The sequence below is a fragment of the Candoia aspera genome, chromosome 18 (genome assembly GCF_035149785.1).
Source record: "Candoia aspera isolate rCanAsp1 chromosome 18, rCanAsp1.hap2, whole genome shotgun sequence".
Classification (NCBI taxonomy): Eukaryota; Metazoa; Chordata; class Lepidosauria; order Squamata; family Boidae; genus Candoia; species Candoia aspera.
The window spans coordinates 8,610,454-8,681,215 of record NC_086170.1 but is presented as its reverse complement, the minus strand read 5'-3'; the positions used below and the strand labels follow the sequence as shown (position 1 = coordinate 8,681,215).

At 47.7% G+C, this 70,762-nt stretch overlaps 2 protein-coding genes across 2 annotated transcripts; both read left to right on the top strand.

Moving 5' to 3' along the window:
- The first annotated feature begins 19,059 nt into the window (after positions 1 to 19,059).
- On the top strand, positions 19,060 to 69,989 carry LOC134507201 (espin-like). Its single transcript, XM_063317697.1, has 15 exons — positions 19,060 to 19,374; positions 22,107 to 22,300; positions 32,313 to 32,499; positions 33,402 to 33,584; positions 34,326 to 34,457; positions 37,460 to 37,629; positions 38,598 to 38,907; positions 43,361 to 43,579; positions 47,838 to 47,981; positions 50,088 to 50,274; positions 54,277 to 54,422; positions 57,408 to 57,665; positions 67,303 to 67,382; positions 67,828 to 67,839; positions 69,508 to 69,989. The coding sequence occupies exons 1-15, from the start codon at positions 19,060 to 19,062 to the stop codon at positions 69,653 to 69,655; spliced, it is 2,685 nt and encodes an 894-aa protein (XP_063173767.1). The 3' UTR covers positions 69,656 to 69,989.
- Positions 60,739 to 62,991, top strand: LOC134507083 (espin-like protein). The gene has a single exon (XM_063317505.1). The coding sequence runs from the start codon at positions 60,930 to 60,932 to the stop codon at positions 62,631 to 62,633; it is 1,704 nt and encodes a 567-aa protein (XP_063173575.1). The 5' UTR covers positions 60,739 to 60,929; the 3' UTR covers positions 62,634 to 62,991.
- Positions 69,990 to 70,762: the final 773 nt, after the last annotated feature.

Here is a 70,762-nt window from a genome sequence, read left to right as displayed (position 1 = left end):
ATCCATCCATCCATCCATCCATTCTTCTTTTTCTCCCTGTCCGTCCGTCCTTCCTTCCTTCTCTCCATCTGTCCTTCTTTCCTTCCATTCTTTTATCCATCCATCTATCCATGCATCCACCCTTCTTTCCTTCCATCCATCCATCCATCCATCCATCCATCCATTCTTCTTTTTCTCCCTGTCCGTTTGTCCTTCCGTCCTTCCTTCCTTCCTTCTCTCCATCTGTCCTTCTTTCCTTCCATTCTTTTATCCATCCATCTATCCATGCATCCACCCTTCTTTCCTTCCATCCATCCATCCATCCATCCATCCATCCATTCTTCTTTTTCTCCCTGTCCGTCCGTCTTTCCTTCCTTCCTTCCTTCTTTCTCTCCATCTGTCCTTCTTTCCTTCCATTCTTTTATCCATCCATCTATCCATGCATCCACCCTTCATTCCTTCCTTCCTTCCTTCCATCCATCCATCCATCCATCCTTCTTTTTCTCCCTGTCCTTCCTTCCTTCCTTCCTTCCTTCCTTCCTTCCTTCCTTCCTTCCTTCCTTCCTTCCTTCTCTCCATCTGTCCTTCTTTCCTTCCATTCTTTTATCCATCCATCTATCCATGCATCCACCCTTCTTTCCTTCCATCCATCCGTCCGTCCATCCATCCATCCATCCATCCATCCATCCATCCATTCTTCTTTTTCTCCCTGTCCGTCCTTCCTTCCTTCCTTCTTTCCTTCCTTCCTTCCATCCTTCCATTTGAACTCTAGCCCTTGTAGGTTTTCATTCTACATTTGGGCTAACGCATGTGCAGATTTTTGTCTATTTCTTCCACACAGATGTTGGTTTGCAATGGGGCCAAATGTCCCCAACTCTCGTACATCTTTTTCCCTGATGCCAGCAGCCTTCTGTGGGTTTTTTTAACAAGCCCATTGCATGCTTGGTGCAGACCTTTCCCTCAAACGTTTTTTGAAAATGGGCCAAATGCCTCCCGGCAAGTGTGAAAAATTCCAGTTCCCGACTCACGAGCTGACTCAATTCCAAAGCAAACGAAACCAAGTTCTCCGCCGTTTCTAGTGGCATTTTTGCTAACTACCTCCCATTCCGATGGCTAAGCAGAAGACAAGTATGTGGGTTACCCAATCTAGGGACTTGCAAAAACAAGAAAGTGATAGAAACTGACAAGACCATTGAGTGGGGAGATTTGCCCATTTTGGCACCCCGCTCTGAGCTTTCGTGTGCCCGAGGACTTGGACCAGAGCCCCATTGCTTTGTACCAGAAACGCCAAGCACGCCGTTCGCCCGGGGCCACAAAAGCGAGGTCCCCACCCAGCCACATGGCCTGAAAAAGGGCCCGGCAGCGTGCTGCTTTCCCACGCTCCTCATCCAGAACTCAGCAGTTGGATACCGGTTTCCCCCGGGCGCTGCCAGGCATCGCCCAGTCTCTGGAAGCTCTAAGCGAAACTGCTTATTCACTTGCCACAAGCTGTGTGGGTGGCTGAGCATCTGTCTCCTTGGAACATGCCCGGGCGGCTGGCTTGCGTGCCGCACATCGCACATGTGACTCATTTCCACAAGGTCATCGCTTAGGAAAAAAAATAATTAAAGAGCCAGGAAGATGCCACCACTTTTGCCTGGTGGACACCACCCCGTCCTCTCCTTTCCAGCCCCTTCTAGAGGGATTGGGGTCTGCGTAGAAGGACCCCAATTCTCTTCTTGCCACTCAAACCAGACCCATGGGTCACCTCCTTAAGGGGAGGCGGTGGGTAACATCTGCAGCCTCGTGCTGCGGTGGTGGCTTAGCTGATTAAGGTGGACCGCAGGGTTTTTCAAACCTGGCCGCTTGAAGATGGGTGGACTTCTCTCTGTGTATAAAATTAAATGCAATTTTAATTTGTGAACAAGAGAAAAAAAAGAAGATGGGAGGACTTCGACTCCCAGAATGCCCTGCTGGCTTTTGAAAGTCCAGTCTCCTGAAGGTTCAGTCCCTCAGCCCTAACAGTGGTTGCTCATCAAGGCAAGGAAGGCTAAACTAGATCAAGAAACAGGCTGGTTCCACCCAAGGAAATTTCCGAGTTGGGGAAGGACTGCAGCTCAACCCGAGTCCCAAATTTGAAGCTGGAGGAACCAAGGCAGTATAAAGAAATTTACTCTGACTTCAACTTCAGCTTCAACTTAAAACTTCTTTAAAACTTTTTAAAACCTGAAAACCTGAAAACCTTTTAACTCTTTAAAACTCTAAAACACTTTAAAACTCTAAAACACTTTAAAACTACTTTAAAACTCCTTTAACACTCCTTTAACACTCCTTTAACACTCCTTTAACACTTTAGCAATTTTTTTTGAGAGGCCAGAGGAGATCTACCCACAGGCCTGTGAGTTAAAGACAGCAAGAACCGGAGTAGATTCCAGATCAAAAACCACCATTGTAGATTTTCCCATTTTGCCTGGTGGATACTGCCTGGGACTCTAACCCCAATCCAACAGGCCCTCCCCTTTAAATATTTGGGAGCATTATTCCATGGGGAGGTTCATGAATACGGCAGCCCTAAAATTCTCAAGGGATTTCTCTTCGCTGAAGGAGGAGGCTGGCTGCACCCTTAAAAAGGTTCAGGTTTTTCCTGGAACCCACTGAAGACAGAAGAAGGCATCAGCAAGAGGGCAGGCGAGGTTCTTGAGTCTTCTCTTCTCCCTACCCTAAAGGGGTATCTAAGGGACCTTCCCACTGCAGACTGGCAGGCCTCAACAGCTGGAGAGAGACTGCTATCATATTGTCAGCCCTGCAAGGTAGTCCAGCCAAGAAGCACACCCATAAGTACTAGCTCTACCTTTATTGAAAGGTTACATTAGCAGAATCTTGCAAGCCTGGAAGTACATTTTTCCCCTATCGCCTTTACAGCGCAAGAAACTAGGGAGGGTCCCTTCTGAGATGCTTCCCCCACCCCTTTTCCTTCTGTGGGCTCAGCTGCCTCTTATCTGACTGTTGCCTAGTCTGCAGCTCTGCCTCCTGTCTCCCAGGGTCGTTCCCACAGGCCATTCCACTTTGGGTGGAATTCCCAACTGGGCATCTGCAGACCAACAGGGTTTTCCGAAAAAGCTGAATGGTGGGCCGTGTCGGAATGAGAGCCATAGATTCTCAGCAGGAAGAGAGCAAGTTGCAAGATTTGTGGGAAAATCAGGAAATGTGTCACTTAGACCCGCCTTTGCCGATTACAGAGGTATTTTTTAGGACATAGAGTGTTCCCTTATGTACTTCTTCAAGGCTGACATTCTAAAATGCCCTTACTACCTGGGATCTGAACACATTATGTCTTTCATTGGCATTGTGATAATATTTCTATTTTGCCCCCGGTGAGCCAATAGCCTGGCAGACCAGATTAATTTTAGATCAAGCTGCTTCTTTCTGATATGAAATATCCTCTTTCCTGCCAAATTTTGCGTGGCTGCAATGAAAACAAAGCATCAGATTATGCAAACATTATTAAACTCATGTATATATTTGTGTGTGTGTGTGTGTGTGTGTGTGTGAGATTGCTGACCGTAAAAGTGACTTTGCCTGTATGGGTCACCTTGTGGTGACTCACTTAATGACTGCTGCAAAAAGGTTGTAAAATCGGGTCAGATTTGCTTAATGACCGCTCCACTTAGCGACCAAAATTCCAGGCCCAATTGTGGTCATTAAGCAAGGACTACCTGTACAGGCATATTATTTTCCAGCAGACTGAAAGAATGAACTGAGGATGATTTTTTTTTAAGCACCTTGATCAGCAAGACTGAAGTCTCAGCTACTTCTGGCTCAAGAGGGCTCTCTGAAAGTAGGCCCTAAGTTGGTCGTGAAAGGGTCCTGTGAGGACATCTAGCCCAACCCCCGATCGGTGCCTTGCTGCTCTTCCAATTCCTCTGAATCCTCATTCATGAGCATTTGGCAAATCCTCATTTGCCCTCTAAAACCAGCCGCGGCAAATTCCACAATTCAAGATTGCTTAAGCCAAAAGGGCTTTTCTCCAGTCTGCACCGGCGGTTAGCCTGGATCCTGGGGGTACGAGAGTGGATAGAAACCTTCCTTGTTAAGTTTTAATTTTCTAATCCTTTTCAGCAAGCTGGGTTCCCTCCCTGTTGCCTTTCTTGATTGGGAAATATTTTTGCGTCAGCCTGGGGTGGTGAGCCAGGAATGAAGCAATTGTGACCGTCTTCCTTGCTGCTGAGCCCAGGCACTTGACTCACAACAATTTGCATGAGAAAAGTCTGCAGGGCGTTTTAATCTTTCCTGTCACTTGGAGCATGTCCTTCGGCTGCAGTCATCTCTGGATCTCTCTGGCGTCCCAAAAGAGGAACTGGATTTGCAGCTCCTAATTTGACGTCTAGAACGTCCCGGGCTTTGGGTTCGCAATCAATGTGGTTTTCCGAGATGCGGTGAAGAGGCATTAAAATGGGCTTGGTCAGCCAAGACATCCATCCACAAAACTTCTTCAAGCCGAAGGCTGCCTCGGGCTTGGACAGGTGCATCACCGGGACGGTCAAAGTTTCCAAAAAGTAGATTTGGGCCCCAAATGCGAACTGGCCTTGAGTTAAAACTGAATTCCATCATTCAAATGCTTCCCCCAGTTGTATATGCATTTAATAACCGCCCCTCCTATCAAGTCTGCTTTATTCTGTCCTAATCAGACTTAATCAGAATGCTGTTCCCACTAATGAGGATTCAGAGAAATTGGAAGTGCAGCAAGGCACCGATCGGGGGTTGGGCTAGATGTCCTCGCAGGACCCTTCTAATGCTACAATTCTAAAATTAAATTGTGCAAGTTGGATGGACACTGAAACCAGCAGTTGAGACTTCCACATCCACCCCTCTATTAACGCCACAGGGGCTTTCTTTCAAGTCATACTATCTGCAAACCAGCTCAAAATTGAATTTTGCAGGCGCTTCGGCTTGCAAAACAGCGTCTCGGCTGCTTAGTGACAGCTGCATCAAGAATTGGGCAAATCTATAAAAAAAAACTGTTTTTTTTTCCCTCCTGGAAATTGCTTTGTGTTGGGAACTACAGTAGAAATTATTCCAAGATGCGTCACCAGTTCTTTTTCTTTAAAAATGCATCTGGCCAACCTGGTAGCTGGGAATAATAATAATAATAATAATAATAATAATAATAATAATAATAATAATATATTTTATTGTTAATAATAAAATGTTTAATACATTTAATAAATTAATAAATTAATATTGCACTGCAATAAATAATAATAAAATAATAATGAGAATAGTAATAACATTAATGCAACACATTTAATACATTAATAATGTATTAAATGCATATGTGAATTCCTGAATGGAAAAGCTTGTTGGAAAAAGTGCACACTTCCCTCCCCAAAGGTTGCAGACATATGTTTTTCCAGCCTGAAACTTGCCAGGGACTTTCTCCTTCAGGGAAACCTTCAAGAGGCACTAGCTGATCTCACTTGCCAAGTCCCGGTGTTGTGTTGTTGCTTTGCTGGAGGGCTTTTGTGTTGCACACAGGAAAACACACCTGCAACACCTTAGCCCAGGTTTGCTCCCACGCTTGACTTGAAAGCCACACTGAAGTTGGGACCCTCCCCAGAGAGATGATTGGAGCTGCACCAGCAGGGGAAGAATCGAATGTCCAAAACTCTGCTGAATGTTGGGGACGATGATGACAGTCCATTTTATGGCCTCCTGTCTTGCAAAAGAGACTCTGGGCCAAAGTTAAAACTCAACAACTCATAACATGACCGAAAAATATACCTGTCATGGCATATTCTCCACTTTGTTTTTTGAGCTCTGGATTTAAGGACCTGAGAAATTGGCACAAACTGGTTCTTGGAGGCAGGCGCTGGCTATCAGGTTAATGCATTTGCTTCCCTAAATATTTCAGTCATCCCTCCCTTCCTCCTTCTCCTCCATTCTCCCTCCTTTTCCTTCTCCTCCTTTTCCTTCCTTCTCCTTCCTTCTCCTTCTCCTTCCTCTTCTTCTTCTTCCTCTTCCCTTCCTCCTTTCCTCCTTCCTTCTCTTTCCTGCCCCTTCCCTTCCCTTCCCCTTCCTTCCTTTCTTTTTCTTCCTTCCCTCCCTCCTTCTCCTTCCTCTTCCTTTCCTCCTCCCTCCCACTCCTCCCTCCCACTCCTCCCTCCCTCCCTCTCCTCCCTCCCTTTCCTTCCTCCTTTCCTCCTTCCTTCTCCTTCCTTCCCCTTCCCTTCCCCTTCCTTTCTTTCTTTCTTTCTTCCTTCCCTCCCTCCCTCCTTCTCCTTCCTCTTCCTCTTCTTCTTCCCCTTCCTTTCCTCCTTCCTTCCTTCCCTCCTTCCTTCTCCTTCCTCTTCCTCTTCTTCTTCCCCTTCCTTTCCTCCTTCCTTCCTTCCCTCCCTTCCTCTCCTCCCTTCCCCTTCCCTTCCTCCTTCCCTCCCTCCCTCCTTCCCTCCTTCCTTCCCCTTCCCTTCCCCTTCCTTTTTTCCTTCCTTCCCTCCTTCCTTCTTCTTCTCTTAGCTTATTAGCTCAGCAACTCAGTCTATTCCTGCACACCTAGAAATCCACTGCTGATATTTCAAGTCCTCTCCCACCCATTTACTTTTGGCTGGTTGCCCTTTAAACAGTCCCACAGTGCAGGCACACCGCTCAAGCGTCTCAGAAATGAAGATCTCCTTGACTTAAACAGCCCTCAGGATCCCACGATTCGGTTCCAAGGGACAATTGCAAGCAGCTTTGCTTCAATGCTCCGGAGCTGACTTTCTGCAAACGTGGTAAGAATACCAGAATAACAGATGGGTAGCTTCCTGATGCCTGTGTGCAAACTTGTGTTAGTGACTGGAGGGAGGTGAGCCAGAGCAGTGACTCATGCAGGAGAGCAACAGGCCACCTCTCTCAAGGCATTTCAAATTCCACCACTCCGTCCCTGCAGGGCTGATTTCCAGTCCCCAATCACTTTCATTCCCCTTCTTTGAACCTGTCCCATATTCTTAAGAAGAATTTCCACTGCTGGAAGTGGGCCTGATCAAAGCAGAGGCTATATAGTCTGAAATTCCTGAGCAGACTTTGCCACATGCAGGGGTTGGGCTGGATGACCTCTAGATGTCCTTCCAACTCTGGGATTCTATGGAAAGAATCTATGAAAAGGAAACTGTAGTTTGACAGCAGAACTGATAAGTGAGAGAACAGTTAAAAGCAGAGGCAATCAGGAAGAATTTCATTCAGTTTCATATCCTGAGCAGCGGGTTAGTCTAGATGGCCTCTGGGGATCCTCTCCACTCTAGGATCCCACAGATCTATGGCTCCAATGGGTAGGAAAACAGAGCAGGTGAGAGATGGTGGGACATTGGGGAAGAAGCTAAAAAATATAAATAATTGTGAGAGTCATTGGGCAACCCTACAAAAAAATCCAGTCCGCCTGATTTTTTGAGTATGATGCGAAAAATCAGACTTTTTCCAGAAACATCTCCATTAACGTCTCCCATGCCGGAAAAGCAGCAGCCAAGGGATGCTATTCAACCGAAAGGGACACGCCCAAATACTAACCTGTCTGCGTTTGAAACTTTCCAAATGAGCCATCAAAAGGCAATTACAGAGCTAGAAAGAGGCATATGCAGAACAAGGGTGGTGCCTTAGTGCCTGTGGAACTGCCCGACACATGACTGATCTGGCCCAGATCTTGTCTTTTTCCTAGTCAATTCCATCTTTTGCTTGTTGCGGTCGACAGGAGAAAACCAGATTCTGGGCAGATGTTATCTATTGTAGATGTCTGGATTGCACATGGTAGTCCTCACTTAACAACCACAACTGGGATTGGAATTTGGGTTGCTAAGTGAAGTGGTCATTAAGAGAATCTGACCTGGTTTTATGACTGTTTTTGTGATGGCCGTTAAGCGAATCACCATGGTCCTTAAGTGGAGCATGTGGTCATTAAGTGAATTGCATGGTTCCCCATTGATTTTGCTTGCTGGAAGCTGGCTGGGAAGGTTGAGAATGGTGATCACGTGACCGCAGGACGCTGCAACTCTCGTAAATGCGCCCAAATTGTGATCGTGTGACCACAGGGATGCTGCAACAGGTGTAAGTGTGAGGACCAGTTGCCAGTCATTTTTTCCAGCAACGTCGTAAGTCTGAACCATCACCAAACAAATGGTCATTAAGTGAGGACTACTTGTAACTACTTGTCTTTAAAGAACGCAATGAAAAGTTTGAAAAAAAGAGATGCTTCTCCCTGTAGATTGAAAATCCATCCTTCCAAGCAAACAAAGGCACCGGAGCGTCATTTACATGGACCAACTGTTTGTGTGTCACTAAGTGGTGATGAATCCAAGTCTTGGTCAATTGGCCATTTCAAATCACCCGAGCTAAGCGGAGCCTCCCAGTTCAGGGGCAGTTTACCTGAATACCAATTCTTGCCATGCAAACTATTAAAAGGGGAGTTGCTTTCAAATCTTGCAGGGAATTCTCTTGGAGCAGGGAAGCAGGATATTAAAGCAGAGAGATTCCTTAACTTCTAATTTTCCTCTCTTCCTCAAATCGCTCCTTCAACCCACTAAAATGACATCATCCCACCTACAAAGAAAAATCTTCAGTTCAACTCCGATCAGCAGCTTAACAAAACCAAAAAGAGCCCCAGTTCCTTACGGCTTTACTTCCTCCCAAACGCTTCGAAAAATCTATTTAAAAATGAAATCTTGCTGAATTCCAGGTCGTTCCTCCTTTCCTCTCAAATTTTTAAGAGGGAGCCAGATATTTTAATTTTTTTTTGGCAGAATAATTCTGGGTTGATCATGAAACCTTGGACGCACTGGGAGTAAATCAAACGTGGCACGAGAAAGTGCAAAACCTGTCATTCCTGCCCCCGTTAAAACTCCTGTTTGGATGTCCAAACACTTCCGACGGGAACCAATATTTTCAAGCACTGTGTTATCAACCACACTTTCAGACAGGCTGAAGAATTGGTTTTAAAGCAGGGAGTAACGGAGACAGGTTTTAAAACCAGTTCAGACATTTTTATTGGGTATCAAACACAGGAATATATAAAGAATTAAAGTGCTGTTCAGTCTTTGGCACAAGCTGTGCCAATTTTATGCAAGTGACCCACAATAATGCAGCACCCACCCATGGAGTTTTACTGGCCTGTAGCCCGCTTGCTTTCTAACCACAAAGGGGTTTTCTTGGGGGGGGCGGGTGTGAAAGAGATTTCTGGCCCCAAAGCAGAGAAGGCAGAAAGTTCCTGCATGTAAAATTATTTCTCCCCCACATTTCCAATTTTTTTTAATCTGTTCAATCATGTCAGATTCTTGGAGATTGCCGGGCAAGTCCCTGCAGTTTTCTTGGCAAGGTTTTTCGGAAGTGGTTTGCCCTTGCCTCCTTCCTTGGGCTGAGAGGGAGTGACTGGCCCAAGGTCACCCAGCCGGCTTTGTGTGCAAGGCAGGACTAGAACTCATGGTCTCCCGGTTTCTAGCCTGGTGCCTGAACCTCAACTCCAAGCTGGCTCCCTTGATTTCCAAAAGCTGATTCTAAATCAGTGTTCCTCAACCTTAGCAACTTTAAGATGTCTGGACTTCAACTCCCAGAATTCCCCAGCCAGCTAAAGTTGCTAAGGTTGAGGAACGCTGTTGTAAATTAAACAAGACACCAAATTTCCATTCTGAAATGGAACTGAGAACTTACCCATATGCTTTTGCTTAAAAAAAAAAAGTGGAGTGCAATTGGTGCATCTCTGCATGATTGCTCATTCTGGCTTCCCATTCAGCATCAGTTCCTATATTCAGCCTCTGTTTTTGACTGTCAAGTTGAGTGCAATTAAAACAGTCAAAAATGCAGCCTGAATATAGGAATCGATGCTGAATGGGAAGCTGGAACAGGCAGTGAGACAAAGCTGGCACATTTGGGGGCAGAGGGAGTATAAACCAGTCCCAAGCTGGGCATTTCAGAGATTCTCTTCTTCTACCAGGGTCTCCACAGGGTCGGAGGTCGTGCGGCAGGGGAGCAAGGCCAAAAGTCTTCTTGGGCTCTTCTGCCTGGGCACAGGGGCATTCCTGCATGCGGTATTTGGCTCAAGTCTTTGGCAGAGTTCGTGCAGTCGCGATGCCAGAGGCACTCCTTGGAAGCCTGCTGGAGGTGGGCCAAGAGGTGGCCACAAGCATCGTGGCTCAAAAGGTGGTATTTTGGGAGAAGCGTCACAAGCTGTGAGAGACAAGCCTCGTAGCCTTCACAGTAGCCATCCGCAGAGCCTGCAGAAGGAAAAAATTGAGTCACTCACCAACTGCCAAATAATGATGGTGACAAAATGCAAGTTTGGGCTGAGTGGCCAAGCATAAAATCCCCTTTTGGACTCCTGTGCGGGAGAGGGAGAGATCACAGTCTGAAAAAGGCGGGTGCGACGTCACCATCAAAGTTTTGACATCGACGTTGTATCCTCCTCGCAGATTTTGATCCCCCATACCACCCTTCTCCATATGCCACTGCCTCTTTGTGGAGCAGGATGGAAAATACAACACCGTCGTCAATGATTCTAACATGATTGCTAATAGGCAGTGTAACAACTATGATTCCAATTATTAATTCACCCAACCACTTGGCGCTCCAAAACGTGCTTTGCCATGAAATACAAGGTCATCCTCACTTAATGATAGCAATAGGCACTGGAAAACCAGTTAAGTGGTTAAGCAAGTCACCATGTGACCGGACCCGATTTTACAACCATTTTTATGATGGTCATTAAGCAAATCCCGCTTCCCTAATGGATGTTTTTTGCTAGAAACCAGCAAAATAAGGTCACAAATCACAATCACATGACTGCAAGATGCTGCAACTGGTTGTAAATGCAAGCCAGCTGCCAAGTGCCCAAACTGCGATCAGTGACCACAAGGGTGGTGTGATGGTTTGCGACAGTCATAAGTGCGAGTACAGGTCATAAAGCACTTTTCCCGAGGCTGTCGTAACTTCGGAGCATTGTTAAATGGTTGTTAAGTGAGGACTACCTGTAAAAAGACATTTTAAGCATTATGGTGGCGCAAAATGATTTGCTTTATGAAATCTTAAAAGCCTCAAACCAGGGACCGGTAAGAAACTTTGATCAGGAAGGCAGGAAAAAGCCACGTAGACTGAATTATTGAAAAAGCCATAATGCAGGTGAATAACATCCAAACCTACTATTTTTTTCCTCTCCTGTTTCTATCAGAGTTCTTCCTTGCATTAAAAAATAATAATCTAATTCAGATGCACATCTTGCAGATTCCAAAATCTAGGAGTGCTTTAAACCTGTCGTACTTCTGCTGGTTAATTAGCACAAAAGCAGACGTGGGCTTGAGGTCAGCTTGAAAGACAGCCCCAGGTTTCTCTCAGGCTAGAAAGTTTTTAGATGGTGAATATTTTGCTTTTTAAGCAGAGGATGAAGATATAAACATGGACAGTGAGCTCTGAGAAACATTTGGGAAGGTAGATTCCAGCTTTCTCTATTGGCATACTTCTGACATGTTGCACTCAAACCGGCAGTCACCATGGCCACCAAGTGACAATAAGGTATTATGGGTTTAGTAGTCTGACCCAGCTTTCTTGCCCTGCATTTTTATTTTCTGGGACTTGGTTTAACCTCCCCAATAGCCATTAATCTGATTTGGGTTCAGAAGCCAAACAGATCTGGATTGTCCTTGGATGGGAGACCACCAGGAGATCCACTTTGGTGGGGTTGCCAAGAAAATTGCACAGATGTGTCCATGGCGAATAAAACATTGCTAATAAATGGTTCCTGGGATCCTTTAGTGGAAAGTCTAACATTTATATCACTTTGCTCCAAATGTTTACAATAAATCCATTTCACTAGGATGAAGATGGTGCAACACTGAATTGTCACGTTCAAAATCAAGTTTGAAGCATAGCTATTTTGTCCCATTGAAGATTTCTCTCTCTCCTTTCCTCCCTATCAATAGCCATCTTTTACTCCATCACTTGGAGGGTGCCAGCCTGGAGATTGTTTTCCACTATTTGGGAGTGTCTCTTCCAGATCCAAATTCCTTCCCATCCCCAATTGCAACATTCCTCTGCTTTGTTGGTTTTGCACAACACGCTTAACCCCAAACTCAGGTTAAAAGGAGACAGTAGCTGAGTTTGCATAATATGCCATGCTCAAATAAGTAAGCCACGTCACGGCTGAGGCTGCAGCGCATGCTTAACACAGTGGCTGGATTTCCTACATTATACTCCATCTGTTATGCCAACCCAACCACTGAGTTTTTAACTGGCATTCTCTGAGGGCAAAGCAGGTGCCACCAGCCTTGAGTATCTCCCTGAAAATCCCTTTTTGGGGGAAGATTTCCACTTCCTTGCTTTTTGCATCCACCTCAAGCAAGCCTTTCCAACAAGCTAGTTTTTTTGCCCACGACTTTAGCACATTCACAACATTACTCCAATGCAACAAGCTGGCGTTCGGCTTCAAAGCGGTGCCAAAGTGACCCAGTTGAAATCACACCGGGGCAGGGTTCTTCAAACGCCTCTCCTGCCCAGTCCCCTGCTGGGTCGAATTCTTCCATGCCAACCAAATACGAGGCCAGAGGCGCTCACATGTGCGACCCGTGTTTCCCTCACCTGGAAGCGTGCCACAAGGCACTGGCAATTCTTTGAGGAACTGGACGGTCATCTCCAAGATATCAGCCTTCTCCAGCTTTGAATAGCTGGAACTCTGGAAAAGAAGGGAGAACAAATTGTGTTGAGATGCAGAAAAGAACTAAAAATAAGTCGCAAAGTACCCCACGTGGCGTATGTAGCCTCTGGGGCCTCAAGAGCAGAGATGTGCATGTCCTCACACTGCATGGAATCCAAGGGAGGGCCACAGGGAGGGCCAAAGCAAATATGTAGAGCCTCCATGCTCAGAGGCACTGTACCTCCAAATTTGGAATTATTACTTGTAAGCATTACTGTCGTATTGTCATATTTTGAATATGCATGGGGAGGTGTGTCGGCACATGGGTGTGCAAACACTACCAAATTCTGGGATCAAGGATGATTTTTCCCCCTCCCTCCCTCCCTCCCTCCCTCCCAGTGTGGATCCCTAAATCCGAAAGGCAACAGCTGTAGAACCACATTTGCACCCAAGCATTCTGGATTCCTGGGCTGGGCAAGGGTTGATCTAGATGATCTCCCATGTCCACCTTCATACACATCAAGCTGATGGCTGAGCTCTTTCCCGCTAGTTTTGCATATTCAGTGAATCCAGCTACCAAGGGCTTTGGGATCTCTCTCTCATTTGGGGCCTTATATTCTTTATCCTTGGCTCCAGCCTCTGCCTTCCCCTGCTGCTAGAAACGCGAAGTCAGTGCCAGGGTAAGGAGGCTTTCAAGGGTTCTTTCCTCCCCGATCGCTGCGGGCCGGGAAGGGGCCGGCAATCCCGCGGGCCTCGTTTCCCGCTAGCAAGTGGGTGCTCGAAGGTCTGCAGCGGGGAGGGGGGGCGCTACTCACATCTTTGCCCACCAGGGGCAGGATGAGCGTTTTGAGCTGGCCGAGGCTGCAGTTGATGCGCGCCCGGCGGCGCTTCTCCATCAGCGGCTTGAGGCTCTGCAGGGAAGAGAGGAGAAGGGAGGTGGCGGTCAGTCCGACGGCCAGGCCGGGCAAGGGGGCAAGGCTCGGCCCTCGCCCGCTCGTACCTTCCGCAGCTCGGAGGCCTCGCCGCTTTTCCTGCCCGGACTCATCCCGGCCGATCCCCAACCCCGACGGCGCGGCGGCAGAAGCGACACCGCAACTGGCCTCGCCCGCCCGACGGCGGCCTTTTATACCCGCCCGGCCCCGCCCCCTTGGGGTGCACGTCCCGCCCAGCCCCTCCCCTCCCTCCAATCGGCGCCTTCCAAAGGCACTCCGGAGCCAGCGCGGCGTTGGCCTGCGGAACTCCCGGCCAGGACCGCCTTTCCCACAGGGGACTGGCTGGCGCTCGGTGGCCCCTGGTAGTGCTGGGTGAGGTTGGATGATGCCCAAACGGTGCCCATCGGGTCGTCCTCTTCCTTCAAGGCAGGCCGGAGTGAGGAACTGGGGGCGAGGGCTGCCGCTCTTTCTCAGAGGCTGCGTTTCACACGATTTGCGCACCTGGGGGAGTTTCCCGCTTGGTGAGTATGACCATACGAACCCAGTCATGGCCTGAATCAGCTTATCAGTCCCCATCTCCCGTCTAGTCTCCCGCGCTGGGATTTCCCAGTGGTCTTCCATCCCAGAACGCATCAAGGCCAGCTCTTCGGGACTTTCCCAGCTTGCTCCGTGGCAGCTGGGTTGGCAGTTGGGGCACCCACGACGCCTTCTCAACAACACGCACATCGTTGGCTTCCTTCCTTTTTTGTGGGGGGGGGGGGGAGGCGCGCTTGGGGCGCGGGGTCCGCCCAGCCGCGTGGCGCCTCTCCCGGTCGCTCTCCAGGGTGCTGAAGACGCGCGGGCCGGGACATCTGGCCGCCCGCCCTGAGCCGTTGGGATGAAGCCATGGGGGGGCGGGCGCGGGGGATGATATTAATGGCCTTGAGCTTCCGAGACCCATAGCAGCATCCCAAGCCAAGATGCTGAGGGGGGGGAGGCTTGGGATGCTGCTATGGATGCTGCTATTTAACTCCAACTCCTTGGTGCCATCCTTTGAGGGGTGCTGGGGGTGCGTTTGGGTCTTGACTTATCTATTTATGTTCAATATTTAATTTTTACTGAACTTTTTTCACAGAAATAAGAATAAGAGCAGAGCAAAGAAAAATGCAACTCGACCGATGTGCCTCCGTGCCATCCTCTGAGGGATGCTGGAGGGGGGGCGCGTTGGGGTCTTTACTTATTTATTATATAAAATATTTCATTTTTATCGAAAAATTTTCAGAGAAAGGAAAGATAAAACGTGAATAATCCAGAGTAAGAGCGAAGCGAAGGGGAAAAAAAGGAAAAAATCGAGTCAGCCCTTATTTATTTACTTACTTGAATGTTTGATTTTTCTTGGACATTTTTCACAGGGATAAAGGATGGACCTGAAATGATCCAGAGTAAGAGCAGAGAAAAGAGAAAAATGAAAAGTAAGAAAATAGAGTATAGAAAGAGATACAGATAGAAATAAAGATCTATAAAGAAGCGCGTTCCGATCTCCTTTACGGCAGTTACAGACAATCTTATCCTCATTCCTCCCTCATTAAAATTACATCCCAATTCTCTTCTTCTCATATTCAACCCTTTTCAATCAGCAAACCCATAAATCACCAGTTCATTTTTTCCCCCATTTTCAGCAAAAAGTCCATAAACGGTTTCCAAGTCTCTGATAAAAGTAGTTGTTTGTCTTATCTCTGATCAAACAGGTCAATTTTGCCATTTCTGTCAATTCCATAATCTCAGCAATCCACTCCTCCATTGTGAATGCATTTGGGGGTGTTTCTCAAACCTGGCAACTTTAAGACACGTGGACTTCAACTCCCAGAATTCCCCAGCCAGCATCATCTTTTCAGTCCTGGTGTCAGCAGAAAGTCCATAAAGGGTTGCCAGAAGTAGCAACGTAACTTGTTTTAACCTTGATCAAACAAACCAACTTTATATTGCTTCCTTTCACTTCTAACAGTCTTAATCTTTAGTTCATTCAAATATTGTCGTAGGATTTGATTTCTCTTCATTTCCTCTTTGTCCCATCGCACGGAGTTCTTCAAGGCTTTAACAAACCTCTTTTGTAAATCCAATAGGAAAAAAAATGTCCAGGTTCATTAATTTAATTGTAATGGGATGTATGTGGCAGTCCAATTAAATCTTAAGCATTTAGCATTGTCCCCCTTTGGGGGAAGCGTGTGGCCATTTGAACTCAGATATAATCATTACAGCTTAAACTCCTCTAGGTTAAATTGCCAACCAAGCAAGGGACAAATATATGGTTTTATTCCAATTATGCTCTTCAATCTGAGATGCCAAGAGGCTAGTCCTCTGGGTGCTAACACCACTGGCTCAGATGTCAGTTCACAGAAACGAAAGCCATTTAAGCAGTGAATTAAGTCTGAAGTGTGCATACAAATCCAGCTCTTTTTCTGGATCCTTATTCTCTTCTAAAATTAAGCCCAGCATTCGGGGTTCATTCGCCAGACTCAACCCTGCCAAAACGTTGGTGCGTTGTGCAAAAGCAGCTTTTGGACCTTAGTCTGCACCCTGGACCTCACTCATAGATGGTAGTTAGGTTGTTTTATAAATGTATTTTAACTTTGTCTTAAATTTTATTTCGTTTATTATCTATTAGAGATAGATAGATAGATAGATAGATAGATAGATAGATAGATAGATAGATAGATAGATAGATTCACTGAGCGCACTGCTTATACTGGCCTACAACCATAATAAATTGAATTGAAAATTGGGTCTTGGACAACTTGGTTAAGCCTGCCCCGTTGAGCCAGTCGGACCCTGATTGGCCGGGAGCATTTGGCATCCAGCATTTTGGAGCAGGCCTGACTGGCCTTGCTAATGAGAATCGGTTTCTGTCCCCTGGGGGGCCCATAACAGCTCCCCCATTTTTCCCCTGCTGGTGTTGCGGACCACGAAGCCACGCCAAGCTCAGGACCTTCGCTTCCCCCTCCCACAATTAAGCCATCAATGTCATACCGAGGCTGCTAATCTGCTCCCCTGGGGCCAGGAGTGTGTGTGTGGGGGCTTTTCTGCTGTTGGGGCCATTCGCTCCTCCCCGCCTTCCTGCCAGCCTCAAGGGTCCTCAGTGCATGAACTGCAGTCAGCCCTTCTGTTCCTCTAACGGCCTTTGACAAGGGACATGGATGCCAGTAGGGATGGGCAAGGCACAGTTGCCCTGATGGCTTAGGGACAATGCAGCAGTTGGCAACCGGGGTGGGGCACCATCTTGGCGCAGACAAATGGCAGCATCTAATCTGTTCCTCTTTAGAGGGTGTGCCTATGCTCAGCTGCTCCTTGGGGTTTTATTTTGCATGCCTGGCCCTGCCTGATTTCTGCATGCCCCCCTCATTTGACAGCCCCCCTACTTCTCAACGGCTCCCACCCACCCACTTTAGAAGGGTGACGTGTCTCTTGAAAGCCTGCAGAAGCTTGGAAAGAGACGGCGGCTGGACACGGCGTGATTGATGAGCCCAACGGCCAGGACTTTGAATATGTTCCAATGGATACCCGCCCTGTCCAGGTGCAGGATTCAAGAGCCAAGTTGCCAATCTCTGTGGATTTCTTCTCAAGGGTGTCTGCAGGGAGGGGTGTCAAAAAAGTCAAGATGGCAGCCATCTTGGCTTTTGGACTGTGGACACCTTGGCTTCTTCTGGACCCTGGTCGAAAAAGGGTAGTTAAGGAAGTTCAAGCTAAGATGGAACCATCATAGACTTTTGGGGAATCCAAGTTGGTTCCTTCATCAAATTTTTGGATAGGGGCCTTCTCTCCATCAGTGGTGAGGAAACCATCTCCAAGGGAATTTGCTGTGTCTTTGGGCTTTTAGTTGGACAATTCGGAGGGGGACGACAATTCTTGGAGTACAACCAAGCACAACTGCATTTTCCCCGGTCCTCAGGAAATGCAAAAAAGGCACATACTTTTTCTGGACTCCGAAAAATCTTTGAGGGTACGATAAAAAAACCTAGGCCAAACTAACTCACCAAATGGGGATTTAGCACCAAATAAATGCCACTTCATTTATGTTTAGATCAGGGTTTCTCAAACTCGGCAACTTTAAGACGTGTGGACTTCAATTCCCAGAATTCCCCGGCCAGTAATCATTTCCTCTTTGGGATACATTCAGTGTTACAATTAGGTGACAAATTTTGGAGATCTTTGCAGCAGGGGACACCTCCAGAGCTTCATACAGGTAGCACTTAGGACAACTTAAGAGTTTGCGGTGGCCTCTGAATTGGAAATGGGTGGAGAAATTCTAGTGAGCATGGCTTGTTTTAATGGATGGTCTTCATCGCCATCTTGTGGTCCAAACGTGGCATTCAAGCATCCCGAACAGATCCCTGTATTGGATCCTCCGCAGATCGGAAAAATATTCCCTTCACTCCTTCATCTAAGAGAAGCCCCCTGATGGAGACCTCACTCCAGTTCTGGCTTTCTCAAACTTGGCCCCTTGAAGACATGTGGACTTCAACTCCCAGAATTCCCCAGCTGGCAACTGGATCCAGTTCTAAGTCTGGATCCAGCCCTGAGCTTAGTTTCAGGGGAGTTTTGCCCACCTGTAGCCGTGGCTCCTCCCACCAGCTGCTTTAGCCCCACCCACCACATGGCCCCCAGCGAACAGAATGGTCTGCTTAAGATGTGAATCCACAGTACAACCCTGCGAGGTAGGAAAGTGCAGACTGGGTTAAAATCACTCGATGGTTGAAAAGAGACTCAAACGGGGGGGCCCAGCCCCATTGCGTTCCCCTACACATAACTGCGGATGTGGAGTTTGAGAATCCCCCCCATTCTCTGCCCCTTGGGAATCCAGAACCCCCTTTCGATTCTCTTCTTCAGACGTTTCAGCTAAACCAGCTGGATTCTGCAGTCAAGCGAGTTGACCACCAGGTGGCAGCAGAGAACTAAACGATTATTTTTAAAGTCTCCCTGCTGCCATCCAGTGATCATTCCAATTTTGGCAGTCCTGACTGGGGTGCCTTAATTCAGCCTTTGCTGTTTGCAAAATGCAAAAAACCCCAACAGGGCTGCCTCCCCTCCCCCAGCCCCGCATGTGAACAGCAAAGGCTCTGTCGCGTTTGGTGTGCTCCCCCGAGGCCTCGGTTGAGTGTGTTGGGATAAATTTGTCAAAATCTGGACCTGCAAGGTCTCCCTGTCACTGGCGGAGGGGAGCAGCGGGACCAGCTTTCCTCAGCCCAGGTCCAGCCCTCGCTCTTCCGCTGCCTGAGCTTGGGAGGGGGGCTGGCGGGCGCCCTCTGTCCATGCCCAGAGGCTGCGCATCCAGGTCCTGAAGGACAGCGCCTTGCAGAACCGGCCTTGAGCGTGGCGCGGAGAAGAAGGCGCAGCGGCTCGGAGGGGGCGGGCGGGCGGAGCCCCCCCGCGACACAGGAGGGGCGGGGCCTATCGGGGGCGGGGCGAGAGGGCCCCCTCCCCTGCCTGCCCTCCCCTGCCCTCCCCTCCGCCAGCCGCAGCCCGGCAGAGCCGGCCGGGCGCCAGGCGAGCGCCATGGCCGCGGAGCGCGCTCTGCAAGCCGCCCGCCTCGGCGACCTGGAGGCGCTGCGGGCGCTGCTGCCACCCCAGGCCGAGCGGGCGCCCCCGCTGCCACCCCCGGCCGCGCTCCGGGACCCGCTGGGCGCCTCGCCGGTGCACCACGCCGCCCGCGCTGGGAAGCTGCGCTGCCTGCGCTACCTGGTGGAGGAAGCCGCGCTGGAGGGTCGCGGGCGGGCGCGGAACGGGGCCACGCCGGCCCACGACGCCGCCGCCGCCGGCCAGCTGGCCTGCCTCCAGTGGCTGCTCGGCCCGGGCGGGGGCCTCGTCCAGGTGAGCCTCTGGGGACGTGCAGAGGGCGGGGGGCGGCGGGCGGGGCCCGGCTGGAGCGCGGAGGGACGGCGCGCCCGGGGAAAGCCTCCCTGGCTCGTAGCGCTGGAAGGGACCTTCGAGGTCTTCTAGTCCGACCCCCTGCCCAAGGGTGGGTGGGCTCGCCCTGGGGACGGGGGGGGCGGGTGATGGGGCTGGGCAGGGGGGGGCAGTGGGGCTCTCGCTGCTTCAGCCTGATTGGGACCCCAAGCGGCGAAAGGGGGTCTTTGCGCGGGCGGGTGAGTCATTTCCTTTTTTTTTAAGAGTATACATTTTATTAAAAGTTTTAAAGAGAATATAAAACTTAACACAGACTAATACCGGAAAGAAAGAAAGAAAGAAAGAAAGAAAGAAAGAAAGAAAGAAAGAAAGAAAGAAAGAAAGAAGGAAAGAAAGAAGGAAAGAAAGAAGGAAAGAAAGAAAGAGGGAGGGAGGGAGGGAGGGAGGGAGGGGATAGAAAAAAGAGAGAATTTTGGAATCCTACTTATAATTCCTGCAAAGGAAATCGGAAGCGTCTTTCTTTTCTATTTCGTGTGCGTCTCTTGTCCCCCCCCCCCCGCGCCAAATCTGTCTGTCCAAAGTCTCTGGCCGAAAGTGGGGGTCTCCCTGCCGCTGTGCTTGCTGGAAGTGGGGCGAGAGAAGTCTCGGTGGTGGTGTTCACACAACCCCGACCACGACTGTAAGAGAGAAAACATCGTGACCGAGTTCCCGTCGAACCCTTTGCCTGTGCAAAGGAGCCGCGCCATGGTTTCACGGGTCGCCCGGGTTCCGATGACAGGTGGAGACCCGTGTCTGGTTCCCACAGCCCTCTGACACCCCCCCCCCGCAACCCCCTTGTGACCTGGCTAGCATGCAGGGTGAACTCAGGAAAGAGGGGTGAAGGTAGAGGCCAGAGCGAAGGTTTTTCCAAAATGCTAGCCTAGACTAAAATTGTAGACTCCTGGAAGGGAAGGGAACCTTAGAGGTCATCTGGTCTGACCCATTAGTCGGGCCATTTGTAGTTCAGTCTGTTGATAAATCCGGCCCTTGCGTTAGCATGGCGCAAACCCAACTTTTTAGCCTGCTTGTTCATAGAAATGGTAGACTTTCTCTGAGCATGTACAGAGTGGGAGTCGCCTTGACCTAGGTCATTGAACCTGACATTTTAAAGATTTTTACGTGGAACATTTCATTGAATTTGGCCAACTGGGCCTTCTTCAGCAAACCATCTTTAGGTAGGTCCTGGCTTAATGCAGTGTCTCCATCCAGCTATTGTTTCACTTTAAGTTTTTCAACATATTTTTGAAGTTTTCAGCCTGTTCTTTTTTTTTTTTTTTTTGCTTACTAAGTCCATAAACACCTGCTCTGACTTCCACGTGTCTTTGCCACCCACATCTCAGAAAAGAATTAACTAAACTTCTTCGGAAGCAATTCCCTCCTTCTAACAAACTTAGTTTGATTGGTTCCATTCACACAACACTCTACACTAAATTAAAGTGAAGTTGAATATTTTGCGGGTTAGTTGGTTGGGGAAACCCAGCCAGTATCATTCTGCATGATCCACACCATTGTTTAATGCTGTTTGCTGTGAACACAGGAGTTGCCTTTTGTTAACCTGGGTTTAGCATGTTGTGTGAATGCAACCTTCCAACACACAGTGCAGTAACCATAAAAATTCTGAATGATCACCTGTAACTAACCCTAAAGGATAAACATCTAAGTATTTAATGAAAACTTAATTAAAACCAGTTGGGTAGCACAAACAACAAAGCTTGCTGAAAAATAAATATTTGTTTATAATATTGGACAGTTATACAGCATAAGCAGTGTCTGTCTTTCAGTTCTTCTAGCTGGATTAGAATTTGCCATTTGTTTTGATTTATTTTCATTTACGTCAGCTCTTTAGGCTCTTCAAAATATATATGCTCCTTGCTGCAAAAATGGGAACCTTTATTAATACTTCCCAATAAATCAGGACCATAGCTAGTGACTGAAGACGCTGGGGTTAAAAATTGCACCCTGCTGCATGCAAAGTGTGTCCTTTCTACCACTGACTTACATCCATCCCTAAAGATTTGGCTTCGAGCTCCCTAATCAATAAAGAGTCCCCTCCAGAATTTAGTTTCCCCCTTTTTTTCTGAAGTTTCTACAAGCTGAGGTTTTCACGGCCCACCTGTGGACAGCCAGACGACAACCAGGCAAGGTAGGCCGGGGTGGTGCAACGCTTACATTTCGACAATGAGCAAGACCCTCATCTTTCAAACCTCTCCCTCAACACATTGTTCGCTTTCTTTTAGATGTGTTTGGCTGCCAGAATTTTAAGAAATTTAAATTAAATTAAATTGAAATGATAAGAAATTAAAATTAAATTAAATTTAAATGTTGAGATTAAAATTAAATTAAATTGAAATGTTAAGAAATTAAAATTTAATTTAACTTTAATTTCTTAAAATTTTAATTAATTAAAATTAAATTGAAATGTTAAGAAATTAAATTAAAATTAAAATTTTAAGAAATTAATTAAAATTTAATTAAAAATTTAATTTAATTTAATTTAATTTTAATTTGACTTTTAAGAAATTTCCAGGCTCTCTCAGTTTCCTGCCCTGGCTGTTTCTGACGTCATGAACAGCCCTGGTTTTGCTAAATAGCATCCTCTTAGCGTCAGTCTTTTGCATGGAGGACTGATGCTCCTGATTCTGCCCTCCAACCTGCAGGACACCGATAATTCGGGGGCCACCGTCTTGCATCTGGCGGCCCGCTTCGGCCACCACGATGTCATCAATTGGCTCTTGCGTTTCGGAGGCAGTGACCCACTGGTGCCCACCGAGACAGGCGCATTGCCCGTTCATTATGCTGCCACAAAAGGAGATTTCCCTTCTCTGCAACTCATCCTTGGCCACTGTCCCAGGTAAGAGACTTCTTCACAGGGTTGGCGTATTTTTTTTCCTCTGCCCCAGCGGCCACAGATTGGGGGGGGGGTGATGTATCTCCAGCAGCAGCAGTCGCTCAATTGGCATTAAATGAAGATAAAATAAGATTTAGCCGAAGGCTCTCCCCCAGAAAACCCGGCTCCACTTTGATTCTCAGAAAATCCAGCCATGGCAACTGCTGTGTGTGTGTGTTTCAATCTCATGTTTCTTACAAGGGTATCCGTGGGGTAAGTGCATGTGTTAAAAGTGTTCAGACGGTGCAGTCAGAGCCCCTCCTTTTCGCCATGCCCATTGCTGTGTTCTTCTGGAGGAGCCCTTCCCTTTCTGCTAGGGATGGGAGTTTGGGCCCTTCAGCAGAAAAAGGGGTGCCTCCCCGATTTTCAAATCAGCAGCTGCCCCCCCAGCCAAGCATCCCTTTCGGAGAAGGGCACTGGTGTGCGGGGGCCAGCGAGGACAAGTGGCGTTGCATGCCCAATGATGCAAAAGGAGCGTGCCTTGTCGATGAGATGAGATCGCACCCACACCGGCATTTCGCAACACCGACAGGCTCATTTTAGGGTTTAAAGTTTTCTGAGGCATGAAAATGAACTTTAAAATAATGTATAGCATGGAAAAAAGGGGTCAGGAGATATCTCCCTCCTATCTTGGTATGGAAATTGAGGATTAAGCGGTTGCATTATCGAACCTCAAACCTCACAACTCACAGAATTTGGAATCTCTGATGGTTCGGCTGAGAAGATCGATCTATCAAAGGCTGCTAGCCAGAATTACACGGCCTTTCCCTAAAGCCACATCCCCTCCTGAAATCACAGTTTATTCTTTTACAGGTAGTCCTCACTTAACAACCATTTGTTTAGTGATGGTTCGGACTTATGACAGTGCTGAAAAAACCAACTTATGACCAGTCCTCAGACTTATGTCCATTGTAGCATCCCTGCAGTCACCTGATCACCATTTGGGCACTTGGTAACCGGTTCGCATTTAGGACCGTCGCAGCATCCCGTGGTCCCATGATCACCAGTTTCGACCTTCCTGGCCAGCTTCTAGCAAGCAAAATCAATGGGGAACCACGTGATTCACTTAACGACCAAGTGGTCCACTTAACACCCATGGTGATTCACTTAACGACCACTGCAAAAAAGGTAATAAAATCAGGTTAGATTTGCTTAATGACCACTTCACTTAGGAACCAAAATTCCGGGCCCAATTGTGGTTGTTAAGTGAGGACCACCTATATTTAAATTATTGATTGATTGAAAGTATTGCAAATATTTAAGATGTCCCAGTTGGTTGTGTCTTCCTATTTAGAAAAGAAGCAATGGTTTAGCCCACTCTAATGAAGGCTAGTGCTTGGTTGGTTGGTTGGTTTTTTCCAAACCGTGGTTTAGAGTGTTGCATTCTGCTTGGAGTAGGCCACTGTGGTTTGTCCTGGAAAGCATTATTAAGACAAACTATGGTTGAGGCAGGTGTGAAGTCTTCCCTCATGAGCTTAATGAGGTCAATGCATTGTGATGTCATTGCACAACTGATGGTGCACCTGTTGTGACCTCATCGCACAACTGTCCTGTGCATCATGGTGTCACTGCCGGTGTTGTTGTGCAAAAGATGCCATGTGCCTAGCGCGTTGTGCCTAGCGTGGCGTCTTTGTGCAAATGATGTGATACACATCAGGCTGCCGTGGGGCACACGGTGCCACGTGCCCCCGAAGCCCTTCTGCATATGTGTGCATCGTGGCCCCATTGCAGAAAGCAACGTGGTTTGAGTCACAATGTCGCTGCACAAAGACGTCACATGGGCCGCAGGGTCCTTGGGCGAGATATCCCAAAGCCCTGGTTCTGCCAGGGCCCTGGTTTGCCCATGGCTAGAACTGGATCTCCTTTGCTCAACGCTGCGGCTCTTCTCCCCCGTGACAGCTTTATCATGGGGGGCAGTCAAAGTGCGTGTTCAGGCCCTGCTGAAAATATCGCTCCGGTGTGGAGCGTTTGCACACCTCGCTTTGCAAAAGGCCGATAACGCAGCGGCCTTTGTCTGCGCCAGAGGTTCTATAAATGGACTGTGCAGGGGTGGGAGACGCCTTGGATGGGCAGAATGGCAAAGCCTCTCAAGTGCAGGGGGTGGGGAGGAAAGGAAGGGGTGGGGAGGCGGCGGGGGGTTGGGGGGAGCTTCACGCTTTTTCAGCCTGGGAGTAGAGCCACAAGTCTGAGCACCTCTTTTCCTGTTGGGGCGGGTGTGTACACATTGGCCTGTGGCCACGTTTGTCGGACGCGTGGGCAGCCTGGCACATAACCATCATGTGTGCGTCTTGAGAAACACAGGCCTAAGGACCCTCTAAGCCAACCTGTAGGCGAGGTTGTTGAGTGCCTCTCTGTGAGTTCCTGTTCCTCCCTCCCTCCCTCCCTTCCTTCCTTCCTCTTTCTCTCTTTTCTTGCCCTCCCTCCCTCCCTCCCTCCCTCTCTCTTTCTCTCTCTCTTTTCCTTCCTATTTTTCAGTTTCATTCCAAAAATGCTTTTGAATTTCTGGAATTTGTATAAATTGTATAATTTTCTGCAGTTTGCATAAAGTCGACTTTATGATCAGAGGCAACAGCAGGAGTGACTGCAGCTTCCCAGGCTCTTGACCCTTTCCAGTCTGCCAAAAACCCAGAAAAGGATGTCATAAAATCATTGAGTCAAAAGTGACCTCAGAGGTCATCTAGTCCAACCCTCCCCAACTCGGTGCAGGATCTGCTAAACCGTTTCAGACAGGGGGGCTATCCAGCCTCTGTTGGAAGAGCTCCAGCACAGGAGTACTCACCAGGTCATGTGGCAGGCTGTTCCGCCAGCTGGCAGCTCTTACCACTGAAAGATTGTTCCTGATATCTAACTGAATCTACTTCTGGGGTGACACAGAAGCTTTCCATTTTCCCTTGTGCTGCTTTCTGCTCCTTTTCTTTTTCTTATTTCATATTAGTTTGTATTAGTTTGTATTTTCTTTTAAAAAATCTTTAATAAAATTATGTATGTATGTACATGCTCGTCACTTCTGAGAATTTCTTTGCAACCCTTTGCGAGACATTTGAAGCCAATCTGAGCCAGGGTCTGGGCAGGAATCCAATTTAAAGCAGAATGTAAAGACTGAAGGGACCTTAGAGGTCATCTAGCCCAACCCCATGCCCAGGGCAAGAAACCACCACCATGGCCTTTCTAACTGATGGCCATCCAGCCCCTGTTGAAATACTTTGCTTAGAATTACACTCCAGCCAAAGCACTAATGTAAAATCACTCCTGGCCGTGAAAATAGGTCAGCTACATGCTGTGGATCAGTACCTGACAGATTAGAGGGTTCTTAATCCCATTTTCCATGGTGAGCAAGTGTGATCCAACCACAAATAGCCTTTAAAGCGAAGAGGGCTTGGGGGGGAGGTAATTAAAAACTTGCCCAGATATGATGTTCCTGCCAGCCAGAGATCTGCTTTAAAAAGTTGGGGGGAGGGGGGTTCAGCCTTTACAGTTTGATGCAAACTGTATTTAATATTTAACCTCTAAGAGAGGCATAAATTGACCTGCTTGATTTTGATGATGATTGCCCTGGTTTTAGCTCCTGCGGGCATTTCTTTGCTGAGAGGTGGGATGCCAGGTCCCTAAAGAATTAAGAATCTTGGGATGGCTTTAAAACAGGCTCCCCCAAATCCTAAGCAGCTTTTCTGGAAATGTTTCATCCTTCACTCCCTGCTCCAGCAAAAGGGAAATGTAGAAGAGAGAGGAAAAAATGGGAATTGCAAAATTGACTTTGGCCAGTTCCGATGTCCATTTTCTAAATCCCTTGGAATTGTCCAAAAAAACCTGCGAGGCCTCGCCTTTCTTATACCTTGCCATCTTGGAGGGCTGGGTCAATAAGCAATGAATGCATTAATGCAATGGACCTTTAAATTTATTGCAAGATTTCTAAGGATGGTAAGAAGTAAGCAGAGTTCTCTCTCTCTCTTTTTTTTAATCAAAATATCCACCCCATTTAGAGCTGTCTCCTGCTTGGCATAGAGAGCTGAGGATTATGCCCAGTGCAGCCCAATGCCATACAAAGCCCAGCAGGAATTTGTAATACCTTGATAGGATTAGTGAATTGTGTTGCACGCAATTCTGCTGCGGTTTAAAACTCCCTTGGTTTTAATGCTGCCGGTCTAGGACAGGGATAAAGGTGACATTTCTTCGCTTATCCTGTGTTCCTTTTGCCCCTAGAGTCACATACGTGAGACGGGCGGCTGTATAAATCGAAGAAATAAATAAATTAGGGGTGTGCAACAAATGTGCCCGCACCTGGGTTCATTGCATTGGTTGCACCCTGCAAAAGCTTGCATCGAGCAAGCCTTTTAATGTTGGAAAATCAGTTGCATGCAATTCCTTTCTTTATGCATGCAGTCTTTATTTTTTCTGCTTTTTAAATTTTGTTTTAATTTCTTTGCCTAATTGTTGTGAGCCGGCCAGAGCCACTGAGAGTTGGGCAGCATGCAAGTTAAATAAATAATAATAATAATTGATTTTTTTTTTCCCGTGACTTCAAGTCAGGTTTTGATTCCTGACAACTGCCTGGATGAATCCCTGCAGTTTTTTTGGCAACATTTTTTGGAAGGTGTTTGCCATTGCCTGCTTCCTAATTATTTGATTATTTTTCTTATATTCTGCCACCGTGAGAAATTCCAGTTTGCTGGCAATTTGGGGACAATCCAGTTGCAGTGTGGAATAATAATAATAATAATAATAATAATAATAATAATAATAATAATAATAATAATAAAATCTACAATTAGATTCACAGTCAAAGACTGGTGAAAAGTTAATAATTCAAGTTCTAACTTCTTCTCCTTCACCCCAGGTTGGTTTGATACTGAATTTTGATTATATTTTAAGATTCAGGATAGGATCAGCCTCTAAACAGAGCTTTAGATGTTCCTAGTTTTAAGTAGTTTTTCAATTAAATTACATTCTTGCTCCACATTCCTTGTTGGGGCGTTTCTGCTTTGCGTTGGCATCAGCCAAAATCACCTGCCCTTCTTAAAAATCAGGATCTGGACGCATCTTTTCCAACTAGCAAATTCATCCAAAGACCTAAACTTTGAGTAAAAGGCTGCAGGTTTGAATTTCTGATTTTTTTGCTTCCGTAGACCAGCTCTGCTCCCACAATGCTTGCCCTTCTTAGTTAAGAAACAGCATGAATTATTTACAATTGGGAGAGGACAGTCTGTTCACCATGCCTCCTGCCGACAGCTTGATCCTGCTCTAGGTTACCGACTTTTGCAACCGGATCCCCGAGGCTGCAAACAAACATGGACGATGGTTTTGACGGGGAGGGTTTGGCTAACTCAGGCACTGTAGATTTTCTTCAACATAAGTATTTATTCTATTAATTTATAGAGCTGCCCATCTCTCCTTCCCCACCTAAGGTTGTGGAAGATGATTCAGTAGACTGTTGGAAGGAGCGTGGATGGGAGACCACTAGGAAATCTCTGGCATGTAGGCTTGATTAGGAGATTCAGAAGAAAATCTTGGGAAAAGTAAATTGCATGATTGCATAGACTGTGGGAAGGAGTGGGTCTAACTCATCCCCTACTTGCGAGTTAGGACTTGGATGGGAGACCACTAGGAGATCTCCAGCGTGTAGGCTTGATTAGGAGGTTCAGAAGAAAATCTTGGGAAAAATAAATTGCATGATTGCATAGACTGTGAGAAGGAGTGGGTCTAACTCATCCCCTACTTGAGAGTTAGGACTTGGATGGGAGACCACTAGGAGATCTCCGGTGTTGCTGGCTGGGGAATTCTGGGAGTTGAAGTACGCACATCTTAAAGTTGCCATGTCTGAGGCTGCTCTAGAGGTGGCAAATGGACCAAGCGCATTCAAGAGCCAGCGAGAAGTGTGATGCAAAAGAAAGCCCTCTTTAAAAATATGCAATCTGGGCTAATTGCAGACGAATCCTAGAGTTGGAAGGGACCTCCGAGGTCATCTAGTCCAACCCCTGGCTGGGTGAAGAATTCACAAGAGCCTCTTGGATAGATGACCCTCCAGCCTCTTTTTGAAGACCTCCCTTGAAGAAAATCTCCACTGGCTGAGAGCTGATATAATCAGGATTCTTGAACAGATGTTTTTCTCCTGCTTTCCTACTTAAAAAGCACTCAACTATGTATTAAATTGAAAACAGTATATAGCCCGCTTTATCTTGGGCAAGGGGTTGGATTGGATGATCTCTATGGACACCATTTCAACTGTTCCATTCCAGGATTCGACGCTTTAACCTGGATTCCTGCTACGGGCAGGGGGTTGGACTAGATGACCTCCAAGACCCCTTCCGACTTTTCTTGACTGCAATTTCGGCAGTTTCGGCAGACCCAAGGCATTCTGGCTGGCCTTGTGGCTGCAGCGCATCCTTTGCTTAAGCTTTTTTGTTTTGTTTTGCCAGAACTCACAAAACCTGCCGGGGGCAGGACGGGGGGGGGGGCACCAGGCAGGACAGGTGTTCCATTGTCCCTGCCAGGCTTTATCGCTGTCCCTTTCTGCGCCTCCGTCCTCCATGCAGCTATCTGCAGCCTGGCACAATGGAGACCGCCTCCAGACAGCTGATTTATGGCACTGCCACCTTTGCCAAGCGATGGCCGGCTGTCAAGCTTGGGGTGGCATCTGGTGAATTGCACAGATAGCCCTTATCACCGTCTTTGCAGCTTTCCTGGGGTGGGGCTATTCCCCCAACCCTGGAATGTCAACCCCTTTTGCTGAAGAACGAAGGACGGAGGCTCCTTGAAGACGCTTTCCGTTGGCGCTCGCTTTACGGTGCCCAGATCTGGGCTGCTATCCTACAGAGGGCCACTAAGGGGCAGCAACAGTTGACATTTTCCCTCCCGCCTCCCCAACCCCTAGTGGTCCTCCAGAGAATAGCAGCCCCGACAGGGCAATTACATTGGGGGGCTGGCTAGTGATGTTGCACGTGCCCCTGTTTCAGATGGCTCAGGAATTAAATGTAAATATAATTGCTGTTTTAAAAAAACATGCAGAGATGAATGGTGGGGGGTCACTATTCGGAAAGCAGGTCATTTTTTAAACTCTGCGATCAAACCTGATCTGCGCCACAGCTCCGAAACGTTCCTTCCATCCCAGTTTACATTTGTGGAACAACCCAGGTGCCCTGTTGGAGTTATTTTTATTTCTAAGGATTTCTTCGGAACCTAGAAAAGGAAGATACAGCCAGTAGGTTTTGCAGCGTGTCAGCCAACCCCTCCCCCCTTTTTTTTTCAATGAAAAGAATCCAAAACCAACATTTTCTGGATTTGCACCGCTGGCTTAACCAGGCTGTTGAATTTGATGCCTCTGCCCTGGAATGTTTGAAAGTGGGGTATGTGGAGGTCATCTAGTCCAGATGGCTTCCAGCCTCTCTTGAACTACCTCGGAGTAGTGCTTTGTACCCTTAGGGCACTCTTCCTCAAGTCCAACTAAAATAAATAATAAAAATAATAAAACAATACAAATATAAATATAAATGTATTTGTATTTAAATAAAAATATATAAAATTATGTTAAAATAAATATAAATATAAATATAAAATAAATAAATCTCCTTCCTTGTAATTTCATAGAATGGAAGGGGCTTGTGAGATCATCTAGACCAGCCCCATGCTCAGTGCAGGCATTCAAGTCAGAATGTAGGATCACTGAACATAAAAGTTGGAAGGAATCTTGGTGAGCCTCTAGTCCAGTATATTTTTCAACCTTGGCCATTTAAAGAGGGGTGGACCTCAATTCCCAGAATTCCCCAGCCAGCGTGAGGGCTGGGGAATTCCCATGGCTGGCTGGGGAATTCTGGGAGTTGAGGTCCACCCCTCTTAAAGTGGTCAAGGTTGAGAAACACTAGTCCAACCCGCTGCCTGGTGCAGTAATCCACTCCTCCAGTGTAGAACCTATCACATCAAGTGGCAGCCAGTTCCACCGGCTTCCCGTTCAGAAATCCTCCCTGAAGTCCATCCAAACGTGGCTTCATTGTAGTTTAAATCCACAGTTTCTTGCCTGGTCTGTTGGACCAATCCTGCCCCAATTTCTACAGAACAGCTGCCTTTGGATTCTGCCCCAGTACATTGTCGATGACGGGAAAGGTGGAAAATCTGAATTTCCTGCCGGAGAAGACAATCTGGGCCAGAAAGAAACACAACATTCCCTGAATCCATAGCTTGGAAAGACTTGCAAAGCTTGGTGGTGGCATGCCGGCTTTCCCCATGTCCTCCGGATGGGTTGGATTACAGCTCCCATAAGCCCCAGCCAGCAGGATTAAAGAGCCCCTGTGCATTGCCATATCTCACCACGAACCTTTTGGCGGATGGCCTTTTATGCAATCTTTTTTAATCCCACCGCAGACCCCCTTTGGTGCCAGGATCTCTGATTGTCTGCACCAATTCGCCAGCCCCTGGAAAATCACCCATTCCCTGTCCTTCTATGCAGATATTTCAGGATTCCCCATAATTCACGATCCCTCCGTTTCATCCGGGGACCTTGACATACTAACCAGCTTCAAATCAAACCCTGTTCAGAAAACCTTTCTTTTGAATGAAATCCAGTTTTGATGGGACCTTGGAGATGCTGAAGACCTTGGAGAATGGTGGGGTCCAGCTTCCGATTAACAATTTTAAATTTCCGAATAACTTTGGGGCTGGGCATCTTGGCATTTTCCAGCCAATCCCCCATTTCACAGAACCACACAATCACACAATCACACAATCAGAATCACACAATCGCACAATCATAGAATCAGAATCACACGATCACACAATCATAGAATCAGAATCACACGATCACAGAATCAGAATCACAGAATCACAGAACCATGGAGTTGGAAGGGACCTTGGAGGTCTCCTAGTCCAACCCCCTGCCCGAGGCATTGTCGTCACCATCACCACCATGTGCTTCTAACCCCACCAAGGATGTCCTTCAGCCCCCACCTTACCTGCGCCTTCTTTTTTAGCACAGGCAGAACAATCCGCAGAGAAATCTAAAACCCCCAACCCTGCAAATTTCCCCACCATCACCACCCCAAGGAGCCACAGAGAGATTTTGTCAGCCACAGGGACGTTGTTGAAAATGCGAACGGTGCATTAACGCCCTTGAGAGAGGAGACTGACCTGGAAAAGAAGAAAACTGGTCCAGATAAAAACTTTGCAGGCGTCAAGAATGAACGTTTTGTCGATGTCTCCATGTCTACAGTTGGGCAATGCCACAATATCTATCACAAGGACTGCGATATCTCTAATTACAGTTAAAATAATCATAGTTAATTAAATTTCAGGGAGTGAAGTTGGGGAAAGAACGCTTGTACTGGCTAGGACATGACACAATCTTCCTTCCAGGAGAGAAGAAAAAACCCACATTTGGGGACTGATGGAAACAGGAAAGGGAGTTGGGTTGCGAAGGACCGGTGGCCCATCTCCAAGAGACGCCCATCAATTATCGAGGAGCCCGGCCTCTGCACTGAGAGCAGAGCGGCGCATTTCTTGCTCTGCGGGTTTGAAATATTAAACAGGTTTTTAACGGGGCCTTTCCAGGCAAGAGATGCGAAGGGCCTCGGAGGAATCGCCAGAGGGCATCCGTGCCCCATCCAGGCCTGGATTTTCAGCGTGAAAAGCTTCCCAGCAAGATCAAGGCAGGGAAATCCTCTGCTAAACACAAGGTGCTTTTTGCTAAGAATGGTCTCTGCGTGACGACTTTGCCCTCACGGGCCCCTGCCCCATAAGAGCGACAGAATTAAAAATGATACACATTTTTCAATATTTTCTTTGCATTTTTGCAGAGGTGTCTGCCACGTGCCATCAAGTCAAATCCTTCATTACAGGTCAGCAACTCAGGCTAAATAAGACCTACTGCACAAAATCTGGAGAATTCAGCCCAGAAACGACCCGTAATAAAGATTTGATGGATTTTCTTAATTGGTTTTAAAAAGAAAAATTCAGTGCTTATCTCTTTGAAAATCCCTGTTTCTTCTTCCAGCTCGGTCAACGCCCAGACCAAGAACGGTGCCACACCTTTTTATTTAGCCTGCCAAGAGGGCCACTTGGAGATTATTCAGTACTTGGTCAAAGACTGTGGGGCAGACCCTCACCTATGCGCCAACGATGGGATGACGCCTCTCCATGCTGCCGCTCAGATGGGTCACAACACCGTCATTGTCTGGCTGGTGAGCAGGGGGGACATTGGTGGGGTCAGTATTCGAACAAAAGAGCTTTCCAGATAGTCCTCGCTTAACGACCATTTGTTTAGCGACGGTTCAGACTTATGATGGCGCTAAAACGACTTATGATTGGTCCTTGCACTTATGACCGTCACAGCATCCCGTGGTCCTGTGATCACCATTTTCGACCTTCCCAGCCAGCTTTGGCAAGCAAAATCAATGGGGAACTGTGTGATTCACTTAATGACCATGTGGTTCACTTAATGACCATGTGATTTGCTTAATGACCGTGGTGGTTCACTTAACAACTGCTGCAAAAATGGACATAAAATCAGGATTGGATTCGCTTAACGACCACATCGCTTAGCGATCAAAATTCCAGTCCCAATTGTGGTCGTTAAGCGAGGACTACCCCTACTTGCTATAATTAACACACACACACATATACAATACACACACTGGAGACATTACGCTGGGCACGGCTGCCAACAGATGCTGTCCAGTTAGCAATAAATCTTGACTTTCACCAAATTCCCTGCATCCAGTGACCACCCAACAGTAGAAACTTGGCAATTGCAGCAGGGAGAAGTGAATTTTTTTCTCTCTCTCTTGCAGATAAGAAAAAAGTCATATATATGCAACTTTGCCCTGCACCACTCAGAGGGAAGCCCTGTAAATATTCCACCTCCGGAGTTTAAATCCCAATTTTTTTCCTGCCAAATTTTCGAGTCAATGGCCATTTGGCTGCTATATGTTAGTTGCACTGTCTGCCCCAGTTCGGGCTTCGGCACGATGATTTAATTGTAAGCTGAAATCGTAAGACGGAAAAGGGCCTGTATTTGGAATTATTGCGAGATGGGTAACCCTCCCCCGGACTCCCCACTCATTTTTCTTCCTCTTCCTCGTAGATGAGCTTCACCGACGTCAGCCTTTCGGAGCAGGACAAGGACAGGGCGACTCCCATGCATTTTGCCGCCAGCGGGGGCCATGCCAAAGTCCTGAGCTGGTTGCTCTTACACGGAGGGGAGATTGTGGTGGACAAGTGGGGGGGGACCCCCTTGCACGATGCTGCGGAGAACGGGGAGCTGGAGGTGAGCCCGTGGGAGGCAAAAGATCACCTCTTGGTGACATTTCCCTCCAAGGAAGGATTGGAAGGGGGCAAGAAAGTGCTGCATTCGGTTTAGATGTGGCCCTAGCAAGTCGCTTTTTCTCTGCTAAGCAAGAAGGTTCAGGAGTAGAAGAAAACCCCACCAGTTAAACCCTAAATCTGGGTTAAGCATAGATGGGTGCTGCATCCATCTGGCCCCAATCCGGCTCTTTACTCGTGACTCTCCTGGCTTAGCCCTCACAGCAGGCAGAGCGGAACCGGCGTGTCCCCTGTCCCATTTTAAGGATGCTAGCGCCTTCGGGAAAATGCCAGCAGCTCCAAACGACACACTCCGATATCTGGATATGAAACCGCTTTGACCGTTTCCTTTACCAGCTGCAGGAACAAAGAGCTGGTTGGGGTTGGGTTGAGTCTTGCGAACCCAGAAAAGGTGTTCGTTCAGGGACACATTGGTGCAGGCCCTCCAGAAGGGGTCTCTTCTGGCAATTTTGGCCTAGAAGCTGAGGGGAGTGCCCCTGGGTTAGTTGTGGGGTTTATCAGTGATAGAATGCCGGAATGGGAGGGTCGGAAGGGGCCACAGAGGTCATCTAGTCCAACTCCCTGTCCAGGGCAGGAATCCAGATTGAAGTATAGAAGCCTAGAATGGAAGGATCAGAAGGGACCACAGAGGTCATCTAGTCCAGCCCCCGGCTTTTGGCTCACCCATGTCCTCTTCTCCCCTCAGTGCTGTCAGATCCTTGTGGTCAACGGTGTCGACCTGAGCCTCCGGGACCAGGACGGCTACACGGCGGCCGACCTCGCCGATTACAACGGCCACCAGCAGTGCGCCCAGTACCTGCGGACGGTGGAGAACCTGGTGCAGATTCACGGGACGGGGGGGGAGGAGAGCAGCTCAGCTTGCCAACAGGGGGCGGAGTGGGGCTGGGATGAGCATGGATGAGCATAAGGGGACCTGGAGGTGCTAAAGTTGCCTCGGACTGATCCTTTCATCCAGGACACCCCGATGGGGTGATTTCAGCCACACTAGATCTGGACAGCCCTTCTTTCCATTTCTGGAGGATAAAGTCCAGTTTGGCCTCTCCTGCAATTCTAGGGAACGGATGGATGGATGGATGGATGGATGGAATAATTGATCACTCCTGTGCCATCCAATCAGCGTCCGCTCTTAGCAACCACATAGACAGACCAATATTCTTCCTTTATTTTCTCCTGGTGTTACTGCCCTCCTTTGTTTTTTCCTCTTCGCTATTCTTTTTCATCCCCCCTCCCTTTCTTATTGCTTCTTTCATTTTAGTTCAATTTATTTATTTTCCATTTCTGTTATTCCATTTCCCCCCCTCCTCTTTCAATTCATCTGTTTTCTCTGCCCCCTCCTGTTTTATTTAATAAATATAGCCAAATAACCACTGCCACAATTTAGAAAAAACTTCAGTGTTCCATAGAAGCTGGGATGATGTTCCCGACGTCCTCATCTTTCATGATGACGTCATGGTGCACGCCATGTCACTTATTTTATTTTATTTTATTTTATTTTATTTTATCTTATTTATCTTATTTTATATTTTATATTTTATATTTTATATTTTATATTTTATATTTTATATTTTATTTTATTTTGTTTTTATTTTAATTTAATTTAATTTAATTTAATTTAATTTAATTTAATTTAATTTAATTTTATTTTATTTTATTTTATTTTATTTTATTTTATATTTTATTCTGTTTATTTTATTTTATATTTTAGTTTAGTTTAGTTTATATTTTAGTTTATATTTTGATTTATTTATTTTATATTTTATTTTATTTATTTTATATTTTGTTTTGTTTTGTTTATATTTTATTTTATTTTATTTATTTTATTTATTAAATTTATGCACTGCCCATCTCACTATAAAAGCTACTTCTTCCCATTGCCACCTTCTGTGCAACAGCCAAAAGTTACTGGGAAAACTGGTGGAGTGGATCCTGGCTAACCTCAACCAGTGCACTGTATTTTCTTTTTGATTTATTTTTTTCTTGCGTGGATGTTTTTTTCCCACCAATCTCCCCACGCAGGCTGGCACTCGACATCACCTGTGTGCTTCTCCCATCCTCATAGATTTCAGGCCTCCTCCTTGAGAGAGGGAAAAAACCCTGCTTTTAAAGAGCTTTCCAGTGCCGGTGGGAGGCCATCAGCTGATGTTACCCAGGGCACCGGTGGCAAATGCTGCCGGCATTGCTTAGGGGACGAGGCGGGCGCTGCGATGTCGCGCAGCCCCAAGGGATCGACCCAGCACTGTTATTTTATGCTCTCTTCTCTGCGGGTTGAGCCTTGGGCTGCGACGGACGGAGCGGCGCCCGTTTTCCCAGCAGCATGGGCAACGTAAGAGGGGTCCCTGGGGTGGGTGGATGGGTGCGGTTTTGAGGCCATGCATGGCGCACATGCACACTCGTTTTGGGCTTCCCCGGGAACCTGGTAGGGGCGGTGCCCTCCAGCAATGTTGGCATTGCGCGCCCACCATGCCCACCATTGGCCAAAAATTCCGGGTATTGCACCTGTCTGCGGAATGCCAGCCCCCCCCCCCCTTTACACCGGGGAAGTTGGGAAGCAGAGCCGCCCAGAATTCCCGGCAACGTTGCAGGCTGGAGCCTCATTCCTGGCTGAAATGAAGCCCGCGCGGGGGGCATTCCCCTTCGATTCCCTTTTCCCGCCTCTTTCCCCCCTTTTGCGGGGGGGGGGACCCAGCCCATTGGCATAATCAGAGTTTAACGCAGATGCCAACAATGGGGGACCAGGGCCCTTGCTGCATTCCTGCGGAAGAAACACCCCCTCTTCCGGCCCCCAGCTTCCCGTTGCTGCGGTGGTGCCCCGATAAACACAAGGGCAATTAAATGCCAATCAAAGGCAGACAAGGAGGAAAGTAAAGGTGGCTTAGATCTAATCTGAACCACTTGCTTTGCTTAGCGCTGATCTTCCCTGCTCTGTTTTTGGCTTCCCACAATGCCCAGGGCTGGGCTGGGGACGGGGCATTGTATTGTGTTGTGTGTATTTGTTGGGGTATGGCCTGTGCTGGGTGAAGCTGGGTTCAGGGTTTTGTCACTGGTGGCATCACTGGTCCCTATCTCCTAGAACACTAGAGTGAAAATGACCCAAGTGATCATCTAGTCTCACCCACTCCTGGGCAGCAAGCCAGAGCAAAGCACTGAATCCTCCAGTGGCAAAGTGAGAAGAGAGCTTGGCAATCCTCTGGTCCAGTGTTTCTCAACGTTGGCAACTTTAGAATGTGTGGACTTCAACTCCCAGAATTCCCCAGCCAGCCATCTTGGCTGGGGAATTCTGGGAGTTGAAGTCCACACATCTTAAGGTTGAGAAACAATGCTCCAGCCTTGGATTCTGCTCAGAGTCCAAATTAAAGGATAGGATTCTAGAATGGCCAGGTGGGAAGGGACCCTGGAGATCATCTTGTCCAGCCCCTGTCCCTACAGGGCCCCAGTCGCCCTGAAGCTAATATCCCCCCCTCCCTTCTCTTGGTGACCCCAAGTTCCCAGCTCAACTTTGGCTGTTTATTTCTTTGAAAAGATTCTTTGAACAAACCCCCAATCCCGATCAGCCGAAGGCTGGTCCTCTGCAAAGCCAAACCCCTGCAATGCTGCGTGCGCCTGCCACATGCTCTCAAGAGCCCTGATTTGCCCCCTGCCATTGCATGTCCAATCCTGAAAACTGGGGGGCAGCAGGCCCAGGACGGGCTAAAAGCCACTTCCTTGGGTCCTTGCAGGTGGGAGGTTCTGGGTTTGAGGGAGGCCTCGGCGTTGAGCAGAAGCCACGTGATGTCCTGCTGCTTGGTGGCACCCTTGACACTTCCTCTCCATCTCCCCTAGAGCGTGGAGCACCGGGTGCTGTCCCGAGACCCGTCTGCCGATGTGGAGCTCAGGCAGCCGGACTCCGGCCTGTCCTCGCCCCACACCACCGTCTCCGCCCCGCAGACCCACTTCGACTTCGGCTCCCCCAGCAGCATCTTCTCCAATTACGATTCCTGCCCCTCGAGTCAGTCCAGCACTGGAGAGAAGAGGAGCCACACGGGGCCACGTAAGCATGCCCCGGGGGCACCACTGATGCTCAGGCCCCGGGCAGTCCAGCCTGGCGCTGAGGTCTGACGCATTGGCTTTGAATCGCCGTGCACGGCTTGGCCGAGGGTGGGTTGGCGTCAGCTCAGTTTATCCAACTTTGCGTGCCACGACCGATGTCCCTTGCCCAGTGTACGCTGATGACTCGGTTGCTGTTGGGCGTTGCGACATAAATCACTGGGTGGTGCCCTCTCCAATTTATCAGAAAACTTTCTTGCGAGATTACACAAAGCAGGAAGAGCGAGCCTCCACCTGCTAGGAACGGTTTGCACTTCACATTTCCAACTGTCCTTCCTCCATGCATCCAAAGACCAGGAGTCCCTCTGATGTCTTGCCAATGAGGGCTGGGAATGAGAGGAACTGTAGTCCAATGAGGGCACCAGTTGGGGAAAAGTTGGCACTGTGTTGTAAGTCATGGCTTGCCAACCATTAGAGCAGCATTAATTAAACCAGTGTTTCTCAACCTTGGCAACTTTCAGATCTGTGGACTTCAACTCCCAGAATTCCCCAGCCAGCCTTGCTGGCTGGGGAATTCTGGGAGTTGAAGTCCCCAGATCTGAAAGTTGTCAAGGTTGAGAAACACTGCATTAAACATGCTGTGTGTGAAACCAGCCAAGGAAAGTTCCGCTTATCTATCAAACATAGCTAGTTCCCTCTTACCTGTATGAAAATCCTGACTTGGAGCACGAGCATGTGCAGAGCGTCTTTTAGAAAAGAGGGGCTGAGAAAATGCAAGTTCTTACAGAGCGTCTCCTGCCATGGGGTGGGATTTCACCAAACAAACAGATCAGGCTTTGGAGACTGGCCAAAACAGCCCTGCGCCCTTGGAAACACCAGTCCATAATCCAACTGGTGAAGCTCAATCAAAGCCAGTCTATCAGTGTTGTGTCAGTCCAACCCTTCTTTTTCTTTCCCCCACTTTTGCCCCAGGGGTTCCCGAAACAGCACTCACAGAGATGCAAACATACATGGACATGCTGAATCCGGAGCCGGCCCCAGGGCCCGCAAAGGCAGGGGGCCAAACATCCCCACCCCCGCCTCCCAACTTCCCAGCGCCTCCTCCCCCCTCCCACCCCAAGGGCCTCCCGCCCCCACCGGGCTATCCGGCGCCGAACCCCCCCGAAATGCCGCACACCGCCGAGATCTACGTACAAGCCAAAAACAACCTCCGCCATGTGGACAGTGAAGCTCTCAAACAAGAGGTAAGAAATTAAGGGGGGTGTTGATGCTCCGCCGGTTTGTCCGCCTTTGGTCCAAAAAAGAGAAAATCCAGCATGCCTTTGGGGGGTATTCGGTGGCAATTCGACCAAGGGAGGTTTTCTGGCTGGTGGGGCGGTGAAAGTTTTTCAAACCGTTTTGTTGGCGCAGCAAAACTCTAAAGCAGCTTTTCTTAAACTTGGCAACTTTAAGATGGGTGGACTTCAGCTCCCAGAATTCCCCAGCCAGCCTGCCCAACTTTAACTCTTTCTCCTCCCATTATGCAGCTGTGGGCTATGCCGCCTCTTATCTGACCTCGCCTTAAACTTGCCTTAAAACTTGCCCTTGAATGGGTTTCCCGGCTGATTCGGAAGGAAAAAATGTTTCTGGAAAATGTGTGCTGGGAGGGGGGTGTTGCACGTTAAAAAGGGGGGCAGGGTTTCGATCACGCAGTTGCAGCTGCCATCTTGACTTTTTTGACCTTTTGCAGACACCCCTGGTTTCAAATTAAACCTTTGCCCCTCTCCCTGGCTGTTTCCCCAGGTTTTTTTTTTTTTGGATGGGGTGCCTCAATTTGGGGATCAAAATGTCTGAATTGAAATGATGAAACCTGAAATTGCATTTGGCGCTGGTTCGTTTTTCCTGGCTTGCTGCGAGACCGAATCGTTGATCCAGGATGGCGGTCAAACTGACCTTTCAGTGACCACCAGCTAAGGGAGACCATTCCTGACAAAACAGGCAGTGCAACATGGGTAGTGTGATCCCCCCCCTCCCCTTGATTTCCCTGCAATCCACTGGGGGAGAAAAACACCCTATGAAAATTTGCAAAGACGCTTTTGTCGGTGATGAATGAACCCCCGGAGAGGTTTCGATCTTGCTCACCTCTTCATTTGTACCTCTTTGGCAAGAGTTTTCAGCATGCCAAAGTTGGACTAAATAAACCCAGCCTGATGGGAGTTGCAATCCTTTGCAAGCTGTTGTGCCAAATCATGGAAGTTCGGCCTTTTGTTCCTGCAGTTTCCTACAGTTTTTAATTTTTTTTTAATCAATCGTTCCCATTTCCTTGGCCTGTTCCACTTATGAGATCCAGTCAGTTTCACTAGAAAGTCCCTGGATTCATTTTTTTTTTTCTTATTTTTGAAACGGCTGTCACCTATCACATCCCGGGTACCGCAAGTAAACTGATCTTGCCACTAACAGGAAGCAATTCGACTCATTTGGGCAGACCCCATAACCAAAACCCTTGAGAACAAGTCTTCGGAAAGAGCTGTTAGGGTTTAAGAGACCACCATCGGAAGACGCATGGTGTGTTCTGCAAATAAAGCCGTTGTCACACCGGTGGGAATATCATGTCTGTGCAGATCATCCACAAGACCACCTTTACCCAGTTTAGATCAGTCCCAGCTGCATTTGTTGGGAACCATCTAGCCCAACAACAGCTTTCTCAGGAGTGGGGAGGGACCCTGAGGTCATCTAGCCCAACCCCGCCCCCTGATCATCACAGGGTTCCAAATGGAAGCATGCCTGCCTTTTCTCCTGTGCATTCCTTGCTTTGCATCTGCCATGAGGCGAAACCTGCCAACTCCATTCCCGCTCACCCAAATTTAAAACACCATTACCTGCAGCTCCACTTCTGCATGGTTGTGAGTTCTCTGCGAAAAAAAGCCCAAGTGCAAAGAATTATTTCCCTACACAACCACTTGGTGGACAATGCTTGAATTAACTCGGACCTTGCTCCAGGGTTTCATTAATGATTAACTTCTTTTTTCAGTGGAAGAGGAAACAGGTTAGCAGCCCACCAAAGCTTCTGGCTTTTAATAAATTGTGTTAGTCGGAAACGGTGTTAAAAGAGTCCTGAGCTAGCATAGGCAGGCACCAGGCCCCTCATGAAAAATGAACCCCAATCTTATCCCAAATTGATCTCCGTCAAAAGCATAAGATCTCCTGCTTCGCAGGCTGAAAAAATTTGCAGTAGACTCAAAGCTTCCTCTGGGCTTAGCAAAGGGAGCAAGCTAGGATTCGTGGTTTCTTCTGGTGGCAGGTTCACACGAGGAAAGTGACTCAGCTGCTGATTGTAATTCCTGCCGGCCTGTATTTGTGTGGGCACAGAAAATCCTATGTCGCTGGATGGCAGGGTTTTTCCCTTCTGAGCAAGAATCGCTTATTTGATATCAATTAGACAAATAAATAAATAAATTTTGGTGGCAATGGAAGGGGAGGCGTTGCCAATGGAAGTGGGATTCCCAAATTCAGGAACGGTTTATTAATTCCGAGATTCTCCCAAATGAAGCAGTAGTACCTTTTCTTTATTAGCTGCTAGGAAAACTCATCTGAAGTGGATCACTGGATGGCCATTTAGGGATAGATTCCTGCATTGTTATAGAGCAGTATCGCTCAACCTTGGGAACTTTAAGATGGGTGGACTTCAGCTCCCAGAATCCCCCAGCCAGCCATGCTGGCTGGGGAATTCTGGGAGCTGAAGTCCACCCATCTTAAAGTTCCCAAGGTTGAGAAACACTGGTATAGGGGTTGAATTAGATGATCTCTGGGGTTCCTGCTCCCTCTTCCGTCCTCTGACCCTCTTTAATTTGGATTCTTGCAGGGAGCAGGGGGATGGACTAGATGTCCTCTGCGCTCCCTGCCGTTCTGTGCTTCGGCTAGCAAAATGCAGTATGTTTTTTCCCAGCTCAGATTTTTGGGGAGCTGAAACAGCAATGCCAAGGGGTCACCCAATGCTTGTTTCGAGTTTTCTGGGTTCAGTTCATCGCCCTGCACAACCAGCCTTGTGATTTCTCTCTGCCTTCTGCTTGAGTCCAAAGCTGGGCACTCAGCCCAATCGTTTGGAGCGACCCAGCAGCTCTCTGCACGTCCCCTGAAGTCTGCGTGCCTCCCCCGGGCCTTCCCCGTTGCAAACGGCCTGCTCTGCTCTCAAGGCAGGTTGGGTTTATGCAAAACACATTTGCATCCATTCCTTCTGGAGGTGGTGAAGGACGACCATTTTATTTCCTTTTTTTTTTTGCTATAATTTTTATTAAGAGTTTTGACATGGGCAAAAAACAAAGGTAAAGGTAAAAAAGAAAAAGAAAAAAAGCAAAACAGAAAAAAAAAGATAGCTAGAGAAACAAGAGTCAGAAAAAATCAACGGCTTCCCACCATCTTTTCAACCATTACAAGCTCATTCTCCCTCCTCCCTCTCTGATATTACAAAAAAAACCCTTTGGCCCCTTGTTTCATCCTTTTTCAATCATCAAAGCCATAAATCGCTTGCCTTTTCCCCCCATTTTCAGTAAAAAGCCCATAAAAGGATTCCAGTCTTTTATAAAAGTATTTGAACATTTTATTTCCCACTAGGATGTGGCAGGGAGACAGCGTGCCCCCCCCCCCCGTCTTCTCCGTAGCACCATCAATTGCAGCAATGGGAAATGGGGGGGTGGGATCTGTTTTCTCTGTTTCCCATGTAAATTGGATCTTATGTCATTGAATCTTTGATCTCTGGATCTTCTATCTTTAGCTGAAAGCAAAACTCCAATGCTTTGTCCTTCAGCAAATGTTGAAACCTGCAAAGCATCATCTGGGCAATTTCGGGGGGTTCCACAATTGTGTTCTAGGAAATGGCATTAGACTGCAATATGTTGGGGGCACCCACATCTGGGGGTTTAACAGCTCCAGCTTGCTTTCATAGTATAGTGGTAGATTCCTGCACTGTGTAGGGGTTGGATTGGATGATCTCTGGTGTCCCTTTTCCCTCTTCCGTCCTCTGACCCTCTTTAATTTGGATTCCTGCATGGAGCAGGGGGTTGGACTAGATGTCCTCTGAGCTCCCTGCCATTCCGTGCTTCAATTAGTATACCGCCATATGTCTTTTTTCCAGCTCAGATTTTCAGGGAGCTAAAACAGCGATGCCAAGGGCCCCCCAATTCCCCATAGCCCAGGAAGCTGAAAACAAGAATTGGGGGACCCCTTGGCATCGCTGTCTCAGCTCCCTGAAAATCTGAGCTGGAAAAAAAACATACAGCATTATACCAGCCAAAGCACAGAATGGCGGGGACCTCAGAGGACATCTAATCCAACCCCCTGCTCCAAGCTGGGAAAATTCCTCCATTTTTGGAAATTGACATTCCCTCTATCAGAATCCAGGCCTCTTTTTAACCCTCCCAAACTTCAAACATGGAGAATGGTGTGGAAAAATTCTCCGTCAGGCCCGGAAACTCATCAAGGCCGCTGTGGATTTTGGATTTTTATTTTCTCACGGCCAATGCAACTGCTGTGGCTCGTCTGGCATCACGAAGCTCGACTTTGCCCATGGCTTGGGGCTTCCGACAGATCCACCCTGGGGTCAGGATCCAGGTTTCAAAGTTTCCCCTTGGCTCTTCGAAGGGGTCAGAATTCCTGCAGCGAATCCTGACTGGAGCTGCCCACGTTCCCACCTGATCTTTACTTACGGTTTGTTGGAGACAGAAGCCAAGGATCCCACGGTACTCCCATTGGTCCTCACGTCCCCGTGATGTGCAAGCAGGGAGCAGAGAGGTGTTGCTAATAGAGTCAAAGGCCCCAGTAATTGGAGAGGCCAGCTCACCTGTCTCAGGTGTGCAGGAGGCAGGTGTCAGGTGTCAGGTGTCCTGCAGCTTCAGTCAGCTGGGAAGGCGGCACAGCAGGACAGGTAGCTTTCCTGTGCAGGTAAGAGAACATTGAGTGGTGGAATTAAAAAAACATCTATTTTGTTTCTGGCTTGGCCAGGTGGGAAGAGAACGTTCAGGCTGGGGCATCCTGGGGACGCAAAGGAGATGCCCCCTTTTGATGCTGGGCAGGAGAAAATGTGTAGGTTTTCACTGAAGGGGCGGGTATCTTAAGTCTGGTTCCCCCTTCTAGAGCTTGGCCTGGGATTGGAGTGAGGGAAAACGCCTTTTTGTACAGAATGCTAGACCCATGTGCCACGATGGCTGGGACCGAAAGATAAAAGCCTGCTCGGTGTTCCAGCAGGAACAATGCGCGTTGCAGCAAAAATGGAGGACGTTGCTGGGATTAAAGTGGTTTTTGCTCATGGGGAGAAGTGCAAGGGGGCACAGAAGGGGGCTCCTTGCAAAAAAGTAAAATTATGACTCGAAACAGGGCGAATCTCACCCTAGTTCGGCCTGCTCTGCCAGGGGAGGGTGGCAAAACAAGAATAAGTGTGCAAGCGCACATCCTTGTTCACAAGTGTGGGGGGTCTTAAAGAAAGGGACAGGGGGAAGCTTGAAACAAATTTTTACACCTTGGGCAAGGCTGCCCCCTTGCACTGAAAAATAAGGTAGTTGGCACAGATGCCCTGCCTTTAAAGAAGGTTGCAATTTTTTGCAGTCTTTTGAACACCCTTTGCTCAGTCCCTTCCAGATAGAAGCTGCCTGGAACTGGGGGCTCTCCGGGCATCCTGTCTGATGCTGTGACTTTTGAGCTGGACTCGCTGGGCAAAACGATGAAAGAGAGAAGGAGAAAGCTACAAAATGTATCTATCGACCGAGGATCTCCCCTTGTTCTACAGTTGTGGAAAAAGGGATCTGGATGGAAGCATTCCGGTTTTTGAAAAGCAGTTTTTAAAAAACGCACTCAGCTTCTTGTTCTTCTTCAAGATTTTCCAAGAACAGAACTGGCTATCAGAAATATCTGGCTTGTCTCCCTTTATAGTGGGAGAGAAACAAGCTAGCTTTCCAAAACCAGGGGGAAAAAAACTTTCGAAAGCAAATTCATTTAATTTCAGAGAAATTTGCCAGCCAGGCTCCATTGCCTTTGCCGAATCCCGAGTAGGTGCCCTTTGAAGAGGGTGTTTTTCATTTGGATCTCTTTCATCTTCAAGTTTTAAAAAAGGAGTGTGTTTTACGCTGGACGATCTCTATAGAATCAGAGAACTGACTCTAGAGATCATCAGCTCCGACCATTAGGAAACGCTTCCAACCAAAACTCACTTCTGTAGAATTCAAATGCCCCAGTTTTGTTGCAGTCCACACTGATGTGATCATCGGTGCAGATCAAGGAGAAACAATGGCTTCTGTTGATGGCACTACTGATTTCTTTGACGATGAAAACACCCTCATTTGTAAAAAAACACCCTTCCATCGACTTGGCTAACCATCTTGTTTCCCCAGACCCACTTCCTGCGTAGCTAGGCAACACAAATTGAAGCAACCTCAGGAGCTGCTTTGCAAATCCAGGTTAAATATTAACCAGTTCCTGCTACCGAGGTGATCCTGGCCACTTTAAGCATTGATTACGTGCAGGGGGTTGGACTAGAAGACCTCAAAGGTCCCTTCCAGCCTGGAGATTCTGAGTCAGTTTGGACTCGTAGCGATCCCACAGATCGGTATTCCTCAGCCTCAGCCATTTTAAGATGTGTGGACTTCAACTCCCAGAATTCCACCAGCCAGCTAGGCAAAGCAGAGTTCTGGGATGGGAGACCACCAGGTCAAGGAAGGGAAGTTGACAAATAGAGGGAGGAATGTCAGGTTTTGTTTCAAAGAAATAAGGGGAGAAAGACTGGGCTCCCCCTCCCCGCAACCTGCCAAGTTTTGTTTCAAAGACAAAAAAATCTGAGGTTCGTTAATATTTATAAATAAAAATCACAAGGGGAGAAAGTGCCCCCCCCCCAGCATGTTTCCTTACCAACTTAAGCATTTTCTTGGGGGGGGGGGTCTATTCAGTCTATCAATGCCACCTCTCGTTCCCTGCTGATTCTAGCAGGCCCAACCCGGCTCTGTTGAGACAGGAGGGGGCCCGCTGTGTCTCTGCATGATTTATCTTGGAGCCCCTGTGTGCTTCGGGGGGGGGGGTGTCTGTGCAAATGAGAATAAAAAAACTCTGCCTTCGTTGCTGCCCCGGGCATCTGGGCACGCTGGGTGTTGGTTGTGCTGAGAAAGCAAACTCCAAGAATAATGGCAGAATCATCGCTTCATGATAACTGAAGTTGGAATTTGGCCTCCTGTGCGTAGGGAGAGGGCGATTCTGCAGGCTGGCCTTCCGTTGCCCAGCCATGGAGCTTGGAGCCGTTCGTGGGGGTGTGGAAAGGGTGAGATCAGCAGCTTCTTATTAGCTATGACGAGGAATGAAACCAACTTTCTCAGAAATGCTCAATTTCATTCATTCATACACACACACACACACACACACAAAATTTTTATTAGGGAAAAATGTTGTGCAGAGTTAAAAGCTACAGAAACGTAAATTAGAAAAGAGGGGAAAGATACGAAAAGCTAAAAGAAAAAGTGAAAAACAGTACAAGCCGAAGAGAGCGAGAGAAAGGAAAAGGAAAAAAATAAAGGAATATTAAAGAAGTGACTTCCGATCCTCTTCGCAGCAGTTGCAAACAGGGTGAAGACTGTTTCCGCCCTCCCAGATTCCCCCCTTCTCATAAACGACCCTTTTTAATCAGTAAAAGAAAAAACACTCAGTTTCCCATTTCGTTAGCTCTGCCGTGGGTTTATTAGCAGCTCAGCTGAGTGGGCCTGTCCTACACTGCAGGGTTGTTGTGAGGATGTCCCGCAGCTAGTTCGGGTCCTACAGCATTGCTACTGATTTTTTTTTTAATGGTGCCCAATTTAAATCTGAATACCTGTTTGTAGCTGTGGGTGGGCAGCAAAATCAGAAAAGACCAGGCCTTGCAAAGACCCAATCGGGCACATAGGCCAGAAGACTTGGAGGATAGATGTCTGTCTGCAAAGTGGGGTTGCAAAAGGCAAGCAGCAGGTTGCTAATGTGGGATCTGCAAAAATAAATTTTTGGGGGGGAGGAGCTTGTAACAAATTGGGCATCACCAGCTGTTCCATCATCTCAAGCCGCAGAAAATCAAAATTAGCAATGCAATAATGCAATTTAAAATGTAATAAAAAATCAATGTTTCTGCAATAAGATCATCTTTTTCTCCCTGATGCTTGCATTTCAACTCCCAGAATTCCTCAGCCGTCGCTGAGAAATTCTGGGAGTAGATCACCACCCATCAAAACAGAGGGGCTGTTTTGACCAGCTTCTGCAGGCTGGAGATCTGTTAGGCAGCATAAAAGTACACCCATAAAATTCAAACCTGTGCTCCACATTCAACACCTCAGCCAGGCTTAAAAATTTATGTTTTTTAAATTGCCAGCAGTAAAAGGCAATTTACAAATCTGTAAATTGCAAAGCGTAGCCTCACCAAAAATGAAGTTTGGGAAGGGGGGGGTTGGGGTGCCAAAAGAGCCCCTCACCCCTTGAGTTAAAGAAATCAACAATCCATGTTTAGGATTGTTAAATGAACAGATAGTGCTTAAACGCAGCTCTATCTGTTCGTTCTGCAAAAAAAAGGTTTGCAAGGCCAAACTCGTTTCTCAGCATCCAAAATTACATTAAAGAAAACGCTTGCCTTTCAGACACAGTTAAGTGATATCTGTGTGTGTGTGTGTGTGTGTGTGTGCGCGCGCAGAAGCCTAAGCCATTTGTGTGAGTGTGTGCAACTGGCAATTTAATTTAAGCCCTAAGCCTTCCCCGGTTGCTTTTAAACCCCTTTCCGGATACCAAGAGAAGCCCCATACTTGAGCCATGATTTCTGGGGCCACAAACAAACCATCTTTCCTGCACCTTTGCAACATGGCTTTATCAGCAATAAGGGGAATGTCCAAAAGCAGGCAGCTAAATTGAAACAGAGCCAAAGGACCTTTAAAACTTTTTTTTTTTTTCTCCTGGTCTGGTTAGCAGCAAGTTTTCCCTTGTTCTGCGAGGCTGGAATGCAAATTTCCTTTTTCTGGTTGGCCTAGAGGGCATGTCCAACCAGTTCAACTCCTGTCGCTTCCCCCAAAGGAACCGGGGGCCGTGGCAAATGTCCCCAGCCCTTAGTATTCCGGTCTGTAAAATGGGTCCAAACCCAGTGCTTCTTGCAAGCCTTTGCAACGGCGCAGGTTCCTGGCTCTGTGGTCCAACTCATGCCCTGGTTTTTCAGCTCACCTGCCAAGAACTGCAACAGAGTGACTCCAGCAGGAGATCAAGAAATTTCAGCAAACAACCCAGCACGGGAGATTACTATAAACGCCTGGGTGGCATTGGAGAACAACGCGGGAGAACTAAGATGGCCCACAGCGAGGAGGTGAGAACGCCCCTCCCGTTGCCCGGAATCAGTACCATGGACAGCGGGCAAGAGATTTGCGGATCCCTTAGCTTAATTTGAATTTTTCCCCAGTCTTGCTAGGACCGAGTTTTCCCTTACTGTGCAAGGCTGGAATGAAACTTCCCTGTTTCTGGCTGGCCTAGAGGGTGTTTCCGCTTGCTTTCCAACCCTTCCAAGGCGCCTCCCGCTTCTTGAAAGGGTCAGCGTTCAGCTTTCAGTCCTGCTGTGCCTCATTCATATGCTTTTAAAGCATAATTTTTATTGATTGATTTTACAGGGGTTATAAGAAACGCATTCAAAGAAATAAAAAAAAAATAGCAAGTGTGAAAAAGGGAAAAAACAGCGAAAAGAAGAGAAAAAAAGAAGTGGCAAATAAAATGCTTTTTTTCATGCTTTCTGCCTTTTTTATTTGCTGCTGCTGCTGCTGCTGCTTTTTTTTTCTATCTGTCTTTCCTGCATCGGAAACCTCCAGAATGATGCAGGGTACCAACTAGCAAACCATGCTGGGGAGTTTTGCTTTTTCTAAATTTTCCCACATTCCTTACCAGCTGGAAAGGGGATAGATTACCTTTTTTTTAAAAATTATTGTTCCCATGTACAGCTTTCCAACCCATCTTGCTGAGCATCTCTGCAAGAGGGTAGGTATGGCTTTTCAATTATAAGTAGTCCTTGCTTAACGACCATTCATTTAGCGACAGTTTGGACTTACGATGGCACTTCAAAAACCTGACTTGTGGCTGGTCCTCACACTTATGACCATTGCAGCGTCCACGCGATCATGTGATCACAATTTGGGTGCTTGGCAACCAGTTTGCATTTATGACCCTCACAGCATCATGTGATTGTCATTTTTTACCTTCCTGGCTATCTTTCGGCAAGCAAATCAATGGGGAACCACGTGATTTGCTTAATGACCATGTGGTTTGCTTAATGCCTGTGGTGATTTGCTTAATGACCATGTGGTTTGCTTAATGCCTGTGGTGATTTGCTTAATGACCATGTGGTTTGCTTAATGCCTGTGATTTTCTTAATGACCATGTGGTTTGCTTAATGCCTGTGGTGATTTGCTTAATGACCGCTGCAAAAAAGGTCATAAAGTCAGGTTGGATTCACTTAGCAGCCGAAATTCCAGTCCCAATTGGGATTGTTAGGCAAGGACTACCTGTATAGGCATTTCATTTCCAATTAAAGAGCAAAGATCATCATGTCCATGGAAGAACAAACAGGAACCGGAGGCGGGAGAAAGGGGAAGGCCGAAGATTAGACCCAGGTTGACAGCCCCAGGTCACCGCTGAGCGTGAGGCTTAAGTGAGGCTGAATGTGTTTGTTGCTGACCATTTGATGCAAAAGGTAGTTACAGGGGCACAATGTTTCTGTGCGGACTGAGGTTTTGACCTCAGTTCTGTTATTAGCAAAGCCAAGGATCGATTTTCTACTTCTATCCCTGCAGAAAATTTGCTGTACGTGGATTAAATAAGGGGTGTCCCTTTCCTTCATCTTAGCAAAGGAGAGGCAGGGTCAGTCCACCCTCAACTGGAGAAACTTGCTGGGGACTTTGAGCCAAGTCCTCCCCCTTGGCCCAACCTACCTCACAGGGTTGATGTTCGGGGAACAAAAGGAGATCTCTTGTGAGTCCCCTTTCCTGTGTGGAAAGTAGGTGTAATGGCCTGTGGGAATGACCTTGGGAGACAGGAGGAAGAGCAGCAGTCTAGGCAGTGGTCAGATAAGAGGCAGCTGAGCCCAGAGCAGGAAAAGGGGTGTGGGAAGCATCTCAGAAGGGACCCTCCCTAGTTTCTTGGTCTGTAAAGGTGAGGGGGAGAGAGGTACTTTCAGACTTGCAAGATTCTCTTAATGTAACCTTACAATAAAGGTAGAGCTGGTACTCCGGGGTGTGCTCCTGGTCTGGACTACCTCGCAAGGCTGACAGTGGGATAGAACTCTAACAAATCAAAGCAGAGCTTGGCTTGAAACTCCAGCCTTGAGATGGGGCTAACATTGCCCATTGGCTGCATGGGACTGGATCTAGGCCATTAGGGGGGCACTTTTGACGTTGATCTTTTCTTTTCATCCCCCCCCCCTTGCCAGGCTTCCCCTCTCTCCAGCGAGAAAGTGCAAAACGGAAGCGGTGCCGAGAAGACGCCAAGCGGAGAGGTGCCTCCCCCGCCTCCCCCCCTCCCCGAGGGCAGCTGCTCCCCCCCTCCCGCCCCTCCCCTGCCTGCCGGGAACACCCCGCCCTCAGCCAGCCAGCAAAGATCGTCTTCTTCCAGTGGAAGTAAGTTGCTTTCCCACAGGGACTTGCCTTCTGCTCCTAAACTGGGCAAAGAGGAATTCCGGAAGCCGAACTTGGCACTGCCCTCGGGCTATCCTCGAAGCGATTCTGGGGGTGCGATGCCAAGTGGGGGGAGGGATGTGATGCCACAGTGGGAAGACTTCCCTGGTATGAGTGCACTTGGCATCTCTGGGGCGCAAAAGGGTCTCACTCCAGGGAGAGGCCAAAAACACATTTTAAGTCGCCTTTGCCGAAGATGTGAGACTGGATGAAAAGGGCATCTGGCAGTTTTGTTTTCAGAATTACCCAGTTCTGACAAAGCCCATCCAGTCCAGGAGAAACAAGAGTGCGACTGATGGATGGATGTGCCCCTTTTCCGACAAACACCTTTGATTCAAAGGCTTTCGTGAGCCACCGAGCGGGGCTCAGAATTCCCCATCAGTCGGAGACATCCGGCCTTTTGGGGCCCGTGGAAATCTTTTGGAGGGGCACAGAGGCTGAGTTGGCATCCGCAGTCGCCCCACCACCAATCTCTGTTCTAGGGGCAGGTGTGGGCAGCTTTGGCCCAGTTCCAAAGAGGCTTAAAGGGGCAGCTGGCCAGCCAATCTCGGCCCTTGAAAACAAATCTAAAACTTTGGAGGCGTTTCCAAGCAAGAAGCGTTGCTTAGAAATACTAAAAGCAGTGTTTCTCAACCTCGGCCACTTTAAGAGGTGTGGACTTCACCTCCCAGAATTCCCCAGCCAGCCATGCTGGCTGGGGAGTTCTGGGAGGTGAAGTCCACACCTCTTAAAGTGGCCGAGGTTGAGAAATGCTGCCTTAAAGCCTTCCAACTGTGTTGTCAGGGAGCTGAAGACCCCCCACTCGTTTGCAGCTTCAGTTTGTTGGGAAGTTTGGCAATCTTTGTGTCCCTTCCCATCTTCCACGTCCTGCTTTCCAGTCTGTCAGCATTTGCCTCCTGGCTTTGCAAAGGTCCTGAAATATTGATATATTTCAATATTGATGCAATATTGATGGGGCTCAATCCACACCCTTCGGTGTCGGTGATTCCTTGTCGCTACCCCCCTGCCAAGTATACATTATTTAGTGGGGGGTGTGTGTGTGTGTGAGGGATTGTACTCCTGCAGATTTTTTTTTTTTCCTGAGAAGGTATCAGTTGCCTCCATTTTTCCATGCAAACTCCATTCCGGCATCGGTCCTTCCTACATCTGTGGGTGATTTTTAAGAATCAGCCCAAGGATGTGTGGCTCGATCAGGTCAAATGCTTCCCAGCCCAGGGTCTGCTGCTGGGTAAGGTAGACTGCCTCTAAGAAGGAGGCTCGATTTCGTGTTCTGGAGGTTCAGTGGGCAATTTAATTTCGCTTCGTCTCCATGTTCAGCTCTTCCGCAGTGTCAGCTGCGCAAGTGTCAGTCTTCCAGCGAGTGGCTGCGTGATCAGGAAGTTGCACTGACTAATAGGTTTTTGCTTTCCAATCATTAATTTTTTTGGTGGGTGGCTTCTGGTAAGAAAAAAAAGGAGGAGACTCAGAAAGAGAATCTGCGGTCTTTTCATACCCACTTAGTCATCGTTCTTCTTTTCTCGGCGATCTGGATATGCAAAAATCAGAGACAACGAATGTTTCCTGGCATGGCGACAAAAGAAGTCACATGTTGCCTTTTCTAAAAAAAACAGCCTCCTGGCCAAACTGGCAAAATAACAATGTATTTGAGCTCCCTGGTCAAAACCTCACTTGGAGAAAGGTGTTCCTGCGTTGCAAAAATGCCAGATGGAGTTTTAACCACGTGACGCTTTTTTTATTTTCGGACGTGATGTAAGGATGGATGGCAGGAATATGGGCCTAGATGAAATGGCTCTACCTGGAACTCCCCAGCGATTGATTGATTGATTGATTGATTGATTGATTGATTTCCTCCCTCCCTCATTTATTTGCCACCTGACTCCAGATACGTTGGGACTACAACTCCCAACCTTCCCAACCAGCATGGAATTCTTGGAAATATTGTTCCAACCCATCTAGATCAGTGATTCTCAACCTTGGCGACTTGAAGATGTGTGGACTTCAACTCCCAGAATTCCCCAGTCAAATCTAGAGACTACCAGGTCAGGGACAGCTGCAAAAAAAAAAAGGGGAAAAAAGCATCCAGGCCTATCCTAAAATACACCTTTTGTGCAGAGCAACTTCTCTTCATTTCCGCATCTCTTCGGCTTTCACCTCTCAGCTGAGTTTCAGCTTGACGGTTCAGACTTACAACGATGCTGAAAAAACCGACTTACGACTGGTCCTCACACTTAGGACCATCGCAGTGTCCCCCACGGCCAGGTGATCACAATTTGGGCACTTGGGAACCAGTTCACATTTAAGACTGTCGCAGCATCCCGTGGTCACATGATCCCTATTTTTGACCTTCCCGGCCGGCTTCAGGCAAGCCAAATCAATGGGGAACTGTGTGGTTCACTTAACGACCACTGCAAAAAAGGTCATAAAATTGGGTCAGGTTCACTTAATGACCATTTTGCTTAGCAACCAAAACTCCAGTCCCAACTGTGGTTGTTAAGCGAGGACTACCTGTATGTGCTTGGCAGGTGGGCTCCCTTGACAGAAAAATCCTGTGGTAGCCTCATGCTTGCACGCAACTGACAGATCTTCAGGGCCGCGCATAAAAATTCAAGCTTGCAGACGAAATCCTCAAGAAAGCGCTCTGATTAGGCAGGAGAATCCAATTCAGGGAGACCCACAGAAGCTCCTCACCCCCTTTGCCCCCTTTCTGCTTCTCGCCCCAACCCCTGCCTTCCCCACTCAGGAGAGACGCACATTGTTTTCCTTCATGCGGTGATGCTCAGCCTAAGGCAGACACGTGACTTTCCAGCACATTTTTATCACAGGCGCTTGTTACAGAGCCCAGCTTGGCTGGCATCTAGTGCCTTGTGCCAATTAGCCCTGAAATCCAGGAGGGGTTGGCATCTCCAAAGGGCCCTTAATGGCATCTCGTTTTCCCAAAGTGGGTGATTAAAGCCAACACTCTTAATTCACGCTCTTTCGAATTTCCCCAAGCTGGGAGGCTTTGACACTGGGATGGCTTGCTAGTCCCCAGAGATCTCACCTCCCTAGCCCAGGAGGATGGGTTTCATTGCACTGCATTGGCAGGCCCAAAGGTCGCAGAATCCTCGAACTGGAAGGGACCCGCGAGGTCATCTAGTCCGACCCCCTGCTCAGCGCCAGAGGCAGGCTGCAGGATTCTGTTTGGGGACCAAATTTTGCCCCCAGCCACTCTTTTCAGCCTTTTCTGCAGCCCCTACAAGTCTAGGGCAAACTGCTGGCCTCGAAACTTGTAGCCAAAGGGCCTTTGCAGAATTTATTTTATTTATTTTTATATATTTTTTATATTTATAAATTAAAGTTCATCTTTGGGACCTCACCTCTGGCGTCTGTTTCATTTATTGTTGCTTTTAAAACTCCCTGCACGTACCGGAATTAGCCCAATGCGGATAAAGGTTTGAAATTTGCATTGATGCAGATAAAAGGCTTAAAATTTGCATTTCTTAGCGGCTGGGCTGGCCCTAGGCAATCTTCTCTCCCCAGCTTTGCTTTTAAATTCAGCATTATTGTTTTAGGAAAGATTATCCGCTGGGCCCTTGTCTAGGCCAGCTGCTGAAAAGCGGTTTGACGAGTGGGAATTGTAAGAGGGAAATGTAGGCAAGAAAGAGGGTTAGGTGACATTGGGCAGCTGAGCGGCCTTTCCGAGAGGGTAGGAGTGGAATTTTCCATCCAAACTTTGACATTTAAAAATATTTAAATGCAACTGAGTGTGTTGCAGGCCAGGAAGGAAGCTACTCCCTTGTCTGTTTTTTTTAAAGTTTTTTTTAATTGCACCACTAATTTTCTGCAGCTTGCATTCTGTTCCCGCCATGCGCCCATACTCTTTCACCCTTCTAAAATCTGCAGTGTCCCCTGCTCTGATGCCACCCACTGCCCCTTCTCTTCTCCTGTCCTTCTTTTCATCCACAGGCACCAAGTCTTTCAACATGATGTCCCCGGCGGGCGACAACTCGGAGCTGCTAGCCGAAATCAAAGCTGGGAAGAGTTTAAAGCCAACCCCGCAGAGCAAGGGTTTCACCACTGTCTTCTCAGGCTGTGGCCCAGCGGGCAGCAGCGTAAGTGTGCATGGCAACGGGGCCCCTGCCCAGCTAGTCTGTATTTCAGTGTTTCTCAGCCTTGGCAACTTGAAGATGCGTGGACTTCAACTCCCAGAATTGAAGGCTGGGTGGAGAATTCTGGGAGTTGAAGCCCACACATCTTCAAGTTGCCAGGGTTGAGAAACACTTTTTTACCTTTTACCTTTCTTCTGTGGTAGTCCTCGCTTAACAACCATTCATTTAGTGATGGTTTGGACTTATAACGGAGCTGAAAAAACAACTTATGATTGGTCTTCACATTTATGACCATCGCAGCGTCCCCACAGTCACATAATCACAGTTTGGACGCTCGGCAACCGGTTCACATTTATGACCATTGCAGCATCCTGTGGTCACATGATCGCCAATTTTGACCTTCCTGGCCAGCTTCTGGCAAGCAAAATCAATGGGGAACTGCGTGATTCACTTAACGACCATGTGATTTGCTTAACAGCTGCTGCAAAAAAGGTTGTAAAATTGGGTCAGATTAATTTAATGACCACTTCACTTAGCAACCAAAATTCCGGTCTCAGTTGTGGTTGTTAAGTGAGGACTACCAGTAGTTCTTTGCATTTACAAAGAGAGAATTAATTTGTTGCTTTTCTCAAATGCACAGAAGCATCATTACATTAATGGTTAAGTAGGGAAGGGGGATGCTCAGCAAGGGAGTTGTGAGTTGCTGGATCCAACAAGTTTTTCTTAAAGTCCTGGAAGCCTCACATTCCAAGTAATCTGTTCCTTGCCTGTATTATGCACCAGATGTTGACACACCTGGTCAAAATACAGGGGTTTTTTTTCCTAAAGGAGTGGAGAAAAAAATTGCAAAGAAGCCCATTTTCGGGGGAAACATATGAAGGTTTTCCCCCATCGAATTAGGAAGAGTTTTTGGTTTTTTCCCGAAATGTTTGGCTTTGTTGGGTGAAAGACAATCGACTTTTTAAATATTTTTCGGAAGAGAAGATGATAGGAGAGGGGAATTCTCCTGGGGTGGGGCGCGGTTTGTTCTTGACTGTATGCAGTTGCAAGTTCTTTATTTTATTTGATTTCTGTTTTATTTATTGAATTGACACAGCTGTCCATCTCACTGTCATGTGACTTTAGCCAGAGCGCCTGCGAGGTTGTATGCCTACTGTATCCTGATGTGTAATTATTTTCCCCTAATTTTCCTTCCCCTCTCTCCATTTCTATTAAATCCCAAGGGAAGATTGGGGGCCACTTGCTATAATTGAAGGGAATGCTGCCCTCGCAAAACGGCGGAAGGATTTTTCCTTACTCTGCAGAAATGAGGGAAAATTGTGCACCCAGATGCTCACCCTGTTCTTACCCAGTTTCTTAAGATTTGGGGGCTTCAGGGATGTAGAAGGAAATTCTCATATAAAAATTTCCCAGTCAGATCAATTCTACATCCCCCCCCCCTCATTAGTCTTGTATTTTTCATTGTAATATTTCTCTTTAAAAAAAAATTCCCACTGAAATATTTTCGTCAACCTGTTTTTCACAGAAGATACTTATTCATATTTTTCAAGCAGCATTTTTGGCACTCTGGCCAAGATTAACTTAAAAAACTGTTTCTGTTCCTGGGCTACTGGTGGTCGCCAGGTGCAAGGACTTTAATTCCCATCATCCCCAGCCAGGACTGCCACGGGAGTTACAGTTCAACCCTTTGTTTGACAGTGGTGGCATTTTATCCGGTTTGATAAATACTACCATTTATGGTAGTAGCTTCTTCATTTTAGCTACAGTCCCAGTTCTTCTGGGGAGTTCAAAATTTTGAACCCCAAAAAGAGATGGGTGGCAAATATTTTGGCCAAAGGAGCAACTGGATTGTTTGATTTTTGAAAAAAAATAAAAGTTCAGCCACGTCGAAAGATTTAATTGTCCACCCTGGGTATTCATATGCCCACCAATGTCTGCTGAGCAACCTTGGCATCAGTCTGGTTCTTAAAACAGATTTTATTTCTTTTCTTAGAGTTTTGAATTCAAAATGGAGAATATGGACACGTGGCAAAGCAAGCCATCACCCCTTGTTTTCTTTCTAAAAATGCCCACAAAGTCCATGGAGGCATTCTTAGGGGGGGGGAAAGGTCCTTGGCATGGTTTGAAAATGTGCCCACCTGTTCAGGAAAAATCCTGAAGTGGCACAGACCAGCCATGGGGATATAACCCACAGAAACACAAATGCACACCTATCTGCAGATGGAGATTCTGTCCAGGGTGATGCCCACCGTGGCAGCCATTTTGTGAGGCCGCTTGCAGTAATGCTCCCAGAAAAGGCTCAGAAACATTGATCCTCGGTGTGAGATTTAGTGACACAAACCTGCCCCGTGCGCTCACTTTTTCTAGTGAATATCAGGCATATCCACACACAGTCACACTAACATCAGAAATGCAAGCTGCGTGACTTGCACGTTCCCCGGCATTCCCCCATCACAGAGCCCAAAGGGCAGAGTTGCATTTTCCCCCGGCCCCGATCAGAACCCTGACCGAGGGGAGGCCTGCTTAGCATCAGCAAGGACCAGGAAGGGCGGAAGATAGAAATGGTCCCAGGCGACCCCCCCCCCAGCTTCTTTCTTTCTTTCTTTAATAAGAATTGTATTAAGTTTAGAAAAAAAGATTTAAAACTACAAAAAGACTACAAAAAGAAAAAAAAACTAAAAAAGTGTGAAACACAAGAAAAAGAATTTTGGAGATTACATAAAGAAGTGACTTCCAACTTTCAACAACAAGAACATGCAACAATTTCCATAATTAATCCTTTACTCTATATCAAACCAAGATCACATTATTTCTATAAATAATACCAGTAGCACATTGTAAAAATCACTAAATATAATTGCTCCTTCCCCTTATATTTAAGAAAAAGAAATATATAAACCTCTAAATCAACTTCCCTCCCCCCAAAAACATTTAATTATTTCCTCCCTACCACTATTCTATATATTTCTCAACTTCTTTCTTCGATAGGTTGAGTTCCCCACATCTGGGACGCCAACGCCCCCATCTACTCCTGAGGAAGCCTCGGGACCCAGAGCTTCTGGCTCACCCAAGCCAGAGATCAACGGTTCCTCGCCACCCTTTGGGACCCCAACGGGCCACCCGGACCTGGAGGGCCTGATCCCCACATACGATGAGCAGGGAAGGCCCATCCCTGAGTGGAAACGCCAGGTGATGTTCCGCAAACTTCAGATGAAGATCCAGGAGGAGGAAGAGCAGAGACGCAAGGTAGAGGACCGCGCGCGGGAAGGTCGGGCAGCATGGCGTGACGGTGTGCAGTGACACCCCCGTCTGATTCAACCTGTGTGGAATGAGGGACCCTCACTCTGGAGCCCGAGGAAGGCCTGAACCTTGATCCCATCTTAAAAGTCAAGCAGGTTGTCCACATGGGGCTCAAGATCAGGACCCCAGTTGGCTTGGACGGCCAGACCATTGGCTCCTCTAGCGTAGAATGGTCTCCTGCTCTGCCTGGTTCTGTCCATACCTAGCTCTGATTTAGCCTGCTCCTCTTTGCTTTGGGGGAGGACTGGAATCATAGGATCCCTGGATGGAAGGGTGGGATGGAGCTTGGAGATCATCTATTCCAACCCCCTGCCCAGGACAGGGATGCCCCACCACACCCTCCAGGTTCTGTTTGAACACCTCCACCAAAGGATGCTTCACACCTCCTGTTCCACTGTGGAATTCTTCCCATTAGGCAATGCTTCCCCATGTCCAACCAGAACTCACTTCTGGGCATTTAAATCCATCGTGTCCTCTCCTGTCTTCTGGAAGGGCAAGACTTCTGCTTCATCTTCTCCACAGCAGCCCTTTAGATACCTGAAGATAGTTTTCACCTCTTCCTGCAATCCTGTCTTCTCAGGAGGAACATGGCCCCTCCCAACATAGTTATACCCAGAAGGAGGCACCAAACACCAACTAAGCCAAATGTCCCTCCTCCCCCTTGATCATAAACTATGTTGGCTATCAGTAAGCCAGCCACAAAGCATAGTTTCATGTTGGGATTGGCAGCATAAAATAAGCTATGGTTTAGTCGCCCTTTTCACATCACACTAAGCCACATCACCAGCAAGCCATCATTATAGCACACCCAGCTTGTTCAACCATTGATCCTTAAAGCAAACCATGGATTAGCATACAGGTAGTCCTCGACTTCCAACCATTTGTTTAGCGACCAAAGTTGCACCGCTGCCGAAAAAAGTGTCTTACAACTGGTCCTCACACTTATGACCATTGCAGTGTCCCCACAGTCACGTGATCAAAATTCAGGCGCTTGGCAACTGGCATGAATTTACAATGGTTGCAGTGTCGTGGGGTCACGTGATCGCCATTTGCGACCTTCCCAGCTGGCTTCTGACAAGCTAAATCAATGGGGAACTGTATGATTCATTTAACAACCACTGCAAAAAATGTAATAAAATTGGGTGTGGTCACATGATGTCTCGCTTAACAACCACACCACTTAATGATGAATTTTCCAGTCCCTGTTGTGGTCAAAAGCCAGGGACTACCTATAGTGCAGGGGCATGCATGGGGAGGAAGGGGGTCAAAAAGATCAAGATGGCAGCCAGGACTGCGTAACCAAACCCCTTTTATGCACATGGCAGCCACCATTTTGCTTCTTTCTCTCTCACACCCATATACAGTACACCCCTGGCCTAATGTTGGTGAACTTCACCAACATCCCTCCAAGGCCGTCCAGCCGAAAGATGGTCTGCCAAGCCTTGGAACCTAAGATTACTCATTAAATGCTGGAAATTTAATTTGGGACCTTTATGCAATAAAAAGTAACTGATCCTAAATTAAATTAAGTAGGATCAATCCCAGCTAATGAAGTGGTCTTGGTCAGCAGTAGTAGAACTTTATATACCCACTGACCAGAATTCAACAAAGGAACAGCAGATGGAACAGTGAAACAGTACCATTGAGAGTGCCTTGATAGTTAATCTGTGTCTGGTTTTACAAAGAGTATAGCAGAATGTGGCCATGTTCATAGGAACCAAACCATACTGGTGCGATAACAACTCCAGAGCCTAAATCAGAATGGCCTGGGTCCTTGGCAGGACATGGACTATGGATTCAGTACGTCCTTCTCCCCAAGGCACAATCTCAGCTCATGCGGGGGGTTTTCCTATCTCCCCTTGAGAACCTCCATAGAGAAGAGATCAAAAGGTGCCATGCTGCCCAAAGTTTACAGCAAAAATTAGTCATTGCTGTTGATGGACGAAGGAAGAGGTGTTTGGGCAAATCTTTCCGTCTTTTAGAAAGCATGCCAAACATCTTGCTTCCTCTGCAAGATCCATCCGAAAATCCTCTTGAAGGACTTGCTAAGAGGTAACATCTGACGTGCTGGGATTCGGAGCCTTCTGCTATAACACCACCATGTGTGTGTGTTTGCATGACGGCATGCGCAGTGTGGGTAAGGCCCATGGGACCATAAATGGGGATGGTCTTTTGCAGACCCTCAAGGTGGTATTTAGAGAAAGTGGGGTCCTTCCTTCTAACTCATCTCTGGCTTGCTTGTGCTGCATGGTGTGGCTCCGGCGTGCCCTCAGCGTGGCTGTGTGCGTTGACTTGGTGTGACCAGCTCTGAAGTGCATTTAACCTGCACTATGGGCCAAGCGAGGGCCGGGTTTCTGCACAAGGGTCGTTGCAGTGAAAATGTGCTGGCAGATGTTCGGCGACCCCAAAATCTTTCCTACTGGATTACCAATTGGATCTCAACCTTTTGAGCCTGGAGGAACCCTTGACATATTTTCCAGGCCTCGGGGAACCCCTGCACACTCAGGCTCAAATATAGGCCAGAGGTTACAAAATTGTTATATTTGTTTCATGGGCAGGCCTGGACAGATGCACGAACGGTGTTCTTAAACTGAAAATGAAGAATGAAACTTGCCTCTTTAATGTGAAGCTGCCCGAATTTCTTAAATGAATCGGGATCTCCCAGGGAACCCCTAGTGGCCTCTCACGGAACCCGAGTTCCACGCAGCCCTGGTTGAGAAACCCTGGTCTAAATCAATAAAAAAACAAAAGCCAAAGGAAGAATGCTTTCTTCAACACCTCGCTCTCCCTGGCTGCCAGATACTGCAGGAATTAAATGCCTTACATGATCGCTTTATGGTGTAATGTGCGAACTCTTCCCGCAGCGCCTGCCGCTGGGCCGTTAATGCCAAGCACAACTTTCTTGCATGCCCATCACATAAGCAGAGAAGTGTCAATCTTTCTTTTCCAATATGGCCTCCAGCTCGCCACCCGCCTCATCTTGGCAGGGATGTCCCACCGCACGGCTCCGTTCCCATTACACCGCAAAGTGACATGTAAGGCGAAGGGTGTACAGAACATGGATGATGTAGTGGCCAGTCCTGAGGGAGCCCTTTGCCCTCTGGGGTTCTTTTTTGTCTTGTGTAGCTACGATCTGGGAACTGCTACCCCCAGGAAGGCTGGCATTACTCCCATGCTCACAATGCCATTTTGGGACCGTTTGGGGAACTGATGACCGAGGACGACATCCTCCACATCGAGAAGCAGATCCAGAACCTCCAAGTCGTGCGCAAGGTCCAGAAAGTGGAGACCGAACTGGAACAGCTCGAGCAGGAGCTGCAGCAGCTGCTGCCCGTCTCTGCCGCCTTGGCGAAGGAACACTTCACCGTCAACCCCAAGCGCATGCACGGCCGGGCGGAAGATCTCCCTGCTTGGTGCAACAAGATCTCCATTCTCTTGAAAAGCATGTCTATCCTTCTGGCCATGCTGGGGGGCAAAGCCACCAGTCTGGCCGAGATGGTGACCTCCGAAACGTTGGTGCAGAAGGCCGAGGATGCACAGGGAGTCCCGTTGGCAGCACCCACTATTAAAGATGGCCTGAGCCCCGTGGCCCGTTCTCAGTCCTTCAGCTGCAGCAGGGAGGAGGTGGAGAAGGAGATCATGCAGTGGGGGGTGTCAGTGAAGAATCTGAAGGCCAACTATGAGGTCCACGTGCAGGAACAGCTGATCAGCGCAGCATCCCGCCGGGTGTACAAAAGGAAGCGCTCCCTGCCGGTGGGAACGGCTCAGTTCACTCTCGGTCGAGAGCCCATTTTGGAAGAAGACTACATCATGGGCCTCGAGCCGTTCAGCGTACTAGGAGAGCAGGAGATCTCCGTTGGTGGACTGGAAGCCCCCATTCAGCTCTCCCATGCCCCTCTTCTCTACGAGGAGGGGCCCAGCCCATTCTCCAGGGGGGACTCCTTCGCGGAAGCCATGTTCAGCCCTGACCACATGACCAGGAGCCTCCCGGTGCAGACGGAACTGAGTTGCGTCCAAGACTACATCGACACGCGGAAGGAACGGATTGTCTATCTCTTCCTGGAGCACTGGAAGAGGTGGACTTTCACTGAATCGGGCCGGCAGGTTCAGCCACAGAGGAGGGCGGAGATTCTGAGTCCCAATCTGGAGGAAGGCCACAAAGCGTACAACCGGTCTGCGTTGATAGCCACAGGGCCGAAACCCAGCGAGGACCACCAGCTCTTGTACTTCATGAAGCAGCGGCAAGTGGTAGGCAAGTTGCTCACCCACTGGAGAAGCATCATCAGCCAAGTTCCCACGAGGCAAATCCGCCGCCTGAGCCGCACTGACATATTCTACTGGCCTGAGCATTTCTTGCCCCACGTCAATGGCTCGCCGGCGGAGTACGACAGCCTCACCTTGGACCTCTTCATGCTAGGTTACTTCCAGCTTCTGGAGATGGACATGAGCCGGGAGGAACGCAAGTTTCGCCACCTGCTCTGCTATGAGATGTTTGACCGTCTGGGCAGTCACAGCTGGGAGATCATCCGCCAATTTCACAAGGTGGTGATGGAAGCAGTGGAGGTCGGGAAGCGGGATTGGCTGGATGGCTTTGAGGACCTCAAGCAGAGGTTCTTCAGGGAGAGCCTGCTGCTGGACCACGGGACTACCCCCAGCGTGGATGTACCAGCAGAGAACCAGCACCCTCCCCCTGCTCTCTCCCACCAGGAACCTTCTCAGTCCTTGGTTAGCAGCACCCAAGAGCCCAAGGCAGTTGCAGATGAGCTGGCTGTTGTCCCAGCCCCCAAAACTAGGAAGAACTCCATCCAGCTCATTTCAGAGCTTGGGGAGTTCAGCAACGAAGATATTTGCCGCTATATAGACCGTAGCTTCTCGTTCTGGAAGGAGAAGGAGGCTGAGATGTTCGACATCTGAGGGTACAGCTTCCTGGATGGTTAGAGAAGATTTGGTCCATGGTCTTCACAGAAGATGGCTTCTTACCCTCAAATATGGATTTGTCCAATCTAGGACTGGCCCTCCACCATTACAGAAGGTGACATTGGTTACTTTTCCAAATAACATTTGTCAGAAGGTGAGCTGCTGTTAACTAGGACTTTGGCTGGTCTTGGTGGACCAAAGAACGGAACACAGTTGGGTTCCCTCAAGATCTGCTGAGGAAACGGCACACAATTCTGAGGCCAACCAGGAACTCAGGTTTATACCACATTGCTATGGTTCCAAGACATATACAGAGTTACAGCAATGTCCTAGCCCTGCCTGAACTCAGACTTCATCCTGATGGGAAGTGCTCCCACCATACCAAGTGTCCTCAACAGCCAAACCCAGGCAGAACTGATTTGGGACCTCTGGGGAAGTGGCAAAATCTAATCCACTGTGCTACCCAACTTTGAGTGGGAGGACAAAAATAGAGGCAACGAAAAGGTTGCACAGGACAAGAATGCTGAGTTATTTAGTGGTAGCCAATTAGAATGTGTGGGGTGCATGATTTGGGGATCAAGAGCAGCTATAAAAAAGTTTGATGCAAATAAAGGCAGAGACAAAAGGGAAGGGGAGTTAAAAACCAGTCCCTAATTTTTTTAAAACCATCTATGCCAGATAACATCATATTGGCTGTGTTCGTCTAACACACTCAGCCCCCAACAGGCCAGACCCATTGTAGCCTAGTGTGTGGTGCAGATTCAGCACATGTGATTAATTTATAGTCCTTGGACTGCGTATGGCTATGAACAAATGTCCTCAGGGTAGGAAAGCGAAGCCCTATGCACTGTGACGCCGAATGACATCAGCGCACCATCCCTATCGTTTGCGCGACAATGTCGTGCTGCACGCAACGTCGTTAGGACATCATGGTAGAATCTACCAAGTGACTCTGCAGCAACTGGGGTGGACCCCCAGTTGATGTGTTTTCCTTTTTGGTCTGTAAATGTAATTAATTCCAGAAATACTGTTTCCACTTCCCATTATGGTCCATCAACTGCTCTCCCCCCCCCCCCCCCCCCGTGGAAAGGAGGTAGGATCCTAAAATAACCTAATTTGGGGCAATTGAAATAGGAAAAGGCAAATTAACATCCCTTTCCTCTTGAGTGTGATTTGTTGGCGTGATCTCCTATCATGGCAGTGACGCGATGGTTCCTTTCTTTGAGTGTGTTGTTATGCAAGCTTTCTGATTGTTAGCCTATTGTGATTTACTTCTTTTTATCTTCATTTAATACTAGAGGTAGGGAAGGAACTTCAAGTCTAAACTGGGGAGCTGGCTTCATTTTGGTGGAAAGTTTCATTTTTTCTGGTGCTTGTCTGAAGAAATAAAGTCTGTTGCGTGTAAAGGATTTGGGCATCTTTTGTAAATGCAGAGATAGACGGGGAGACTAAAGTGCATTAAGGTACTCTAATTCCTATGCTGCATGTTTGCCTGTGTTTAAAATATCTTTATCTTAGCCTCCAATCAAACTTTTAAGGAGCCCAACGCTGCATAACAAAATCATTTTTCATCTGTGACTTCCAAAAACGCTCAAACAATACCAGTGAATTTCAGCGGCACAGTTTCTGAACATTTTACGGTTCCTATTTAGGGAAGAAAAGTGAATGACGAAAAATAAGTGTACATTTATTTTTCTTGCGCAACCTGAACCCCAGTGAAATTGCTAGTTTTATATCCAGTGGGAATTGCAGTTTAATTTAACATGGGGGGGGGGGGAGCATTGCACAGCAAAGTTTGAGAACACCCAACATTTGAGATTTTTTTTTTAAGCGGAAGGGAAGTCCAACTTGCTTTAAAACAGTGTTTGTCAACCTTGGCAACTGTAAGATGCATGGACTCGGCTGGGGGATTCTGGGAGTTGGAGTCCATGCATCTTAAAGTTGCCAAGGCTGAAAAACATTGCTCTAAAATGACCAGGGAAGGGGGGAGATTCCAATCTTACTCATGTCATGTCCTCCTTTGATATCTCCACAAAAACTACCTTCCCAGCCATCAGAAAGTGGCTGATCCTTGATTTGGATCAATCACCTGCTCAATCACCCCCCCATGGCTCATCACCCCTCCATCACCTTGGCTCCGCCTCCTCCTCCCATCGGCTCCGTTTCCAGCTCCATCTGTTCTGTCAGATGTTTTTCGGGAAGGCAAGTGAGGTCTTGGGCTCTATTGCGACTTTCATAATGTGCATCGTTTGCATGATGTCATGCTGCCTGTGACATCATCACAGCTTTCCAAGACTGGACCATGTCACACCGCTTCCCATTGGACCCCCTAGATGTGGGCAGAGGAATTGGGGGCGGGATATCTCATTTTCCAGGGCACGGGAAATTCTCCAAAGTCTGCCTTGGGGGATGCGGTGGCGCTGCGGGTTAAACTGCTGAGCTGGCCGATCGGAAGGTCGGCGGTTCGAATCCGCGTGATGGGGTGAGCTCCTGTTGCTAGTCCCAGCTCCTGCCAACCTAGCAGTTCGAAAACATGCAAATGTGAGTGGATTAATAGGTACCACTTTGGCGGGCAGGTAACAGTGTTCTGTTCAGTCATGCCGGCCACATGACCACGGAAGTGTCTACGGACAAACGCCGGCTCTTCGGCTTTGAAACGGAGATGAGCACCGTCCCCTAGAGTTGGACATGGCTGGACTTAATGTCAAGGGAAACCTTTACCTTTACCTTTAGTCTGCCTTAATCGTCCTTGCAAAAGGTGGTGCTAGTGGGGGGGAGACAGGAAGGGCGGGACCAGGACCCCCCCCCCCCCAGCATCCTTGCCGTTAAAGAAGCACAGGGGAAATCCAGCACCCCGCTTGCCTATTCTGCAGCTCTTCCTCCTGTCTCCCAAGGTCATTCCCACGGACCATTACAAATGGCCAGTTTCACAGCTACATTGAGCCATGATGGGCAGCTTCACCCATTGGTACATCCCAGACAAACCATATTTTGACTTAGAAGCTCTCTTGCATTGGCTAGAGGCCCTTTAGAAAGATCGTATCTGCACCCTAAGCGAGAAATCTTTCAACATCAGAAAGATAAGTTCACGCCCCATTTACTCAGTGGATTGAAGACCTGGGATTTTTGCAATCCAGGAATGAGTCGCTTCCCAGCGTAGACTGTGTGTGGTCAGTTGTAACAAAATGCAGCCTTCCTTTGTGCAAGATATTATGTAAAACTTTATACATATCTATACATTTATGAGAAGTTCTTTTAAGCATATAATGTTCCTTTTTCTTTTTTCTGTTTCCTGTTGTTTAGATGTATGGGGGTGGGGGGTGTGATCCTAGTTAATTAAATAAATAAAGGCAATGGGGGGGGAATCATGTGCTTTTTTGCCAGCCAAACTGAACACACAGTCTCAGAATGATTGATATTTTATTTTATTTTTAAGGTTAAAAAAAACACACAGATGGACGGTGGAAGAGTTGGTGAAATGATGTTACAGATACTGTCCAATGGGGCCTGACATCAGAGGAATTTTGCTCCAGCAAATCTGGCAATCCAGCCCCAATTTGAAAATAAATGCAAGGGAAAGATTTCCATTGAGAAAAACTTCCTGGGAAGTTAGCTGTGTCTGGAACTGGCCACCAGAAGGAAATTTAGCCTCCCCTTCTGATGAGCCAACATGGCAGTGCTAGGTTTCATGGTCCATAAAGTCGCTCTGCAACCAATTCAGAGGAATAATCACTGATTAGAAGACAAGAGGATCCAGGGAAATTATAATCAGAATGAATTATCTTCGGAGGTTTCATGCATGTTGTTCACACACATACACGTATGCAGGAAGCTTTATGGAAAAAATAGCATTGCCTGTAGCCCTGGTCAGTGAAAACTGGATGCTGGTTAGCTAGATAAACCGCATACAGATAGTCCTCACTTAACGACCATAATTGGGATCAGCATTTGGGTTGCTAAGCAAAGTGGTCACTTAACAGTCATTAAGCGAATCCAACCTGATTTTACCACCTTTTTTGCAGCAGTCATTAAGCAAACCACTGCAGTCCTTAAGTGAATCATGTGGTCGTTAAGCAAATCACGCAGTTCCCCATCGATTTTGCTTGCCAAAAGATGGCTGGGAAGGTCAAAAACGGCAATCACATGATTGCAGGATGCTACGACGGTCGTGAATGCAAACCGGCTGCCAAGCACCCAAATCACATTCATGTGACTGCAAGTTGGCTTTTTTCAGCACCGTCATAAGTCCGAACCATCACTAAACAAAAGGTTGTTAAGCGAGGACTACCTGTAATCTGAGAATGGGCCATCCTGAAAATGTTCTGGAAGACCGAGCTGCAAATGCCCAAGAGAAAGAATAAAAACTGGTTTGACGGAAATATCTACAGAATATAACAGAATCTTGCAAGACAGATTGTACTGAAGCTCCCCTCCTCCTTATACTGCAGTGGATTAGGGAGGTGTCTGTCTGAGCCGCCTCCAAATGTTATCTCATTGCTCTGGACTTAAAGAATGCTTCATCCCGCTTTACTTACATAACAGTTGTTGCGTATTTCCGTCAAGGTCACCTCCCTTACACTCTGCACCTTCCGCCCCTCTTTTCTCAACCCCTCCCTGTCTGGTGGGGGGCATTGATTCCCTGTCCTCTCTCTGTTTTGTCTCACAGGAAAGAGAAGAAGAGGCACGTTGGGCTGGCATGCCGGCATGGAGGCGGGATATTTTTCGCAAAAAGATGGAAGAAGAAAGGTAAGGACCACAGTCCTTCGTGGCTGGTTCTTGTACGGAAACCTTAGCCTTCCTTCGGATAAACTAAATCTGAATAATAAATAATAAATAAAAATAAACATCGCTCGTCGGGGCTCCGAGATTTGCTTTGGTTTATTATATCCAGCCCAGATGGCTAGGCGGGCAGTCCGACGGGGTTCACACCCTGACGCATATTCTGCAAAACTTTCCCTTCTGCAGCCCGTCAAATTGGCAAAATGGGCCCATTGTTCTCTAATTATTCACCAGCCCTTCCACTCCATCATTGCCCACAGAGGACCAAGAGGTCCATGACTGTGGATCCTGTGTTTTGAAATCGTGTCGATCCTATCGGTCTGTCCCTGTGGGGTGTGAAACTGCATAATACATTTCTATATTTCAGTGCTAACCGGTCTGTTGTGCTTTTTTTTTTTTGCTTCTTCTGCAGAGTACAAAAACGGTGAGTCTTGATGGTGCATCTACATTGTTTTGATTTGCACGCCGGCTTTCTCTGCACAAGGCATTTGAGGCTCTGGACCCATCAGGCACAGCCTTTCCACAGGCTGGGTAGAGCTGGAATTCCACGCCCACATTCCTGACTTACAGGAAGTGGATCCTCACAAAGGGGTGCTTGGGGGTTGCAGAAAAGCCACACTGGATTTTGGAGAACCTGGTGGATCATCAGAGATGGGCAAGGAGGGAAGGAAGATAAACCAGGGGTTGGGGGTGGCGTGGGGTTTCTAAAGAGCAGAGAAATCAATGCTTTTCAATGCCAAATCAAAACCAAGAAGTTTGGGGTCACTCTTGACACCCCTGATCAGCACTGTAGGCATTCCATCCCTGGGTCTCTCAGGATCTACACAGCCCATGTATTTTTGGCTGATGCTTGGGCATCTTTCCAAAGTCTGATTATTTGGGGGTGTCAGCCTTCCCAGACAGGAAACATGGCCAGATGAGCTAACTCTACTTTATTGTAAGGCTCATTGACAGCATCTTGCAAGTCTGAAGGTACAAATCTCCCCCCGTCTCCTTTACAGCCTGAGAAACCAGGGAGGGTCCCTGCTGAGCCTCTTTCTTCACCCATTATGCAGCTGCAGGCTCTGCCCTCTCTTATCTGACTGTTCCCTTGGCAGCATCTTTTCGTCCCGTCTCCCAAGGTCTTTCCCACATGCCATTACAGGGGGTGGCCATGGCTTGCAGGTGATAATGGGGTGAAATGTATCTCCTGTGGATGTTCTCTGGGCAATTAAAAAAAAAAAGATAGATGATGCCCACCTGCCCAGGTCCAAAAGATCAAGGTAAGCTAAAGTGGTACAAAAGGAGATCTCACAGCTGCTAGTGGTGGTGGTGAGAGAGAGCAATCTTTGCCATTTTATCTTCTGGCCAATAGGGAGGATCCAAAAAGTCAAGGCAGTATCCACAGCCTCACAATCCAAGCACTGCCCCTTTTTTTTACGCAATCATGTGGCCATGGACTCAGTACAGGTAGTCCTCGACTTACGACCATTCATTTAACGATGGTCCGAAGTTACGATGGCCTCGCAGTGGGTGCTTTACTTCCAAGCATCACAAAACATTGCGCGCGCACACACACACACACACACCACCTGTGGCCACATGATTGCATTTTGGGCACTTGGCAACCAGCCTGCATTTACGACCAGTTGCAGCGTCCTACGGTCACAGGATCATGTTTTGCAACATGTTTTGCCAGCAAAAAAAACACCCACTGGGGAAGCTGGATTCGCTTAACCACCACAGTGATTTGCTTAATGACTGCTGTAAAAATGGTCGTAAAATCAGGTCTGGTCACATGGTGGCTCGGCTTATGACCGCAACGGCTTACAATGGAAATCCCAGTCCCAACTGGGGTCGTAAGTTGACTACCTGTATTTTATTTATTTATTTAAATTTATTGGCCGTCCAACTCTAGTGGATTCTGGACTTCCTTGACCCCCCCTCCTTTGCAAATAAGCCACCTTTTAGTGGGAGCACCCTGACTGGGATTTCAGTGTGCCCCAAATTTAATAACGGGAGTCACCAATAGCACGCCGTTTTCTTGTCTGGAGACGGCGGCGTCCCATCCTTGGCATGTCGCTAACCCCGCCTCTCGTTTCTTTTCCAACAGCAAAGAGGAAGAAAAGCTGCGACGGGTAGAGGAGGAGAAGGAGAAGGAACAGGCTGCAAAGCTAAAGACTCTTGGGTACGATGAGAACAAGCTCACACCGTGGCAACGGCAGATTATCCTCAAAAAAGGAGACATGGTGAAGTATTAGCCCTGTCCATTGCTCCACGCTTTGGGGACGTCCTTCTTTTCGATTTCAGAGCCCGGGGGCCGTGGGAGAGGCAGAGGGTCATGGCTCCTGTCAGTTTGCTTTCTCCAGACCTTCCTCGTTCACCATCTCCAACGCAATTCCAGATCCTTTCAGGATCTCCCCCCTTGATCCCTCGTTTTGCTAAATTTCATTCATTCCTTGCTCAAAGGCCAGCCTTTGTCCTACTGATATCTTCCAGCTCCAACGGGTGGGATTGGAAAGCAGCGTCTGTCCACTCTAAAGATCATCCCCGTCTTGCAGCAAGCTATGAAAAGGAAAAAAACAATCTGCAAATCCCCAAATAGTCAATCGCTGGCACTGCTGAGCACGGATCGGCCAGCCTCAGAGCGCTCACCAACCCCTGGTGAGCTTTTTGCCCTTGTCTGAGCGAGTTGGTGTCTTTTTCAAAATTATTCTACGCCGTTTTCAAAAGGGATTTTTGCGGCCCGGGAACGTTTCGTTGCGGGGCATACGAGCTGGAAGCAGGGTGTGTTAAGCTGGGAAGGTGGTTTGACATGGCGGGAAAGGGGGAAAAAACAGCTATTTAGAATGTTACGTTTCTCTGCATCCTAACACAAAATGGGGAAAAGGTTAGCGATTTGAAGACACTCTGATTTAGTTGCCGAACACCACCTGAATATCTTACCTGTGCAATAAAGTAAGATCTCTTCGCTAATTCTCTGCCTGTGCCATTTTGCAGAGCAATTTCACATTTTGGGCCTTAGGGCTATGGAGTATGTTGGGCGTGTTTTGCTTTGGAGGACGAATGGGGCTCAGATCAGGCGTAACACAAATGTTGCACTCTTTCTGTTGACATCCCATTTCCACAAATTATCTGTGCAAAACTTTGCAAGCCACCGAATCTGACTTTTCCGGGGCAACATTTTAACTCGAAAATGCAAAGAGCGTTAAAGCCAAGGGTAATAACTCCTGCCATCTTTGAAAATTTTTGCAAAGTGGTTGCCTGCAATGGAAGATCAGTCCCCAAAACATTTCAGGGCAGGAACAAAGATCTTTCTCTCTCCAAAGCTTTATAATTTTCCTATCCAGATTGAGCTACAGGTAATC

Excerpts from the sequence above, each read along its gene's own strand:
- LOC134507083 (XM_063317505.1), top strand. The coding sequence starts at position 60,930 with ATGACCGAGGACGACATCCTCCACATCGAGAAGCAGATCCAGAACCTC.
- LOC134507201 (XM_063317697.1), top strand. The coding sequence starts at position 19,060 with ATGGCCGCGGAGCGCGCTCTGCAAGCCGCCCGCCTCGGCGACCTGGAG. Across the intron at positions 47,982-50,087 it reads AGATGGCCCACAGCGAGGAG|GCTTCCCCTCTCTCCAGCGA; the intron begins GTGAGAACGCCC and ends CCCCCTTGCCAG. Across the intron at positions 57,666-67,302 it reads AGGAAGAGCAGAGACGCAAG|GAAAGAGAAGAAGAGGCACG; the intron begins GTAGAGGACCGC and ends TTTGTCTCACAG.